The sequence below is a fragment of the Thamnophis elegans genome, chromosome 6 (genome assembly GCF_009769535.1).
Source record: "Thamnophis elegans isolate rThaEle1 chromosome 6, rThaEle1.pri, whole genome shotgun sequence".
Lineage (NCBI taxonomy): Eukaryota > Metazoa > Chordata > Lepidosauria > Squamata > Colubridae > Thamnophis > Thamnophis elegans.
The window spans coordinates 67,678,298-67,739,245 of NC_045546.1; the positions used below are offsets into that span (position 1 = coordinate 67,678,298).

At 42.0% G+C, this 60,948-nt stretch overlaps 1 protein-coding gene across 1 annotated transcript; it reads right to left on the reverse strand.

Annotated features, from left to right (window-relative positions):
* Positions 1 to 7,723: 7,723 nt before the first annotated feature.
* POLR3F (RNA polymerase III subunit F) lies at positions 7,724 to 60,180 on the reverse strand. The gene is made up of 9 exons (XM_032220076.1): positions 60,038 to 60,180; positions 59,398 to 59,515; positions 58,509 to 58,576; positions 45,074 to 45,141; positions 38,887 to 38,999; positions 20,101 to 20,244; positions 18,610 to 18,717; positions 17,310 to 17,501; positions 7,724 to 8,319 (listed from the first exon to the last, which is right to left on the reverse strand). The coding sequence occupies exons 1-9, from the start codon at positions 60,139 to 60,141 to the stop codon at positions 8,242 to 8,244; spliced, it is 993 nt and encodes a 330-aa protein (XP_032075967.1). The 5' UTR covers positions 60,142 to 60,180; the 3' UTR covers positions 7,724 to 8,241.
* Positions 60,181 to 60,948: the final 768 nt, after the last annotated feature.

Here is a 60,948-nt window from a genome sequence, read left to right on the forward strand (position 1 = left end):
CTATTCTCCAAGGAGGTTCCCCTTGTCCCAAGCCCCCCCCCCCCCCCACTTCCATCTGCACAAACTCTGGCAAGACTACAACATGTGTCTAGGCTCTGTGGAGCCCCAGAGAGGATACTTTCAGATTGGGGAGTACAATTTAGATCATAAATTCTGGCAGAATTCCTGAAACTGTTGGGGACCTCCCAGGAACTCAGTTTCTTGCACAATCCCCAAACTAACAGAGCTTGTGAACATGCAACTGGTGTTTGGAGCACTACCTCTGTTGCTACTTAAATTATCAACAAGATGACTGGGTGCACCTACCATTTCCAGAAGTCACATATAACACTGTCCACAGCAGCACAGGGTTTATACCTTTCTGGACTTTACTCCTACACCAGAACTGGCCTTTGCTCTTATGCCAGAAGTTCCCCAGGAAACCGCACCCCCAGCATGTCTCATTGGCTGACTGAGTGAAAACTTTGCAAAACACTGTGCAATTCTCCAAAAAGCGCTAGAGAAGGTGTGGGAGGCTTACAAGAAATACTCATATAAAAAGCCCCTCATAAGGCATTCAAAGAGAGGGATAAAATAGTATTTTGTACTAAATTTTTGAAATCCAGGCAGCCTTGCAAAAAACTGGAACCAAAATACACTTTCTCCACCATCAAATTTATAAGCCTGATGACTGTGGAATTAAAATGGTCAAAAACCCAGTTTTCTACTGTCAGGCCTGCAGTCATATTCATATTAGGATCTTTGGCCTACCACACACACTCTCATTTTACTATGCTGTTTCATTAGTGGGGTAATTGGGAGGGGGAATAGTAAAGAGTAGAATTATAGAATGTGTTGTTGTCAAAATAAAACATTCCTTTCTAGAAGCCCAAGGTCATCTTTTGTCTTCACACCTCTGCATCTGACTGGAACTAGATGGGGAGAAATGCCATTGTGGCAGTAGAAGATTAGACCATGTGATGGACTTGTGGGTGTGGGGGCAAGGTTTTGAACTTTCAACTGGGTGGAAACCCAGGAAGCTTTCAGATTTGGGTTTCCACAGATGTGCCAACATGTCTCTCTTATTAAATTGGAACTTTGATGAAAGCTATGCCTTAAACTCTGATTTAATTCTGGATGATATTTGTAACGCTGACTTCTGAAGGCTACAATGGGAGTCTAGGACTGTTCACCTAGTACCCTTCGCCACCCCAGGGGTTCCCCCCCCCGTCTACCATTTCTCCTCTGCTGAAATGATCCTAGCTGTTCACCCTGGTCAATAGGGCTTGGGCCTCTTCAGTTCCAGATCCTTTGTCATGGCCCATTAGCCAAAATACTGCTCACCCCAGGCTTTTGGGCTTAGGAGACATTCGATGCCAGTCAATCGGAGGAAGGGAAGGGAGAAAGAGAGAGGGGGGTGGGAGAAAATGTTCTGTGCCAAGTTTCTTCTTGGGGGTTTGTTTCTCTGCCCAGTCGCCTCAGTCTGAGCTAGAAAAACCTTTGCATTTCTCTCCCCCCCCCCAATAGGACAGGACAACAGCCACAGGAAGGTTAAACACAACTGTGTTGGGGTGTAGAAGTTGCATTCCCCCCCCCCGGAAAACCCTTTGGATTCCCCCTCCCTTGCTGGAAAACTTTGGATCCTCCCCAATGTTAATGATAATTAATGATAATTGAATCAAAGTAACGGAGCCAACAAGCCTTCTGTCTTTTCTCCCATCTGCTCTTCCCTCTTCCCTCCCTTCCCCTTTCCCTTCCGTGGAAGAAACCCCAGTGCTACAGTAACTATTCCTCAAATCTTTGGGAATATGTTATCATCTACATAACATGTAGCTCACATTGTGGTTGGAAGAAAGTTCTTCTGAGTAGTTAATTTGCAACAGTAGATTCCTACTTCTCATTCAGTTTTTTGGGCTGCTCAGCAACCCACCTATGCATCAACTTGAAAGTGAACAAGCCAGAGGCTTAAATGTGTATTATTAAGAGTTCACCATGGTTCTGTGGCAAGGTTCAGGTGAATTTGCCAGTTGTATGTGGAAAGGGGACCACCAAGTCTCCTTTCCGCATACCAACAGCATCCTGCTTCGCTTCCAAATTAACCTGTTTTGCTATCTGTGAGATGTCCTGGTGGTCCCCTTTCCACATACAAACTGGCAAATTCACCTGCTCCCCAAAGATGGAAATGGTACATAGAACTAATATAAGAAACATTCCGTCAATTCTATGAGGACATAACCAGGATACTAATATTTAAATTTGATACTTCAATACAATCACTCTCTCAAAGTAGTAGAATACCAATTTGAGGGAGCCTGAATGTGTTTTCAAAATGTGAAGTATGCCTATGGTTGAAACATTTTGGCTCCATTACTTTGATTCAATCTATTATCATTATCTTCCCCAACAGCTCTGCACCTCCACACCCCAACCAAGTTGTTTTAACTTTTCTATGGCCCCTGTGTTGTCCTCTCACATTGCGGGGGGAATCAAAAGGATTTTCTAGCAAGGGGGGAAATCCAAAGGGTTTTTCCAGCAGGAGGGGGAATCCAAAGGGTTTTTCCAGCAGCACTCCATTCCGTTCCTCCCTCCTTCCCCCTCTCCCTATGTGTGCTAGAAGAGCAAATGGGGGGGGGGGGACTTGCTGAATTCCACTTCATTCCATTCTCTCTCTGTGTGTCTCATATCTCTGTCAGGAAAGAAAAGTTTTCAAGAAGAGCAAATTGAGGGGGGGGGGGAGAGAAACCTTGCTGAATTCCATTCCATTCCACTCCATTTCATTCTCTCTCTCCCTCTCTCATCTCTCTGTCAGGAAATAAAAGTTTTCAAGAGGAGCAAATGGGGGAGGGGAGAGGGACCTTGCTGAATTCCATGGGCAGAGGCAGGATTGATTGAATTTGGCAAAATGTTTAATCATGACATTGATTTGAACGACTACAGAGATTTTTTTGGAAAATGTGATCAAAGATCCAGACCTAAAAAATTCCTGACAGTATCAAAAAAGTTAGAGATATTGTCAGGACAGTTGCTGTTAGTTCAGCAGAGGTGGAAAGGGGATTCTCAAAAATGAACCTCATATGTTCAGAGCAAAGAACCAGCCTAACTGTTCCAAACATTAGTAATCTGATGACAATAAGCATTTTTGGCATGCCTGTTAAGAGATGGGACCCAATTCTTACAGTCAAAAAGTGGCTCAGAGTATACCATCCCACGGCTGATGATCCACAAGTGAAGACCAAGAAAAGTGCAACTGAGGAGTCTGGAAGCCTAAGAACAATCTGGAAACTTCAACCACAAAACCAATAACACAAGTAAGTACTTGAGCGTATCTCTTTCATTGTGTTATTCTTATGTAAGGTGTAAGTGCATGCACTTAAAGTCTTCCTTTCTGTGTTTCTTCTTTGTGCAGGTCATTGGAGCAAAGTGGTGAGGTGGTGGTGTTCAAGATTGGCAAGGACAGTCATCTCTCCTCTGTAAGTAGCTGTTTTATTGTTTTATGTGCTTGTTTCATCCTAATGCAGTGCATGCAATTGAAATGAAAGCAAGCCTTCCACTGTCCTGTGAGAAACATTGGCTGCTTCAAGATCAAGAAAGGAATGCCAGTTGCAAGACAGGGACTGTTTCCAAAACAATTTGTTAGCACCCATATTTTTTGGTGTATAAGACCCCCTCCCCCTCCCCAAAAGTGGGTGGAAATGTCTGTGTGTCTTATACAGCAAATGTTTCCACAGCCCTGCCCACCCACCGGCCCTCACCCTTCGACCTCTGCCTCCCAGCAATTTGCAGCAAACAGCCTGATCAGCTTCAGCACAGCCTAATTTAGCATGAACAGCTGATCAGCAGTTGGATCTACCTCCTGTAATACCACCTATCAGCTGTTCCAGGCTACAGGGATTGTCACCTCCCATCACCGTCACCATCCTATCGCCACCTCTGCATGCCCGGTTTCCAGCCTCCATGTGCCCTGTTTTTGGCCTGAGTGTGCATCATTTTTGGGCTCCATGTGCCCCATTTTTTGTCTCTGTGCGCTGTTTTCAGCCCGTTTCTGGCCACCACCTATGCCTGCCATCTGGGACAGATCAAAAATGGGACATGCAAAAGACAAAAATGTGATATGTGGTGGTAGCGATGGGCAGCGGCAGCGATCCCTGCAGCCTGAAACAGCTGATAGGAAGGCAGATCCAACTGTCAACCAGCTGCTCATGCTAAATCAGGCTGGGCTGAAGCTGACCAGGCTGTTTGCTGCAAGGAGGCAAATTGCTGGGAGGCAGAGACACTTTTTTTTTCTTGTTTTCCACTCCAAAGGCTAGGTGTGTCATATAGTCCAGAGCATCGTATAGTTCAAAAAATATGGTAATAGGACACTTGATAACCATGGGGTGGAAGGGGACATGGAAAAGTTAAGTATATACCTCAGATCCATCTTTGCTTCTTCTGGCTTTAATAAAGTATATTTTTGGTTAACCATGGGCCTAAGAGTTTTTTTTTTCCTAACTGACCAAGTTGGCACAGCTGACAAATTGCTTTGGTCCCTGCAAAGGTGGGTTAGATATTGATAGTTACATTCCATTTCCCAAGCCTGTGACCTTGGGAGGATGAGACAATGACTCAGGATGGCACTAAGCTTAGTTTTTGTTTCCCCATTCCCCAGTTCCTTCCCCCCATTGTTTGTGGCAGGTTGGCATCTAATGAAGCAGGACTGGCAATTCTAACATTCACCCACCCCTCCCTGAAAAAGGGTTAGTCATAAGGGGAAAAAAGAGAAATTAGTATTAGGGATTTAATGAAATTTATCAGGGTATTGGTTGTGGAATTTGCAAAGCAAGCATAGGGATTGCACATGTTGGGCATTGACACACTCAAACTCAGAAAGCAGAACTTTTTTTCAAAGGATCAAGTACTGGAGTTAGCTTCAGTGAATTTGCGAGTCAAGGATGTCTGATCTCAAAATATTGTTCCCCTTCAATCAGGATTGAGGCAGATGGTGGCTTTGTGGTGGGGTGCAAGGGTAACACAACTGTGAGGGTGATTCAGCTTTAAAAGGCTGAATATGCCTGAGGTTTTTGGGTAACTAATTCAACTGTCACTGGATGGGGGAACCCTGATGATGGGGAAAGGGCCAACATATTTTGGTCCCAATTTTATGCATGTTTTGCATCTGTTCCTTCATATCATTTTTCATATCATTATGTTTTTTGCCATGGTATCCTGGATAGACTGAAACATCATTAGTATCTTTTTTGAAATATATTAATCTTTTCTTGTTGCAACATATTGTTTAATGATCTAATGATTAATGATATAGAAGCACAAAATGATATAGCTATCTTGAGTAAGGTGGGTAACTTTAAATAGCTGAGCAAATACAAACATACTTTTCAAATAAACAGCTATTTAAAGTTACAACTGCCAAAACATCTTAGGGAGATATTTACGTGAGTGAGGTTCAAACAGCTTGACACAATGGTCAATTTCCATATGGGAGATTCCATTCTATACCCTACAATGGATGTCTCTCCATTTGCGGAGCAGCAGTGGTAGAAAATCTGGCTCACTTGGTCTATATACCAAACAAATGACCCATTGGGATCCCCATATCAAAACAACTTATGTGCGGCCAGAATCTGAAAATAACATTTAACACAGCAGAGTACTTAAGCAAAATGGTTCGGTTGAGATCAGCATATGTGGGACTGATTGGGATAGATTGTAGGGGTGATACCAAAATATACTTTTATCATATTTTATTTATCTATATATTAAATTATTGTATTTTATCTCAATTTCATTTTGAACTATATTTATTCCAATTTCATTTTAAATCTTATTTTATTCCAATTTCATTTTAAATTGTATTTTATCCAATTCCATTTTAAATAGTTTTTATCAGATTTTAGTAATAATTTGTGTCTGGAACTCTGCACTTTGATATGGCCCAAGGGCTAATCAATAAAGTAAACTCTCAAAATGAAACTCGCATTTGGACAGCTTAGCGCAGTGATGGCAAACCTTTTTTGGCTCGCGTGCCAAAAGTGGGGGGAGTGAAGGGGGGTCATGCATGGGTGTGCCACACTCATAATGCTTTGCGCATGACCCCAGTGTGCATGCGTGCACAACCGGTGCTCCCATTTTTGGAATCTCTTTTTCCACCCTCCCCAGGCTCCAGAAGCTTTATAGGAGCCTGGGGAGGGCCAAAACAGCTTTCCCCACCCTCCCGGAGGCCATCAGAAGCTTCTGGAGTGCGAAAAACCGGCCCTATGGGCAAACCGGAAGTTCACAAATTGACTTCCGGGTTGCTCATAGGGCTGGTTTTAGCCCTCTCAAGCCTTCAGGGAAGCCTCCTGAGGGCTCCTGAATGCTCTGGAGGGCTAAAATCGGCCCTACAAACAACCCAGAAGTAACTTCCGGTTTGCTCATACTGTCATTTTTTGCCCTCCGGAGCCTTCAGGAAAGCCTCCTGAGGGCTCCTGAACGTTCCAGAGAGCTAAAACTGACCCTACGAGCAACCTGGAAGTCCGTTCCCAAACTCCTGGTTTGCCTGTAGGGCTGGTTTTTCACACTCCGGAGGCTTCAAGGAAGCTTCCTTGAAACCTCTAGAGGGCGAAAAATGGCCTCAAAAGGAGGCCGAAGTCAGCTGGCCAGCGTGCCGTGACAAATGGTTCCACATGCCACATAGGTTTGCCATTACAGCTTTAGCATTTACGTTCTCTGCCAGAAGCTTATTAAGGACTTGGCAGACTAGCTTGACATGCTCCTCCATCGTCTCAGTGCAAATGAGAATGTCATTCAGGTAAACTAGGACCCTCTTATACAAGTGCTCGTGCAGCACCTCGTCATTCATGAGGGGACATGGGTACATATTCTTCATGCACACCCCATTGATTCCCCTAAACTCTACACATAATCTCGTTTCCTTGAACAGGACTGGGGCCACTACTCGGGATTTAGCTGGCTGGATAAAGCCCCTGGCTAGGTTCTTGCAATGTACTTCCTCAGATTCTTCATCTCCTTGGGGTCATGAAGTACATCTTGGGCTTGGATAGTTTTGCCCCTGGCAGGATCTCAATCACTCAGTCTATGGACCTGTGAGGAGGCAGCATGTCATACTCCTCCTACCCAAACCCCTCTGCCAGGTCCTGGTATTCTCTGGGGATGGTCTGGGTCCCCTGACCCTGCCCTTGGATGTTCTGGGCCCTCAACTCCTGTCCTCTGTAGAGAGGCAACCAGCAGGTGATGAACTTCTCAGCACTCCCTTCAGGAGTCTTATTGTTATGTCTGGCACATTGGATGAAAACATTTTACATTCCATAAGACCCTCTCTCCCCCCATAAGTATGGCAACTAAGAAATGAAGCAAGAAAAATATGGCTTCAGCTAGAGTCGTTTTGAGAGTTGACATACATACTATACAATTGAATCCAATTATTTTCCATTCTCCTACACTCTATTTGACTTAAAAAATTATGGGAAGGATTTTTTCATGAGCTACACTTAATTATAGACATAGAGGATATCCATTTGTAAAGCATTGTTTGTTAGTGCACAACCTTTCTAGGTCCAGTTGCAGCTACTCTATACTTTGCATGCAGAAATATCAAGATTTATTGTTTTTAAAACTGCTTCAAATCAGTTTCTGACTGATTTTGGCAGCAGCATATAATCAGTTTGATTCTGAGAGAAGTATGATAGGTTCTAATATTTCCAGATTCTACATTTTTGGTCAAACACACACAGCAACTTACACAGGATTGATTTTGCATTTTAATAAATTTTCAAGAAATCTGTTTTTCAATATTAAAGTAAAAACATTTATATTACTGAATATAGCACCAACTATACAAAGCATTGCCACTTTTGGAAATTCTCTTATTTTAATTTTTTTTTCACATCTGGGTGGACTGAAACCCTGATTTCCAGTTCCATTAAATAGTGAACTAAAGATTCCTCTAATAAGATAATCTTAACGCATACTGCAGGATTCAGTTGCAACTCACAGGTTCATTTTATTCAGCACAGCAAACTAATACTCTTGGCCAAAATTTAATTTGTCTCTTAAAGCTTTGTTTCATTGTATCCCGATGTATCTTTCTATGTATCTTACTATGTATATGTAGGAATATAGATTTAATCCTACAGCAGCTCGTTTAGCATATGACAGGGCAGTCAATTTTTTCAAAAGTATCAACCCAATGCCCAAGCAGTTTTACTCATAAAAAGTTTGATTTATCAGGTTTAAAGTTTCAGAGCCAATTTCTTCATTTGATTCCTAAAACTCTAGCCATTCCATCATGTAAATACAGTTTGCAGGAGATACTTCTCCACCTTCATGGCAATCATCAAAAACCTAGGAAGGGAATAAGATACAAATATGATATATTATTTGATCAATCAAACTGTATCAACCAATATTCACAAACAATTATGTGAACAATTTATATACAAGTAACCTTACTTCTAAACTCTGTAAGTGTAGAGTGGTGCTAGCTGCTGCTCAGAGAGAATCTATGAATCCATGAAAAGACACAAATTATATAGAATAACAGAATTGGAAAGGATTTGGAAGTCTTCGAGTCAAACTGTCTGCTCAAGCAGGAAATTCTATATCATGGTTTCTTAAAAACTTCAGTGATCAAGCACCCACAACTTCTGAAGGCAAGTCACTCAACTGTCAGGAAATTTCTTATATTTAGGATGGTGTTCTGACTCAGCCTTAGCAGAACCAATAAACAGACTCCTGGCCCCCCAAAAAATTCTCTTCGTGTAACTACTGTGAATTACTGTCATTCACACACCAAAAAGTCCAGGCAATAATCCTTCCAAGGGTTAACTGAAGTACAGACCTTATCAATTCCTTGGGATAAATGCCAGGCCGGAAGCTTCCAGCCGCAAAGCTGTAAATTAAATTCTGGCAAACAATCTCTGAGGCATGAACCACAATGAGCAAATCTTCTGACTGAATGGTTGTCTCCCACAATCATCACTCCCCTTTTTTTTTCTATTTATTCCCCAGCCAGGGAGGGTCCATGTGTGCCTTGCTTCCCGAGTTGAGCCCTGGTCCTCAGTTGTTCTCCTCTCCGCAAAGCTCTGCGCATTCATGCATCTGGAACAGGCTCCAGCTGTTCTTCCTCCCCACTTATCTCAGCCTCCAAAGGCAGCTGCCTCTCTGGTGGCTGGGAAATGTTGGATAGCCCTGACTCTTAACTCTGCTTCCAACGCACAGCATCCATCAGAGCTTTCTCCAGACTCCAGTACTGGCCCAAGTTCCTTCCCAACCTTCTCATCATCTGAGTCTGCGGCCAACTCCATTGGCAGATGGCGGGCCATAACAGATGGATCTCTCTTTGATTCATTTCCACCCATTGTTTCTTCTCCTGTGTTCAGGTGCTTTGGAGAATAAATTGACCCTGTCTTCTTTATGGCGATTCCTTAGATATTGGAAGATTGCTATCAAGTCACCCCAGTCCTTCTTTTCATTAGACTAGACTCAATTCCTTCGACTGTTCTTCATATCTTTTAGCCTCCAGTCTTCTAATTGCATTACGCTCATGTTGGAAGCACCAAGGCACATCCAGGTTGAAAGGATTAATTGGTGACATCACTGTTACCCAGGAGACACCCAGTTGGCGGCTCCTTTCATGTCCTAAGCAGGAGCTTGGGATGGGAGGTCACTCCATCCCACAGCAGCACTCAGGTCTTGAATGCAGGCTTGCTACTTGTCAAGCCAGCATCCAAACCATGTGAGCCACCATGCGCTTAGTCCCTAATCATAGGTTGGTTACTTATGGTCTACTTTATCAAATGCCTTACTGAAGTCCAAGAAAATTATGGCTATGGTCCCTTAATTTTGTCACTTTGTCAAAGAATGCAATAAGGTTTGCTTGGAATGCCAGGGTTTTGACAAACCCACGTTGACTTCTGGTTACAAGTGCTTGCTTCGAGGTGTTCATAGATATGTTACTTGATTTGGTTGATTTGTTTTTTCCAGGATCTTTCCAGGTGTTATGAAGCACAAGAAAGTACAACTTCATTCAGAACCCCTTCCCTCAACATTAGTTGACAGAATCCTAGAATAATCTGATTAATTTTACTAATCAAGTACTAATCAAGTACTAATTATAGTAATAGCTGTTGGAGACCAACTGCTATTACTATATTCCTAAACTACAATATTTAAATGTCATATTTTAAAATGAGATTTGAAAGAGAAGTTAGTGCAATAGAATAATACATCAATATAGTATAATCACAGACTTAAGTGGCAATCTAAAAGTTTTTTTTCTGGAAGTAACTGCAGTGCATCAATAATACACTAATCTGGAGGCTAGGATTGAATATAGCAATAGCAGTAGACTTATATACCGCTTCATAGGCCTTTCAGGCCTCTCTAAGCGGTTTACAGAGAGTCAGCATATTGCCCCCAACAATCTGGGTCCTCATTTTACCCACCTCGGAAGGATGGAAGGCTGAGTCAACCCTGAGCCGGTGAGATTTGAACCGCTGACCTGCTGATCTAGCAGTAGCCTGCAGTGCTGCATTTAACCACTGCGCCACCTTGGCTCTTAGCTGCCTAATGAAATAAGGGGTGCCCCAAGCCTAGGACATCCTGTACCTTGAATGGCAAAGTGAAAGCAGAAACCTTGGGATCTTTGCGACTACACAGCTTTTCTTTCAGGAAAAGGGAAGCCCCACAGAGAAGCATACACAGTATACATTTTTGCTCAACTCAAATTTCCAAGTGCTGAGAGCCAGTTTGATCTACTGGTTAAGGTATCAAGCTTGAAACAGGACATTTTAAGTTTAAGTCCTGCGTTAGCCTTGAAAGTCAACTAGGCTATTCACTTTCTATCAGCCCAACCCACTCCACAGGATTATTGTGGGGAGGAAAGTGTGTTGTATACATTCACCATCTTGAGTTATTTGTAAAAATAATAAAGGTGGGATATAAATAATTAACAAATAGATTGTCATGTTTCAGACCATTTTAATTAACAGAAATTCAATTATTTTTGTTGTACTGATGACCTTTTATGAACAGTAATTGATGGGCCAAAGAATACTATGTATAATAGATGCATTTCATATTCTGATTGTTAGGAAGAAGCTTCAAGGATAAATATCAATGGTAGCTGAGCAATACACAATGCATATTGATAAATCTGGTTTTTGCCTATTATTTCTTGGAGGATTATCTTAAATTTACAATAATCTTTGACAATTAATTAAATTACTTTCTGAATTAGATACTAGAAATATATTTTGAATATAACATTTACAAGTTTTAACAGTTTTGTTTCTGAATATAATTTAAAATGCTAATGTTTAATGTACCATATTTTTGGAGTATAAGACGCTCCGAAATATAAGATGCACCTAGCTTTTGGTGAAGAAAACCGAGGGGGGGGGGGAATCTGCCTCTGCCTCTGCCTCCCAGCAATTTGCCCCCTTGCAGCCAACAGCAAACAGTACAGACGATATACACTGTAGTGTATTTCTGTGCATGTGTGCCTGACCCATAGAAATAGCAAAGAATTGGAGAAATGTACATTATGGCACTATATTAATGCCAAAAAGTTTTCTTAAATATAGTCATTCTAACTACTCCCAATTATTTAATTAAATCTACTCCAAACATGACTAAGCCAGGGTCTAACTCAGCTGCCTTATCTTAATACTACAACAGAACACTGTTACATTTCAGACTATACTTGTACAGATGCTGTTAAAATTGATACGGCTTTCTGGAAATATATGTTATTCTCTGCTATTTAAAAGAAAATACAATAGCACTGGCCCTCTTCAAATCAAGCATTTATTTTAAAAAGCTTCTTCATTTTGTTAAGTTGTCTAGAACAATAATAAAGCAGTCTTTAAAAAATAAGTCTAATAATTTGAAAAACCTATAGGCATTTATAGTTATTGAATTACCTCCTTGCAGCGAACAGCCTGTTTCAGTTTAACCTGATTAGCACAAGAAAAAAAATCTGCCTCCTAGCAATTTGCCTCCTTGCAGCAAACAGGAAGTTTCAGTTTTATCACTACCTCCACCATCAAAATTCTTCCTTCTTGATCTGTATAAATTTGTTTAGGATTGTTTCCTTAATGTATAAAACTACCCCTCTTTTCTTTTGTTGTGCTAAGGAAAAATAAACCCAGGACACATTCTATTCAAACATGCACAAATCATGTTTAGAATAGACATGATATGGATGTCGCCAGAATTAAGAACAAATGTGAAAAGGGTAGAGATAGAAACAAATATATGGGCTGACCATAACCCAATAAAAATTAGTTGGAAGGGGCAAAAGAAAAAGTGGAGAGGGACATTGAACCAATCTATAGTAAAAGAAAAAGAATTTATACAAACAATAGCAAAAGAAATGGAATTCTTTAAGGAGAATAAAAAAGAAGAGAATTCACTGCAAAATGTATGGGATACAGCTAAAGCATATATTATGAGGCCAGCGATAACTTACATAGGGATAAAAATCAAGGAAAAAACAACAACACCAAAGAAAAGACATTAGAAGACTTCCGGTGATGTTGCTGCAAGGTCAACGTAGGGGAACAGGGGGCCGCACCCCTGCAATCTTCATTGGAGGCCCCGCCCCAACAAGGGGCTAAAGTCACCCTGTAGGGGTGACTAATAAAGAGGGGCCCCTGCAGGTCCTGGAGAGCAGCGGCTCTCCAGCTGAACCCAGAGTTTCTTCCCTCTGTACTGAAGATGAGGCAGCCATCATGGCCGCAGTGAAGCAGAGGCTGCCAAAGAAACTAAGACTGTGCTGCAGCAGTGAGAGAGGACAATGATTAGAGCTGGGTAAGGTGAATCTTAACTTCTGCTTAGGAATAGACCCCAAAAGAAAATCAATCCAGGAAAAGAGGCTCTCTGGAATATTTTTAAGCGACGATTAAGAAGAGACACAGAAAAGTTGCACCCTAACAGGAAATAAGTAAAAGATATAAAATATGAAAATACTTTAATTTTATTGGCATGGCTCTGATTAGATCCCTGAAAATGCTGAACAGCTGTCTATTGGATATTTTGTTTGAATTAACTTGAAATATATAATTGGCAGAATAGCTTTAAAGTGGCTTTTTGACGTTGATCTTTAAGGTGAGACGTCACTTACTGGCAAATAAATATATACTATGTCAGAGGTCCCCAAACCTTTTGAATAGAGGGCCGATTCATGGTCCCTCACACTGTTGGGGGGCCGGACTGACAGAGTGGGTGTGGCCAATTTAGCAGTCCATTTTGCCTCTGTCCTTGCTGTACTTGCTCAACCCAAGGATAAAAGACCATGATATAACTGGAAAGTCTGAAAATGTGCAACAAGGAATGATGAATCAAGATAATAAAATCAGGAAACAGGGGAGATAACTAGAATCTTAGAGGATGAGATAGTACAACAAATAGAACAAGGAGATAAGAAAGAGGAGACAATAAACTGGGGTGAAATAAGATTGGGAAAATATATATTAGGTGGTAGAAAAATGGAAGTCAATAAATTGAAAGATATTTCTGGAAAAAAGACAGAGGATTTGGCAAATCTGTGTGGGTGGACTGGCAGCAAAAAATAGCGGAGATGGAAATAATGGTTGGGTTGAAAATGAAAGATGTAGATGAGGACCCAAAGTGGGAATATGGGAGGCAAGTTAAAAAGACAAGAAGGGAAATTTCCAAAAGAGTGAGAGATGATGGAGAAAAAGGATCTTTTTTCTTTAAAACGAGGAGGAGGAGGAGGAGGAGGAGGAGGAGGAGGAGGAGGAGGAGGAGGAGAAGGAAGATTGGCTGCACTGAGAATTAGAATAGATTAAATAGATTTAAAAAATAGAATTAAGGGGAATATTGTTATACATACTTTTCTATAACATAATTAAAGTGAATGCTGGAGGTTAAGATTAGATTTTGAAAAAGGATATTAGATATGCCCAAGAACAGTGTTATGACTATTAGAAGGATGTAATATTGATTAATTGAAAAATGAAGGAATACGTACTGATATCAATATATATAATAACACTAGACGATGTTCATTTGATTAATGTAGTAATTTTTATTTGTATTAGTATTGGTTTTGTATCAAAATGAACGATACTCAGACGCCACACTGTCCATGCAATGCTTTGAGCAATACTTTGCCTTGGACTCTGTTTTAATTTTGGATGTTATTTGGAACCCTGACACAAGCTATGCTAAATGAAAGAATAAAGATGATGGAACTAATAGAGGAATAACAGACAAAAGAATAACAAATCACCAGGACCAGACAGACTACCTGCAGAAGTTTATAAACATTTACAGGATGCATTAAGTTTATCAATGCTAGAGGTGAAGTATTGCTAGAAGCTAAGATCCCAAATACTTGGATAGAAGCAGATATTACATTAATCCTGAAAGAAGATTCAGATGTAACACAATAAAGAACTAGTAACTGCGTTACTAAATGCAGACTACAAAATATTTGTATCAATAATAGCAGAAAGATTTAAAATATTTTTGAATGAATTTATACATCCAGACCAAAATGGATTTCTACCAAAAAGACAAATTAAAAATAATGTAAGATTTATCTTAGATATGTTGGAGTGCAATCAGAAAAATAAATGGCATTGATCTTTTTAGATGCACAAAAAGCATTTGACAATGTAAATTGGCAATTTATATTACACCAATTAGAGTGTATGGACTTCGGTGAGAGGTTTATAAAAATGATTAAGACAATATATTCCAAACAAATGCCAAAAGTGATTGTGAACAGGGAATCGACTGAAATTTTTGATATTAAAAAGGCACAAGACAAGGATGCCCCTCTGTCCCCATTGTTATTCATATTAACATTGGAAGTGATAAACAGAAGTATTAGACATGACCCAGAAATAAAAGGTATGGAAATAAAAAGAGAAAAGTACAAATTGCAAGCATTTGCGGATGACCTAGTATTTATTCTAGAAGAGCCATTGGAAACCGTCTCCAAGCTAATGGTAAAATAGAAGAATTTGGAGAAGTTGCAGGATTGAAAATAGATAAAGAAAAAATCAAAATATTAGTTAAAAACCTCACAGATAAAAAGAAAAATGAATTGACAAAGAAGACAGACCTCCAGGTAATTAAGAAAGTAAAATATTTGGAAATCTATTTAACGGCAAGATGTGCAACAATTAAAGAAGATAACTATACTAGGTTAACATAACAAATCAAACGGGATCTGGAAAATTGGAAAAACCTGAAACTGTCAGTGGTAGGAAGAATAGCAGCCATAAAAATTTCAGTTGGCCTCCCAATTATCAGCTGTTTCAGACATGTGGAGGCAGCAATAGACAATGGCAATCACTGCAGCCTGAAACAGCTGATGGTTGGGAGGCCTGCTTGTGCTAATCAGGCTATGCTGAAGCTGAAACTGGCTGTTTGCTGCAAGGAGGCAAATTGCTGGGAGGCAGAGGCCAAAGGATCGGGGCCGGTGGGTGGGCGGGGCTACATTTGGTGTATAAGATGCACCCAAATTTTCATCCTCGTTTAGGGGAGGGAAATGCATCTTATACGCCAAAAAAAATTTTTTCTTCCCATACCCATCCACATGAAAACAGGAACAGAAGGCTCTATCAACAGTCAGCTTATGCCTTTGTCATCTCTCAGTTGTGCTACTATAACTTGCTCTATAGGGGATTGTTCTTGAAGATGACCAAGAAACTTCAGCTAAATATAAGATACAATTATTCATATACAGAGGAAATGCCCAAAGATAAACTGATTACCAAAATACTTCTACATGGCGTTCAAGTTGACTGTAATAACGATTCAATTCTCCCTCCATCTTTATTTTGGTCATATCAACTTGGCATATTAAATATTTCTGCCTGCTATTTTCCCCAAAACATAGAGAGGTGGATTGGACTCTGAACTTGGGAGTTTGTGAGAATGATTGCTCTTGAAATAATATTGAGAAAACCTGTTAAAACTTGTGCCTTTACGTGGGCATGGGGGATTTAGAAGTTGATAAAACCTGTACCTGGGATGTCTATGAGCATTGCTTTCTTATTGCTATTATTGCTAAGAATTTTGTTTCTATGGGCTTCTATAAATTTATTGCAATAAAGATTATAAGCCGACCAGAATTGGTGATTATGACAATGAGAGGGACATCTGTTATGGAATCCACAACTGGTTAGCCAACTGCAAAAGTTGCTGTGTGAACACAGCAAGTATATTCTGGAACTTAAGGCTGCTGTTGATTCTGTTCCTAAGAGGCACAAAGACTTCCAAGTGGTGATTAACACCGATAAGAAGCCTTGTGGAAAGCACTGAAGTCATTTCAATGCCCCCAGAAGTGGCTGTTCTCATTGTCGGCCAAGATTTTGAGAAGAGAGATATCGTTCTCCACATCAGAGACAACAGCTTGTTACGAATCAGTGAGGTTTAGTCTCCAGTACCCTCTGATGTTCTGCTGTGGAGAAGATGGCTATTATATCAATATACCTCAGTGTGAACCAAACACCAAAGTTCCTCTCAAGAAGACCGTGTCTGCTGCTGCCTTTTACATTTACAGGATAATGGAGCGTGATGGCGAAGAATATTATCTACTGCTGTTCCAGTTCTGTAGTGAAGCATGGGTATCCAACCAACTAGTGACTGATATTTTTAACTTTTCCTTGATATTTCAACACAGAATAAAAGGGATTTTTTTAAAAATTAAACCTGGAATGAGCAAATAAACTACTAGTAATATAAGCCAAATAATAAATTTGCTGAAAAATATCAATCCAGTAGTTTCTACAATGTATTCACCAATAGAACCTTACTTGAATGATTTCCCATTCCTGCTTAATTATTTTACCAGATATAAAACAATACCCTGTACAGGTAGTCCTCAACTTACAACCACAATTGAGTCCAAAATTCCTGTTGCTAAGTGAGGTATTTGTTAAGTGAGTTTTGCTCCATTTTACAATCTTTCTTGCCACAGTTGTTAAGTGAATCACTGTAGTTAAGTGAATCTGGCTTCCCGTTGATTTTGCTTGTCAGAAGGGTAAAAAAGCTAACCACGGGACACTGCAACTATCACAAAATGAGTCAGTTGCCAAGTCAGTTGAATTATGATCACATGACCATGAAGATGCTGCTCATATAAGCAGGGGGACGCTGCAACAGTCGTGAGAAAACTTAATATAATAATAAGTCATTTTTTCCAGTACTGCTATAATTTTGAACAGACACTAAATGAAGTAAGATGAGGACTACCTGTATTCTGAAGTCTAATTTGAATGACTGATATGCAGATAAATTTTAACGAGTCACATTAATAAAACATCTGATCTCAATACCTGAGGAATACTTACTGGACAAAGTCCGCAAGGTATCCGTATCAACCCAGTGGGTTGTATAACTGGATTGATAGCTCTGTAGAGTTTCATGTGCCCATCTACACTCCCTGCTGATGCTTCCTTTGCAGCAATAATGGTCATTTCTACTTTTCCATCATATATTAAGGTATTTAAAATGGTTTCTATATCTTCCATTGACAATTCCACCTAAATAATTTAAAAAGCTCAAGTAAGAATTATTTAAGAAAAGGAGTATACTGATGCTTGAAAAGCAGGCTATTGTAAATGCTTCTATTACACAACTTATGCTTAATTGAACAGGACTGTTTTTTAAAAATCCAATTGGAACTTCAGCATGATTTCAGCATGAAAGGATTAACATTAGTTTAGTTATCAAGAAATGTGGTAAAGGCAATTACTTTCAAATTACATAGACTATGCAGGCTCCCTCTGAGGGAGATGGGCAGTCTAGAAATACAAATTATAAATAAATAAAAATAATAAAGAGGAGTAAAATTGTCAGAGGTAGGCTGAATATCCATTTTAAAAAGGAAACATAGTTCACCCAAAAGCAGACTTTATGTCTATGCCAGCCAAAAAAAAAAAAGAATAAAAAGTGCTTTAAATCAAGGGGATCATAAAGCTCATCTACTGTATTTGAGCTCTCACTAATTCAGAATTAGTTTTGCATGATATGATGCAAGAAGGCCATCCAATACTATTAAAAATATGCCCATGAAAAAATATATCCATTTTTTTTTCTATCAGGTATAATCTTAATTTTCTTCAAAACTGAAATCTGTTTTATATTCAATTAATATTAAAAGTAATTGCTAAACCCAATAATCCAACATTTCTTCAAGGTACATTCTGAAGCTATACATTTTAATTTAAAAGTCTCGATTGAACCCAGACTACTATTGCTTACAGGAAAAAATACTTCCTTTTCTTTTTCATTCTCTCTTTCTTTCTTTTCCTATTTCTGTGGATAAAAACTAAAAAATAGGATCTAATTTTTAATAAATAATATTCAAATTGATTTATAATCCAATTGATTACTTTTTTAAAATGGATCCTGAAAGCCACTGGCAAAAATTAACAATTATTCAGATACCCTTTAGAACCATGAATGAGTTACAACGAATAGGAGCAGCTTAAGTCCCCATAAAGTGACCACTGCATTAATGCAACTCAACTAAAGGTGGACATTCACATGATCTACAAAAACAACAAAAAAGAAAATGCCTATTATTTTGCAAGACACAATGTTGTTCTTTAAGTACAAAATGAAAAACTAATACACCACTGGTCTTACCTTACTAATACCTAGCTCACTGATATATTTCCACACCTCATGAGAAGAAGCGAATGAGCTGTTTCTTTGTATCATAGGATTCTGCTTGGTTTCTCGAGCTGCTTCAGCCTACAAGATAATACCAACGGAAAAAAGATATAGTAGAGAAGCAACCTATATCAGTGGATAAGGGCATTTTAGCTGGTATTCATTCAAAGATGTTTGCAAGTAAGCTATTCATACAGTGTTTTAAATAAGCATTTCTTGGCATCAAAATAATTAACCTTTAACAAACGCCTCTATGGCTTCCCTTTGCTGCACTTCATTAACTTCTTCAACATTAATGTTTTTTTTTAAAACAAATGCTGTAAACTTTAATAAATGATTTTTTAAAAATTATTTTTTATTCATAGACTGGAGTCATAAACAGTAACAATTACCACAGTATCTAGCAGGAAATAAAACTGGCCTATTTTTTCTTCAGAAAAGTGTTTGCAACTTTCTTCAGAGAATAGAAGAAAACACAAAGGGATTTGTTATCTCATGATTTAATTTTACTCAATAATGAGTTGGCTAAAGAGTTAGCTAATAAAGTTGAAATGACACAAATATTGGAATAAAACTACACGAAATGCTGACATTCTCAGTGCTATTAAAAGTTAAAGATAGGCAGTATTCTGGAAAGCAGAATGTTAGAAATTTAAACATGTAAATTAGAATTATCTGTAATATACTAGGACTCTGGACTTTTTTTTTATGCCACATAAAGTGCCACATCTGCCATATTAAATGTAGGTGCCTAACCAGCTTGTGGGATCATTACATGAAACATCTGCTTTTTTAGTTATATCCCAGAGATCCTTTCCTTAGGAATAGTTTTAATGTACTCAAACTGTTTGGGGAAAAAAACCATTATAGGAGTCACAGGCTTCATAGCATCCACTATAAGAGGCAAGATCCAATTTGAATACTCTGAAGTATCACAAAATTATAGTTAGAAAGCATCATTAATACTATCCAACTCCTTGCTCTATAAAATTTATATACAGTCTGAGTTTTTAAAAATCCAGCTAAAGAGAATCTACAAATTTGATAAAAGTAGGGACTGGAAATCTTAAGAGACTTGTTGCAATGATCTGCAGTAAAAGTTGGACAGATTTAGAGAAACCTTATCAAGTCCAGAATGATAACTATCACCATTATAATTAGTTAGGATACATTGTCGTGTTGTAACTGATCTATTTTTTTCTTATTTTCCCCCTTTGCACAGCAGGGAGATTGAAGAGGAATGAATTACAAGAGAATGTGTACGCACACAATTGGGAACAAATTGGGATTTTTGTGTAACATGCCTGCAGCTCCCAGTGTTGCCAGTACTATCACAAAGCTTCCGTGGGTATTTCCCATTGAGTAACTACTTGCTCCCTCGTAATTCCCTCTTGTAAGCGGGGAAAGAAGAAAGGGGAAAGAATGTTTGCAAATTACATATATACCTTAGCAAATTACATTTACCTTAGTCTGAAGAAATTTAAAACACTGTTGATTTAGCACCTCTACAAATTCAGATTCGAAGTCTTGGTCACTATACCAAGCTCCTCCTGTCACAGAACGATCCGGCTGGAGATTGTACAACATGTACACTTTCTTCTTGGATGCCTATTGAGTTAATGACATGTTTTATTCAACTCCTCTGCAATATGAAAAACCTTCTAATATTTATCTTTAAGAAAATTTATCCTGTATGAGACAGGTATGCCTCAACTTACAATGATTAGTTTAGTAATTATTTGAAATTACAATGGCACTGAAAAAAGTGACTTATGACCATTTTTCAAATTTATGACTGTTGCAGCATCCCTGTGGTCACATGATCAAAATTTGGAAATTGGCAATTAGCATGTATTTATGTTTGCCGTGTCCTGGGGTCATGTGATCACCTTTTGTAACCTCTTGACAATCAAAGTCAATGAAGAAACCAGTTTCACTTAATGTCCATGTTACTAACAACTGCAGTGATTCACGTAACAACTCTGGCAAGAAAGATTGTAAAATGGGGCAAAACACACTTAATAATGGACTTGCTAACAACAGACATTTTTTATTTAATTGTACTTATAAGTCAAGAACTACCTGTAGTGCTCCAGGGTCTTTGAAAGATATGGTTAAATGCTTCCAAGTTCATGTCTGCCAGCTCCTTCAGAACTCTGGGATGTAAAACATCAAGTCCCGGTGATTTGAACTTGTCTAGAACAGACAGGCGTTCTTTTATCATTTTCTTTCTTAATTTAATTTAATCCCTAGTCTGTCTTTTACAGTTGTTTTGGGTAGGTTGGGCTGTATTATCTTTTTGTGTAAAGATAGATGCAAAGAATGAATTAAGTAGCTCTGCTTTCTCTCTATTGCCTGTTACTTCCTTGCCATCTTCTCTCATTAGTGGACTGATGGTTTCCTTGACTTTTTTCTTGTTTTTCATATGTTGAAAGAAACTTTTACTATGGTATTTTTGACATTTGTTGCAAGTCTTATTTCACTCTGAGTCTTAGCTTTCCTAACTTCATCTTTGCAAGTTTGGGCTATTTGTTGGTATTCTGCCTTAATTATATGTCGCTCTTTCCATTTTTTGTACTTATCTTTTTTGACTTTCAGTTTATCAGATAGTTTGTGTAATCATGCGTGTTACTTCTTGGATTTCTTGTTTTTCTTTTTCAGCAGAATTGAGCTGGACTGGACATTTATAATCATACTTTATAGTTTCCCAAACTTCTTGAATTGTTTTCCCCTTTATGATTTTCATCCATCCCAAGCTATTTCTAAGTTCGTTAAAATGAGCTTTTTTAAAGTCTAAGGCACTGGTTAGATTATTATTCTATTGTTTGTGTTTCGATTATATTGAATTCCAATGATATGGTCACTCTCTCCCAAAATTCTGGCTACTTCAATCCTCTATTATCATTTCTTCTCTATTAGTAAGAATTAGGTCCAGTATAGCTATCCTAATTCCCACTTCTATCTTTTGACAAAATTGTCAGTCAGGTTGGTCAGGAATCTGTTTGATATCTCACTTGATGCAGAATTTGTCTCCCAATTGATGTCAAGATAAAGTCCCCCATTACTATTGTGATGTGTTTCTTACAGATATGTTAACTGGTTAACAAAAAGTTCATCTATTTCTTCTGCTTGATTGGGTAGCCTGCAGTATACATTTATGGAAATCTCATTCTTTTTTTTTCTTTTATATTGACCTATATGCATTCCTGGAGACTTTCATTCTTGGTTTTATGCATTTTTGTAGAGATGTAATGAACGCTTACGTATAATGCAACTCTACCTCCTCTTTTATTTCTTTTGAAATTTGTATCTCTCCATCTGTACATTTGGGTCATGAGTTTATTCCCCCCCCCTTTTTTTTTGATTGCTCAAAGTTCCAATTTATTAAGAGAACCATATTAGCACATTTGGGAAGACCCAAATCTGAAAGCTTCCTGGTTTTCCCCATACAGTTGAAAGTTCAAGATCTTGCCCCCACACCCGTAAGTCCATCACATGGTCCAATCTCCCACTGCCACGCTGGCAGCTCCACCCATCCAGTTCCGGTCAGGTACAGAGGTGCAAAGACAAAGGATGACATTGACTTTCTAGAAAGAATTTTGTTATGGCTACATTGCGTTCTAACTCCGTACAATCCCCCCTCTCATTTTCTCACAATAGAAAATGCATAGTAGAATAATAGAAAGTGTGGCGGGCCAAAGATCCAAAAGAAAATATGGCTGCAGGCTTGACAACTGAGGGACTTCAACAGCTGGCTGGGGAATTTGGGGAGTTGAAGTCCTTTTATAAAAAACTTTATTTTCTTTAGGCAAAAATCACATCTTTGCAACACATTACACTTCTTTTACATATCTGTTGTGATTCTTTTATCTGTACATATAAGTCTTATATAACTATAAATAAATATGCATTTATATTATCATACCTTTTTTCTTCATTCTATATATAAGATTCTATGTATTCTATGTATAATCTTTACTACATTTGACTCATTTTGTATCCATTTCCTATTATTTATTTGCTACAGTCTATTTCGTATTTCTATCTTTTAAACATTTTCCGATTTTATAGTTGTTTTTTAATTTATCGATCTTTCTTCTTTTCTTTTTTGCTTTCATACTTCCCCCCCTTTCCTTTAGCCAATTATACCATAAATCCCATACAAAGTAAATTCAGATTCTTCTTTCTCTTTTAATTCTTTCGTGAGCCTATCCATCTCTGCACATTCCAATATTGTTTATTACATTTTCTTCTGTTGGTGTGTAATTATTTTTCCAGTTTTGTGTGAATGTAATTCTCGCTGCCGTGATTATGTGTAAAATTAAGTATCAATATTTTTTTATAATTCCAAACGAATATAATTCCAGTTTTAGTGCAATTTGGTGTGTGGTGATTTCCTCCAGCCAATATTTTATTTTTTTCCCCAATATTTTTTCACAGATGAGCACGTCCATCACATATGGTAGTATGTTCTGTGTTGTTGGTTGCATTTCCAACAGATAGGTGAGCATTCCGGGAACATTTTCACAATTCTCGCTGGTGGAAGATGCCATCTGTAGAATATCTTGTACATGTTCTCTCTAGATGCCATTGCCATCATTAATTTATATTTTTTCCCCATTCTGCTAATTCTATAGTATACCAAAAATTTGTTATCATGTTATCATTGTTTCTTTCACCATTTCTTCTTCCATTTTAAATTCTAATAAATAATGATATATTTTTTAATCAATTTTTCTTCGGTTCCATGTAGAATTTTATCCAGTTCTTGTGGCTCTTATAAAATCCACCCCTTTCTGTTTTTTTTTATACCTTGCCTGTATTTGTAAATAAGGCCATCAGCCTATGTCTATTCCCTCGTCTTTCAATTCTTGCCTTGTATTTAGTCTTTATTGGTTATCTAATATATGTTTATATCTTATTATCTTGTTTATGTGCTACCACTAAATGCAGGCAGGGGAAAAACACCGGTGGCTGATGCTTCAGCACCATGGAGAGAGATCTCCATGGATTTCATTGTTGAATTGGCCAAGAGTTCTGGAAACACAGTGATCTGGGTTGTCACAGATTTTTCTCAAAATAGGTTAATTTCATCCCATGCTAAAAGTTCCCTATGGCTAAAGCCTTGGTTAATTTCATCCCATGCTAAAAGTTCCCTATGGCTAAAGCCTTGGTCCACAGTTTTTGGTCCATATGGTCCACATGGCAATAATGCATGGGGCCCCATGACATATTATTTTGGATAGGAGGGGCCAATTCATGTCCAAGCTTTTTTTAAACTACTTGAGACTGAGCAGGGAGTTAGTTCTAGTCATCATCCACAAACGGGGCCACAGAACAAATGAACTCAGGTCTGTAACAGTACCTGTGCTGTTGTATTAATTACCAGCAGGACAACTGGACTGAACTACTGCCTTTTGCAGAAGTATACTATAATAATACAGTTCACACTACCATAGGTTTTACTCCTTTCAGAGTAGCCACAGAGCAAGAATTTAATGCTATGCCTGAGTTACCCTCACATGAACCAGATATAACTTCCTTGAAACAGTGGATCAGTCATTTGGCCAGCGGTTCGCAAAGCTTTGAATGAAGGCAAGGCTGCCTATAAAGCACAAGCCGACAAGAAACTAACTGAACCTAAACCTTATAAAGTGGGGGACAAAGTTTACCTTTCCAAGTTTCTAAAAATTTTTGCACTAGCCTAAAAAGTTGGATACTAAATATATTGGGCCTTTCCCCATAGTTCACATCATTAACTCTGTCACAGTGGAATTATAACTCCGTAAGTCATTACAGTAAGTCCACCCCATTTTCCATTGTAGCTTATTGAAGGCTGAAGTCACCTCTGATCTTTGTCTGGCTACTACCCCTGTTCCAGCCCCGATTATGGTAGAGGGTGAACAACATTTTGAGGTTCAGGGAATACTTGACTCTAGGAAATTTCACGGGACCATGCAATACCTGGTGGCTTGGAAACACCTCCCCTTCTCACACACAATGAATGGGTTCACAAAAAACATGTGCATGCCCCTAAATTAGTATGTATATTTCATCAATTGTACCCTGACATTTGATTTTACATTTCCTTTGTCTCCCCTTCCCTCTTTTGCTTTCTTTCAGGTGGACTTCCCATTTTTCTAGAGGGGTCGGCATGTCAGGTCCCAGATATTTCTTCAGGAATGCTGGCATTTTGGTGGGAAAAAGGGGGGGGAGGAATGGAGTGGTCTGTATATGAAGTTTCCAGTTTCTGTTTCCTGCATTACTGTGTTAATCTCTGTATGAAGTCTCTGTTTCTGTTTTCCTGCAATGATGTAGCGTGGGAGGGGTTTGGTTATCATTGCTTTAAAGAGCTGGTTTTAAGTGAGAAACTTCAGTTCTTGCCTAGATCTCTTGTTATCACAAACCTTCCAATAAAAGCTCCTTTTGGAACAACTGCAGTTTCAAGAGTCCTGTTTTCTTGAGAAGATTGGAGAGGCAAGACCTTAACATTGACATGGAGAGATGGTGGGCAATATGGGAAAAGGAAGCCTATGCAGTCCACAGGGCTCTCCTTTCCTGGTTGCACTTCTTAGAAGGGAGTAAAGTGCCTTTTGAGGTCTTTTGATTACAACAACCTCAAAGCCCTAAAGACCCCCCATCCCGGAAGCGTTCCCCCAAGCAGGTCTGCTGGGCGCAATACTTCAAATGGTTCGATTTTGAGCTAAAATCCGGGGCGGGGTGACTTGCTAGCAGTTTCCTTGTCAAGAAAGCCACAATTTAACAGTCAAAGGGAGGTCATCCACACGATCATTTCCGCCTCCCAACAGGTGACTGAAATCACCACAAGAGGTCAATCCAGACGTCAGAGAGACCCTAAGGGGGATCAAATGACAGCGGTACTGAAGACTGCACTACCAGCCAACTGGGAGTTCAAAGAAAATCAAGAAAGCCTGACCCTACGAGAGGGGTTAGCTTGGAAAGGATCCCTGCCAGTTTGAGGCTTCAGATCCTAAAACGCAGCCATAACTCCAAATTAGCCAGCCATTTTGGATTCCTAAAAACCCTCCACTAGCCAGGAGGCAATTCTGGTGGCCCAAGTTGAAAGCAGATGTGGAGGATTACGTTAAGAGCTGCTGTACATGTGCAACTATGAAAATGAGACCAGGGAAACCCCTTGGACTTCTCCAGCAAGTGGCCAACCCCTGCCGGTCCTGGAGGAAATTGCTATGGACATCACCTGTTCAGGATTTCCCTCAGTTAGTAAGCTGGCCAAGATGTTTATTAAGCAGATCTACCGATTACATGGAATGCCCCGCAGGTTCATCTCTGACAGGGGGGTCCAGTTAAGTGCTAAATTCTGAAGGGAGTTTTTAAAGTCCATTGAATCGACCCAGGAACTTAGCTCAGCTTTTCCAAGTACTAACGGGGCCTTAGAATATACGAATGCATGGTGGAGAAGCTATGTGGACTATCAACAAGAAAACTGGGCAATTTGCTGCCTTTCGTGGAGGTGGCTTACAACAACGCAGTGCACAGTAGCACCGGGCTAACCCACTTTCAAATCACTAGCAGCATGGAATTTGTTCCCATGCTCGAGTTGCCACAAGAACTGCCATCATCTATGACCCTGGCCAAATGGTTGGAATTGCTGAGAACACAAATTGGGAGACCACGAAGAAATCACCAGCGGAGACAGCAGAGGCTTACAAGAAACAGGTGGATGAATTATGATCTCTCCAACCTCTCCCCTCTTTCTGGGTGGGAGATCATGTATATTTGTTAACCATATGTCAACTCTCTGTATTGACATTTCATGCAGAGCTTCGGCAGAGCCCGATCTCAGATTACAGTAGCTGGGTTGAGATGAATGAAGCTATTGGATAATGTGAATTATTGACAAGACTGAAGGGAGGGAAGAAACACAAAGTTCAAAAGCAGATAAAGCAAAAAAGATGGCTGCGAATAAGAAATGCCTAATGAAGAATGCCTAATGAAGCTGTTAATAAATCACTGCTTTTTGTATTACAATATCGGGTCGCTTATTATGAAGCAGACATCGTTAGGGTACTTTACACCATATACCTTAAGCTCAAATTGCCTAGCAAGAAACTAGGACCTAAGTTCCTAGGGCGATTTCCAATAGTGAAAGTAATCAATCCAATAACAGGACAGCTTAGCCTCCCACTCCTATTAGGGAATGTGCATCCAGTTTTCCATAGCAACTTGCTGAAACCTGCAGTCAGATCACAATTCAGACGCAGGACTGTCCAGCGCCTAAGCCAATGATTGTGTAGAGAGAGACTCATTATGAAGTTAAGAAAATATTGGACTCCAGAGTGCATAGGGGTCACTTGTAATATTTAGATAATTGGAAGGGGTACCCTTTGTCTGAGGCTACCTGGGTTAAGAGCTGGGATGTGAAGGCAGATAGATTAGTGAAACAGTTCCATGATAAATTCCCTAGCAAGCCAAAAGGTCCGGGGGGGGGGGGGAGAAGGATTAGGAACAGCTGTACTAAACCCCCTCCCTAATATCATTTCAGGAACTACTCATCATCTGAGGAGGGAAGCCTACCAGCCCTAGAGCCATCTTTAACTTGTAATCTTCAGGACTGCAACAACAGTGGATGGGCAAGCTGTGAGAACGAGGGCAATGGAGACAGTGTGGGGAGTATAGCCATAACAACATTTTCCCCTTAGGAGTCAAGGATGTTCAGCCTGCACCTGGGCAGGCATGAATGGGAGTCAACTACAGTTGGGACAGCAACCTGATTGGACCATGTTATGCCCATGTGGATGCAGGGGAAGGAACATTGGCTTTACTTTGGATGGCAAGTATCTGGGGGCTTCAGATTTGGGTTTTCCCAGATGTGCCAATATGACATCTCTAATAAATTCAAGCTTTGAAGAAAATGCCTGCCTTCGGGTTTTTATTTTGTGGGAACCCTGATATTATACCTGTCCTTGTGTACTAGTAGTGCAAGTTCACCTTATTGCTTCTCCACATTTTTAGCATTTGTATAGTATTTCAGTCATGTGTGGCTGAACCTGGGTATGCTTCCTATATCTTCTACTTTATTCCCGAGTTTTCCTTCGTTCCCATCACTCCCCACCTAATTGTTTGATTGTGTGTCTTGGGGTTAATGCTTGGGATTAGGACCTAAAGATCCTAAGATATGGTCACCCTCCCCGCTCAATTTTTGTTTAAAGCCCTTCTGATAAGTTGAGCCAGTCATTTTCTGAATACATTCTTCATGGTTCATGTAAAGTGCAGCACATCCCTTGCCAGAAGCTCTTCATATGGGTAATGCATATGAATCCAAAGTTCTAGGAATCCAAAGTTTTCTTGGTGGCACCAATTCTTAAGATTTCTAAAAAAAAATGTTTCCTCATTGGATGTTGGCCTATCATTGGAAGTATAGATGAAAACATCACTTGTGCTCATAACTCCTTAACTTTCTTGCCTAGTTGCTTGTAATTTCTCGATATTGTTTTCAGATGCGTTGTCGTGTTGTTTATCCCTATGTGAAGGAGGTAATCTGTGGCCTTGATTAATTTAGGAAGGTTCTGAGTCACATCTTTACTCCAAGGAGACAACATACCTCCCTAGGTTCAATGTCTGGTCTAGTGATAGCTGGTTCTCTTCCCCTGAGAATTTTCTATCATCAACACTCACCTTGCTGCCCAAGAAAAGTGAGCTACTTTTCTTCCTTTCACAGGAGCACTTGATGATGCCTCTTTTCTAGGAACGCTTGATACCTCTTTTCTAGGTAGCTGCATGTTTTCTTCCAGGGGAGGCAATAATATCGATTACTTAGCTCCAAAAGAGTTAGACTAGACAGAAGGGGCAGAAGAGAGCTGTGGTTAGAATGCAGTACTGCAGACTACTTCTGCCGACTGCCAGCTGCCAGAGTTCAGCAGTTCGATTCTTACCGGCTCAAGGTTGACTCAAACTTTCATCTTTCTGAGGTCGGTAAAATGAGGACCCCATATTACAGAATATGCTGATTCTGTAAACCATTTAGAGAGGGCTGTAAAGCACTGAAGCGGTATATATGCCTAAATGCTATTGTTATTGTATTCTTCTGGGTGACATGTTTCCATCAGTTTTCCTCTAAAGGTTCATATACAGGGTCATTTTTTTCAGACACTGTTTATTCCTTATTATGTTCAATTTGGATATAGCCTTCTTGCTTAAGTTGGAGTTCTGTAAGTTGAATTCCAGAGTGGCTAGATTTGCCTCTAGACCAGGGGTGTCAAACTCAAGGCCAGAGGGCCGGATGAGACTGGATCCAGTCCACGTGGCCATCCTGGAAAATGTAAGGGTCTAGCCCATATCACTTCAACCCAGCCCATGCCATCCTGGTTTGGGCACACAGGGCCAGTTCTCCGTCGCTGCATGCAGGACAACTAAAGTAGTCTGTGGGACTATGGTAAAAAACATTGTTCAGAGATCTTTTTTTTGGGGGGGGGGGGGGGTGAGAAGTTGGAAAGTCTGAACAATTTCTTCACCGTAGTCCTACAGACTACTTTAGTTGCCCTGCATGCAGCGACGCCAAACAGAGCTGGGAAGCAGATTAGTGAAGGGATGTGGCTGCCCTGGAGGGGTGGGGTGTGTGTGTGTGAGGGTTTGGCATGGATGGCCTGGCTGAAGGGCCCTAAGGTAAGCTGGGATGGAGCAGGGTGGGAAAGGCAGCTCCGCACCCCCTGCTTTGCTTCATCCTCCGCCACCACCACTGCCTTTCTTCTTTCTTTGCCACTTCTTCTTCTTGCTCGCCACCATAACAAAGCTGGAATGCACTGGTGCTGTGGCCACAAAGCGAGATGGAGGATGAAACAAAGCAGGGGGGGGGGGCGGACCTGCCCACCCCACCCCACCCTGACTTACCTGAGTGCCTTGCCAGCCAAGCACTGAAACACCGCAACTACCACAAGGGAGCTCTCCAGTCTGTGTGTGTGAGAGGGGGGGAGGGGGAGAGGAGAGAGGGAGGGAGGGACAGAGTGAACACAATCCATGCTTCAGCTGGGGACCAGAGCAGCTGGCAGTGGCAGGGTGGCAGGAGCCATCTGAATAGCCATGATTACCCCCTCTCCAACCAGCCAGTCCCACCTGACTTACTCTCTGGGTCTCACCATTCTTCTCATCTTCCCCACTCAAGCTGTGGCGGGCTCTGCGGGAGAACAGGGCCTTTCACGGCATGGTGAGCACCAGCTTCAGTTGGGGCATTCAAACTGCTGGTGCAGCAACCACCTGAGCAGCCACGATGCCCCTCCCCAGCCAGCCAGCACTGCCTGACCTGCTCCCTGCTTGGCCAGCTGGCTGGCGCAAAGCCTTGCTGTTCGTCTCCTCTTCTACACTGAAGTGGTGGCAGGCTCCGCAGAACAGGGAGTGAGAAGCATGAGGCATCTTAGTGGTTTCTTATCTTATTCTTGAATTGTGAGCTCTTAGGAAAGTATTCCCTCCTTGTGTGTGGCAAACAGCGATTTCCAGTGAGAAAAAATATTTTCTTTTGCTATATTTCCAGTCTGAATTAGACCATGGCAGGGTCCCTATAGGAGAGCCCTTTTAAGGATTATGTATATAAAAAAGCAACTAACTTACCTGTGTTCTTAAACACAAAAGCTGTTGCAGATAAAAACAGAGGCAGTCTGATCAACTATCAGAGCCATATTATGACAGTTTTGCTGTACTGTTGTCTGTGGACACCCCCACAAAATGTAAACATGGGATAAACTGAGCCTGGTTTGTTCTCTGTCTTTTAAATGGCCACAAACTACTAGCAAAAGTAGCATTTGATCACAAGACGAGGAGACATCGAGGAATTTCTCCTTTTGCATTGAGCATCAAAAAAAGGACAGGAAAGACAAAGAAAAAGAAGAAAAGAGGGGAAGGAAGAAGAAAGAAAGGAGAATGAAAAGGAAAGGAAAGGAAAGGGAAGGGAAGGGAAGGGAAGGGAAGGGAGGAAGGAAGGAAGGAAGGAAGGAAGGAAGGAAGGAAGGAAGGAAGGAAGGAAGGAAGGAAGGAAGGAAGGAAGGGAGATTATAATGGGAGAGAGTGAGGGTCTGAGGTAAATCCTGCCTTAGCACTTGGCCACCAGCAGCCCTGCCTCCTTTTGCCATCCACCTGTCCCCACTTCTTGACCTCTCCTAGTGATCTCCCTTTCTATCACTGAGGATGCTTTGGTCGCAAGGAGAGGGAGTGACCCACACACTTTGCCCTCCTGCACACACCATAAGCAACCTGGCCAAGGAGAACAAGCACAGCAGCAATGGGAACTGGCCATGCCCCGGCCAAGTCCGTCCCCCCCCAAAGTCAACCATAATCCTGATGTGATCCTCAACGTAATTGAATTTGACACCCCTGCTCTAGACCCTTTATTTTTTCTTCCAGTAATTTATTTCGTTTACATTTACTCAGTGGTGGGTTCCGGCAGCTGCTACTGCTGGTTCACTCAGAAATGCGCCACGCACGCATGTGCAGTACAGGGGAAATTGATCTGTGCATATGCAGAAACCAAAAACAAGATGGTGGCACCTATGGTGCCACTAGGAGAACCAGTTTGGGGGTGTGGCAGGCCTGGGTTGCTGCTGGTTCCAGCAACCCAGGCTGCCAAGCTACTACTGGTTCGGATGAACCAGTCTGAACCCACCACTGCATTTACTACATATGTAATTTGGGTCTTCTATGGGCATAAGCACATAGATGGAACATATTTTACAAGTCACAACAGTGTCAGTCTCTTTTTTCATGACTACGTTTCTTTTTGCTAGTTTAAAGATTAAAATTTAACCACAAATAAAAATTCTAATTTAAAATTTTAAAATTCTAAAAGTTCACTTAAACATATAAAAAATATATAAAAGTATGTCCTTTGATATGCACGTCTTTTTGCAGGAAAATCTGGCTCCCCCTCCCCCCCTCCAAGCACTAGGATATGATATGGTGATTCCATGTCGGAAGCTTGACTTGGCATCAGGTTTTTGTTTTTAATTTGATTTGATTTGATTGATTTTATTAATATTTGTAGGCCGCCCTTTTCCCTGAGGGGACTCAGGGCGGCTCACATAAAATCGGGAAGGGGAATACAGACATTAAGATAAGACATATAATAAAATAGTAGACAACATACATTCATCATTCGGGAGGGGAACTATCCTTGTCCCCAGGCCTGACGGGCGAGCCAGTTCTTCAAGGCTGTGCGGAAGGCCTGGACGGTGGCGAGGGTGCGAATCTCTACGGGGAGCTCGTTCCAAAGGGTCGGGGCTACTACTGAGAAGGCCCTAATGCGTTAGGTTTTTGAAGTTGTAATATGGGTTTTATGTTGTTTTAATTTTGAATAAATAAACCAAGCAACAAATAAATAAATCCATAATGTAAAGGGACTAGTGGGACAAATTAATGGAGAAGAGGTGAGATATCAGCCAGAACTATGATTATGATTTGGCAGTATTCATATTGCTAACAATAGGAGATGGGACAGGACAGGATAGGACACCTTCAAATCTTCAATTTGCCAACAGTGAATCATAGAGGAAATATCAAGATATCTCAAACCCACTAACTTAAAGAATATATACAAAATCCTGGACCCATTATTCTCATGTAATTAAAATGTCAAAGACTATCACAGTAGTTGTATTCACAAACTTGTGGCTCAGGGCAGTGTCACTGCGGAAAGCATGGTCACATGATTCTGATTTCCAATTATTTTCCAATTATATTTTCCAAAAACACATGGGTTGTGGGATGCAAGAGAAGACGGTAAATATTTCCATCCTGTTTCCCACCTCACTCTGGTCCCTGTGCCCAATTGGCTGGTGATGAAGCCTGACAGGCAAACAGTGGCTGTTTTGGATCACTTATCCTATCTGATCTTGACAAATATAAATCATTGGGCCCTGATTAGTTCCATCCCAGAGTTCTGAAGCAGCTGGCAGATGTTATCTCAGAACCATTGTATCATATCTTTCAAAAATTCTGGAGCACTGGGGAACTACCTAAGGATTGAAAAAGATCTGGTGTGGTTCGATCTTCAAAGAAAGGTGGGGAAACAGACCGAGGAAATGACAGACCAATCAGCCTAACATCAATATCTGGGAAAATATTGGCAAAGATAATAAAAAAAACAGATCTGTGAACATCTAGAAATAAAGTTATAACTAAAAGACAGCATGGCTTTGTTAAAAACAGATCATGTCAAACCAATCTTATTTCATTCTTTAACAAAGTGACTAAATTAGTAGACCAGCAAAATGCTGTGGACATAGTATACTTAGACTTCAGCAAGACATTCAACAAAGTAGACCACAATCAACTTCTTGGTAAGCTAGAAAAATATGGGATAGACAGCATCACCATCAGATGGATTTGTAACTGGCTGACAAACTATACTCAAAGCGTTGTCCTTAATGATACATCATCTAGATGGAAAAAATTAAGCAGTGGGGTGCCACAGGGTTCCGTCTTAGGCCCAGTACTCTTCAATATCTTCATAAATGACTTAGAAGAGGGAATAGAAGGGAAACTCATCAAATTTTCAGATGATACTAAACTGGCAGGAATAGACAGACCCCAGAAGACAAGCTCAGGATCCAAAATGATCTTGACAGATTTGAACAATGGGCCCTATCCGACAATATGAAATTTAATGTGGAGAAAAGCAAGGTTTTATATTTAGGCAGGAAAAACCAAATGTACAGATTAAGTGAAACCTAGCTAAAAAACAGTAACTGTGAGAGGGACGTTGGGAGTCCTAGCGGACAATGACTTTAATATGAGCCAGCAGAGACAGCAGCCAAAAAAGGTAATATAATCCTTGGTTGTATAAACAGAGGCATAGAATCAAGATCACATGAAGTACTAGTACTGCTTTATAAAGTCTTAGGAAGACTACACTTGGAATACTGCATCCAGTTTTGCTCACCACATTACAAAAATGATAGCCTGGAGACTAAAACATATGAAGAACTGTTGCAGGATTAGGGTTTGGCTAGTTCAGATCAAAGGAGGACTAGGAGTGACATGATAGCAGTATTCCAGTATTTGACAGGTTGCCACAAAGAGGAGGGGGTCAACTTATTTACCAAAGCACCTGTAGGCAGGACAAGAAATAATGGGTGTAAACTAATCAAAGAGGGAAGCAATATGGAACTAAGGATAAACTTCCTGAGGACAATTAACCTGTGGAATCGTGGCACAACAAAACCGCGCTCGTCAAAATAGCGGTGATAAAACCGTGTCGCTAAAGCCGCGATGTCATCACCGCGCGTCATCACCGCCGCGACAACAGCGCGGCGACAGAATGGCGCTTTAAAACAGCACGGCGGCAGAAAGCTGATTTAAATTAAGGTAAGGGTTAGGATTAGGTTTAGGGGTTTGCTTTAGGGTTAGGTTTAGGGTTAGGTTTAGGGCGCTGAGTGCTTCGGAAGGCGCGGATTTGCCCTCCGCCCTTATGTCAGTGTGGTAAGGTCGCATTTGCTTTAGCGATTCGGATGGCGCGGATTAGCACTTGCGCTTATGTCTCCGCGGATAAGGGCTTCGCAGTATTGTGGTGGAACCCTGTGAAATAGCTTGCCATCAGAAGTTGTAGGTACTTCATCACTGGAGGTTTTTAAGAAGAGACTGACCATTGTCTTACCTGAAGGGTCGTTTTCAAGGTGATGCGAAGGAGAGTCCAAGCAAGGGTTAAATACAGCCAATCTGCCCAGAACTGAATTGAAACTTTAAGCCACGCCTCTGGTGCTGACTATCTTCAGATTTTTTCAATGAAGGCGTGGAACTGTTGCATGCCGAGAAGTTCCACAATAAGTCCAAAAACCATATCCAAAATAAGCACAAATCTAACTGGAACTGCAGAAGTCTGCACTGAAAACAGCGGAACCAGACCCCAGGGTGGGGTTGGACTATCCTTTGCAGTGCCCTGAAAACACCCCTTCAGGTAAGACAATGGTCATTTTCCAGGGCGCTGCTCTGGAGAGTCCAAGCAAGGGACATACCCAAGCTAAATGCCACTAGGGCGGGAAGCAGTCGCATTTAGGGCTCTCTGCTGGTATGAATGCCCTGAAGAACTTGTCTCCCAAAAGTCCCTTCCACCGAGGCAAACTTGTCCAACTTATAATTCTGAACAAACGAAGATAATGAAGTCCAAGTGGCCGCCCTGCAACTCTCCTCGATCGGCACCCAGGCTGCTGTGGTGGCGGCACTCCTAGTAGAATGTGCCGTGATGTGGCTAGGCACAGGTTTGAACTGCAGAACGTGAGTGAGGGTAATGCAGGCCCTCAACCACCATCCGATAGTAGAGAAGGAAATCTTCCGGCTTGGGAGGCCGGTTGGAAAAAAACGAAGAGCGATTCAGAATGACAAAACACATCTGTGCGCTTGACATATCTGCGGAGCGTCCTGCGGACATCAAGCATGTGCCAACGCTTCTCCCTCGGGTGCCTGAGATACGGGCAAAAATCCAGGAGAATGACCTCCTGGGTCCAGTGAAACCAGGAATTGATCTTGGGGATGAACGTTGGGTCCAGCTGAACGTTCGAACACAAGTCCTCCCAAACCTAAAGGGCTGCTAGCTCCGAGATATGCCACGCAGAAATGATGGCGATCAAAAAGGCGGTCTTATAGGTCAAATGCTTAAAGCTGGCTGACCAAAGTGGTTCAAATGGAGGACCAATCAGGGCACGGACAACAACATTGAGGTCCCATATGGGATATCTGTGCACCACTGGGGGCCTCAGATTGGTTGCACCCCTCAGAAAGCTATGGATAGTAGAATGATGCACAAGAGAAGAGTGTTCGTCAGGCACAAGTATTGTGGAAATTGCGGCCACCTGACGTCGTAGAGTGTTGGGCGCTAGTCCCTTGTCCATCTTGCAAGAAGTCCAGGATGACGGGAATCATGGCCGAAGTCGCAGATACCTCGTGAGAGGTGCATCAGGCGGCGAATGACCTCCAGGTGGCGTCGTAGATCTGGGTCATGGAGGGCACCTGGATGCCTGGATGGTGTAGATGACCTTGGTCGAGAGGCTACCCCTGCTCAGGAAATCCCTCTCAAGTGTCAGACGGCCAGAGAAGGGTGGCCCTTGAAAGGAAGGATGCAGAGGCGGACATTTTGATTGCCCAAGCCGCTGCCTGGTGCGTTTTATGGCAGGCGTCCTCTGTTTTCTTGTCCTCTACCTTGAGTCCCTCCAGTAAATCGGTGGGGGAGTACAGAGGATGAGGTAAGGGCTGCCACAGGAGGATCAATGGGAGGTAATTTAAGCAAGTCCTCCAGACTGGCATCTACTGTGTACAACCTCTTATCATTGCTACTGGGAGTAGCAAGGGGGGCTGGTTGTGCCCATTGCTTTTGAATCACATTCAGAAAGAGCTTGGGGACTGGCACTATCTCTTGGGCCGACACAGCCTCTTCAAAAAGGTCCCCAGATAGGTCATCTGGATCGTTAGTCGCCTGATCTGGGGGAGTAGACCCCAAGCGGGTCGAAACCTTTGTCTTATTCAAGATAGTTTTGAAGTTGGCTAGCTTAAATAAACCCGAAAAGACAGGCTTTTCGGATGCAACCCCCTCGTCCCCAGAAAACTCAGGTTCCTGCCTAGATAGGATGTCCTCTTCCTCCCAGTCAGAATCCTCGCTGGCCAGAGAAGAATGTGGTGACTGAGAAGGCTGGGTGAAGGATGCTTCTCTAGGAGCATCTTGGGGCTGGAGATGTTAGGTCTTGTGCGGGTGCTTGCCCCGCTGCAGCATGCCCACCTCTATGCCCTGGGATATAGCCCTGTTAATGACCTCCGGCATCTCTGCTGAAAGGTTCGGGCCTTGGTCCTCAATGGGTCGAACCCCTGGAATGTGTTGGGGGGGGTGGCTGCTGGGGCGCCAAGGGGCCCATGGGAACAGGCCCTTCCTCCAGGTCTGAAGGACAGGTGAAGAGATCGGCCTGGTCAACCATTGATGGACCTGGAGAAGCTGCCATGGCAAGGGAAGCAGTGGGAGAAAACTCCTGACTCTCCTCATCACTATCGGAGATGGGCTGTCTCTGATCTGGTTGAACCCCCATGGAGGGCTCCACTGGAAACGATTGGGAGGTTTGGACCTGCTGCTGAGCTTTGGAAAAGTGCTTCACTAAGGCCTTCTGGTGACGGATGGCATCTTATCCGGGCCTGATCCATGTTTGGGTCCAGGCCTAGAATAGGGTTTGCTGCCCGATGGCTTCCCAGGCAGCCCTGCGAGCTTGCCTGGAGAAAGCTCTGGAAGAGGGCCCAAGCTGCTCTGAATTCTCAGGGATCTGATCTGCCATGGCTGAAAGGTTGGGGTCTAACTGAAACAGGCAGGGACTACCTCCACTCACCACCTTCACCATTGCAGACCTCGGACCAAAGCACTCAGAAGAAAGACACAGAAGGTCATTGAGATCAGATCCAGCCGAACAGGAATGCGGTGTGAGCATTAGCAGCTCCCAGCACCTTGCAGGTCAGGTAAGGGGCGACCTAAGCAAGCCACGATCCTTTGCCGCACCAATCTGATGGTTTTACTAGTTTAGGAGCCAAATCGCCAGTCAAACCGGACAAAGAGCCTCCATGCAGCTAACTGCAACGAGTCAGGTGACCAGGCAGCTGCGGCAATGTGCTCAGAATCGAAACTGGCAAAAAGAAAATGGCAGACGGAACTTCCTTTTTCCAAAAATGGCCACCGTGCCAGTCATGCAATCCAAAATGGCTGCCGGAATTAGATAGGAGCCCTGAAGAACTGCACCAAATGCCGGCTTCTGCAAAGCGCGGACAGCAGCAATGGAATCTTCAGTGGGGGTCCCCACCGCAGCAGGGGTGCTGCAACAGCGCTGGCATCAGCACTCTGACCCACGCGCCTCCCACGACAGCTGCCTGTAACCCTATGGGGCCCTAGCGAACCCTGGACACCAGGAGGACCAAAAGGTGAGCAAATAGCCAAATTGAAAAGAAAGGAATTTTCCCTCACCAAGCCTGCTCGTAATGAACACAATTAACTCTAGAAGAGTCCAAGCAATCTATAGAATTGGAGAGAAACTCGAAAGCGCATCCACTGGTCTAGCTGAATTGAAAAAAAACTGAAGCTAGTCAGCACCAGAGGCTTAAAGTTTCAATTCAGTTCTGGGCAGATTGGCTGTATTTAACCTTTGCTTGGACTCTCCAGAGTAGAGCCCTAGAAAATGGACAGTCTCTTGTCTGAAATGGTATAGGGCTGTGATGGTGAACCTATGGCACGCGGAACCCTCTCTGGTGGGACGTGTGCCGTCGCCCCAGGTCAGATTTCCGTGGCATTTCTTTCATGATCTTCTGTTCCCCTGCAAATGACGAAACAGAAGCTCACGAAAGAAAAAGATCTTACCTTTTGTGCGCTGCTGGTGTTGGGATGCCCCACCTCCTTCCAGCCAACTGATCTTCAGATCTCTGCTGTGCATGCATAAATGTCCGCACATGTTCATGCACATCAATGCATGCATATGTTCACGCATGTCAGCAATGCGTATGTTTATGCATGTCAGTGCATGCGTACTCAAGTGTCTAAAAGGTTCGCCACCACTGGTATAGGGTCTCCTGCTTGAGCAGGGGGTTGAACGAGAAGATGCCCAAAGGCCCTTCCAGCTCTATTCTGATTCTGATTGAATGAGGCCAAAACTTGAAATCTTTTAATTGGCAGTGGGCAGAGAGGGAAGAACAAGGGAATGATTTGGATATCTGATGGCAAGGCATAGCGAACTGGAGAATACCAGTAGCCAATAGGTGAGTCCTCTTCCTCCCTGGGACACGGTGGGATGGAAAGCGAGATTGCAGTTCCCCTCCTGATCTTCATATTTTGCCCACTCTCCACAGCAAAGTGGCAAACAATTTCATTGGTCAATCAAAGAGGAAGAAATGACTTTATGAGGGCCCTGATGTGGGTTGCAAGGGGAGTTAAAAGAATGCCAAGCTATATTATATGTGAAAACAAATGTGACCCAACAGAGTTGCCTAGTGCATCTTAAATGGCTTTCTAAAACAGTTGTAATACATTTTATGAAATTATCAAAAAGCATGTCCCAAATTACCCCAAATCATAAGAAAAGCCAATAATTTCATGAGAGATACAATTTATAAAAAGTGTGTAATGTTTATAAAAAGTTTATAAAAAGAACAATTTGTGTTGGAAGGTTATTGCAAATGTAAAAATACTGCAAATATTACAATATTGAAAAATAAGTGCTGTTCAAAAGAAACGTGAAGATCACTGAGATAGTTGAAAATTATAGATGTACTCACTGCTACAGACTTTACAGCTTTAATGAGTTTCTTGCTTTCCAAATTCTTCAGGATCTTGTTGATCTCTGTTAATGGAAGATTGCTTTTATATCTGATGTCTCTGCTCCAAATACCTGATTTTTAAAAAAGAAAGATGAAAATGATCTGAGTAACATATCATATATTTGCTTACATTGTAGATGGTGGCTATTCCTTCCCAAACCTTTTATTTTCCTCTACTGAATAATTAAATGTTACATGCATGCATGCATGCATGCATTCCTCAAGTTAAGGCAGGTCTTACAACCCAGTCCCAAAATTATGACTGTTGCAGCACTCTTACGGCCATTTGTTCTTATGACCAACTGCCGATATTCTGCAGCAGCGCCCACCCACCCCCACCTATTCCTACTCCATCGAGTCCTCACAGTTTCCCACTCCTCACCACCAATCATTCACTTTTCCAAGATCTTCACAGCTCAAGTATTTGGGGTACAGGAGGAGGACAGAATGTTTCATTGCTGGGCCATATGGTAAAGTTCCAGAAGTGGCCATTGTTTTCTGAGATGCTGGCTAAGCCCTAGCCTTCCTTCCAAGGCCTCAAGGAAGGAAGGCACTTGCAGCAGTTGAGGAAGAGAGAAACATACATCCCTTTAAGTTCTCAAAAGCCAACCTAGAAGGAAGGGACATGCTCATGCTCTCAAGAGTTCAACTTGCTCAGATCATAAACTTCTCCAACCCAGTGCATCTTACTCCCAGGGAAACCTGCTTATGAAGCTAGCCCAGCTCCTGTTGCTAGATAATGGTGGCAATTTTTCACTACAACTGAGCTACAGAGAACAACATATGAAACCCTCAGTTGGGAATTTCTGAAATACTACAAGGGGAATACCAGCAGCAACTCATTATGTTTAGCTCATGTAGGAGTCCCTCTCCCTGCAGAATCTGGTCTCTGCTTTAGAAAAGCTACTCATCCAAAAGAAGTCCTTTAAATCTGGATTCTTCATCAAGTGAAGAGAAGCAACTTGGCAACTCACAAAAGCGAAGGCACTGCTTGCACTGAGAGCAGAAAGAAACACTGCTGTCTTTCATTTTGCCCAACGGAGTTTTGGAAAGATGCAACAAGACAAACTGCTAAAACATGAGATGTATCTTTCCCCACCCCTTCATCCTGACAATCAAGGATGCAGACATCTGCAAGAAAGAAAGAAAGCTCAGAGAACACCAAGGAGTCTTCATTTTAACCCTGAACGACAAATATTCTCCTCTATCAGTACATTCATTTATGCATAGGGGAGACCAAAGATGGGAAGTCTTTCATTTAATGTGATTCACTTAACATTCTCTCGACTTTCAAATGTAATTGGCTCAATTAGAAAATATAGCTATATTCAAAAGGAGCAAAGAAAACTAGTGGGAGACGGGAATGGAAAAGGAAACAACACTGGTAGAAATAAAAATATAGAAAAGATTAGCTAAGCATCACAAAATGATTAAATCTGTAAAGCCAACAATCCTATCCAAGCTGCAACTAATCTTTTTCTAGCATTTTTCCGGTAACATTGTATTGCTAACTAGGGCATACCAAACCTTTGCCAGACCAATTCAACTCAAATACACCTCATCTGCCTGGAATCCACACTATATATCGGACATTAATACGATTGAGTGAATCCAGAGGTACTTCATGAAACGAGTACTCCACTCCTCTACTCACAATAGTATTCCCTATGCAACAAGGCTTGAAATTTTGAGCTTGGACAATCTGGAACTGTGCCACCTGTGGTATGATCTGAGCACAATATACAAAATTGTCTGCTACAACGTCTTGTCAATGACCTCTTCAGCTTCAAGATCAATGTTATATAGGCAAACAATCGATACAAATTCAGTGTCAGGCCTGCAATTATATTCCTTTTAGGATCTTTGGCCTGCCACACTCTCTATTATTTTGCTATGCTGTTTCATTTGTGTAGTAATTGGGAGAGGGAATAATAAGGAGTAGAATTGTAGAATGTGTTGTTGTCATAATAGAACATTCCCTTTTAAAAGCCCAAGGTCATTCTTTGTCTCCGCACCTCTGCACCTGACCAGAACTAGATGGGTGAAAATGCCAGCGTGGCAGAGGAAGATTGGACCATGTGATGGACTTGTGGGTGTGGGGACAGGATCATGAACTTTAAACTGCGTGGGAACTCAGGAAGTTTCAGATTCGGGACTGCCACAGATGTACCAACATGTCTCTCTTATTAAATTGGAAGTTTAAGGAGAGTTCTGCATTGGACTATGATTTATTTCTGGATGATATTTAGAATGCTGACATTATCCCGCATCTATCTAAAAAATAAATCATCAGCTCCATAAACCTCAGAAACGTTTCCTACGATAAAGGAGCCGGATTCTCCCTTCCTGCCGTTTGTTCTTTGCCAGGGAATTCAACGCTTTGCCTGCAAGGATCGTGGGAGAAAAGGGGGATTTTACGGGGAGAAGGGCTCTGGTTCATCTCAATGGGCGGAAAGTAAGAGGGAGGGACCCTTCCTCCCTCCCTTCCATCTACTTTATTGAACTCCGTGGGAGGAAAAGCTCTCCTAGCCCCGCTCTGAAGTGAAGGAGTATATTCTTCCACGCTACGGCAGCCCTGAAGGGCCGGGAGATATTTGGGCAGCTCTCGTTTCAGTTCTACGGGCGAGGAGATGGGGGAATCGGGAAGATATTCCCCTTCCTCCAACCCTTCCCCAGCTTGCGCAGGCTTCCTCCTCCGTTTCTTCCCCCGATCTCAGCAGTTTCCTTCTCCTCCGTTCCTTCCCCCTTCCCCAGCTTGCGCAGGCTTCCTCCTCCGTTTCTTCCCCCGATCTCAGCAGTTTCCTTCTCCTCCGTTCCTTCCCCCTTCCCCAGCTTGCGCAGGCTTCCTCCTCCGTTTCTTCCCCCGATCTCAGCAGTTTCCTTCTCCTCCGTTCCTTCCCCCTTCCCCAGCTTGCGCAGGCTTCCTCCTCCGTTTCTTCCCCCGATCTCAGCAGTTTCCTTCTCCTCCCTTCCTCCTTCCCCAGCTTGCGCAGGCTTCCTCCTCCGTTTCTTCCCCCGATCTCAGCAGTTTCCTTCTCCTCCGTTCCTCCAACCCTTCCCCAGCCCGACCCGCCGAGCCAAGTCTCCCCAGCCCTTTCCAGTCTGGTTGCACGTGCCCCCGATGGAGAACGGGGAGCCGAGGTAAAGCTGCCTCCCAATTCCTCGAACTCCCAAGCTCTCCCTTTACCGTAGTTAATCTGTGTAAAATATTTTCCGTATACCCCGCCCACTTTTATACCCCGCGGGGGTGCTGTGCGTGTAACAACGCATATAACCCGCGGGTTATATGGGTGAAAATACGGTAATTGTTCTGACAGGTAATTTCTCCTTAGTTCTGCATTGATTGTCTCCTGGATTAGGTTCTCTCCTTGATAACACTGCTATCATGTCACCCCCAGTCCTTCTGTCAGGTCCCAAATAAATCCCTATCAGGATGCTGCCATTCTGGCAGAAGGAGGGAGCCAATAACTTGTCACCTGCTTTGGTTTTTCTTTACTTTAAGGGCTAGGGAGGAGAGAGGGATGGGCTTGGGACCACCTGTTTTGTCTCAGCTCTGAAGAAGACAAGAGTGCGGCACCTGATAACAACTTATCACTTTCCCAGCCTAAAGTTCTTAGAGCAACTCAATATCTGGTAATTGGCTCATGTCGGACTGAGCAGGGAGGGGTGGTGGTGTTTGACTGAGTAACTTTTAACCTAACATTTTAGTGTGGGAATATCAGATGCTGCCTACTCTCTTTGCTATCCCTGTCTCCCAATAAAAGTTCTATTTGAAATGCTGCCAGGTTCAAGAGTTCTGCTTTCTTGAGGGTACTGCTGAGGCAAGACCTTACTCATTCTTTTCATTAAACTAGACATACTCAAATCCTACAACCATTCTTCTTATGTTTTAAGCCTCCTAATAATCTTTGTTGCTCTTCTCTGTACTCTTTCTAGAGCAGCAGTGTCAAACTCAAGGCCTGCAGGTCGCATCCAGCCCATAAGGTGGTTAGATCTGGCCTGTGAGGTTTTTTTGGAAACAGTGAAGGACTGGCCTATGGAACCTTGATGCTGATCTGCAATCTGATGGTGGCCATCAAGGCTGGACAATGGCCAGACTGATATCCACAGTGCTGCCTCAGCCCCTGGGTGTGCTCACAGGAGGCAGCAAGCACGCAGAGCCTGGCAACCCTGAGAACTACATTCTGAGCACTTTCCTTTCACCCAGGATGCCAAACCTTGTACGCTTGACGCTTCCTATGCACACATCCAGGGGGTGGGACCAAAGCAGCACCACAGATCTAAGGCTGGCCAGTCTGATGGCAGCCATCAGGTTGCAGATCAGTGTCCTCTCCCCACGTGAGAAAGCCACGCTGCCGATCTCTCCCCTCCCCTCATCCTTTCTTAAGTGCAGAGGAAGGAAGATGGCAAGAAGAGGGAATGAGACCTTTAGGACCATGAGACTTCTACCTGCCAGCCACGACAAGCGATCGCAGAGGCTGGGGGGGGGGGGACATGGCAGGCGAGTGGTGATGGCATGCGGGTTCTGGCATTAGGGGGAGGAGGAAAAGCAGAACTGGCTTCTCAGCATTAGGCATGGAGGCAACAGAGGAGTGGGTGGACAAAAAGGAAAGCTGCTGCGCCACAGGTTTTTTTTTAACCCGCTAAAGGCTTTGGACAGAGGCTTCACATTTTGATCCCTCTCCCATCACTGCCTCTATGTGGGTCTCCACTCACTTCTTCCAGACCCGTGCATGTGTTTGTGTGCGCGCGCATGGGGGAGGGTCTCCAGCTGTGACCACTGGGCTGGCCCGCCAAGAAGCAGGAGCAACAGCAACATGGCAAAAGGGAGAGTGGGAGGAGGCACATAATGTAGATCACTATATGTGGCTGCTCCATCACATATGGCTGGAATGGGCAGGCGGCTGCCCAGCGCATCCAGCAGGCCGGATCATGTACCTCCCCCCTTCGCCTCTGCTTCTGGCTATTGTTGCCACCACAGGTCCAGACAAGGTGAGGCAGGTAGTGGGTGGATGTTGCCAGACACCATCAGCCCACCTACTTTTTTCCCCGTCTATTTTTGCTTGCATTTGGAGAGTAGGTAGCCACTGGTCCTCTCAGCTCCCTTGCCTTAGGGGAACATACTCCACATGCAAGTCAAGGGCAAGATCTGCGAGGGGGCCAAGATGACCAGCAGCAACCTGCTCTCCAGCTGCGAGGAAAAACAGACAGACACACAAAGGATGGTGAGCATACAATGGCCAACAGTTTATAGCAACAGCCGCCCCACCCCATGTTGCCTCGGGAAAGCAGCACCCCCCAGCCCCTTTCATTACCTTACCTCATCCTGTGGGATGATCAAAGTTTTGTGTATTTTACTCCAAATGCATGGATGATAATATCACATAATAATGATATTAACAATAAAACCTTCTTTGTGCTGATGGGCACAATTATGAAGTTGTTTTTTGTTCTTTTTAATGAGCCAATAAACCAACCAAAGACAATCTGGGAACTAAGAGAGGGAACTATCACAAGCATCTCAATCACTTTTTATCTAGACTCCACCCAGTTTTATTCAACAACAACTCTGTAATTGTTCCAAAGAACAAATGCAGGCCTTGCCCACCAAAGTTGATGTTGCAGGAGGACTGGCAAAATCAGGAAGAGAAGTAAAGCAGGGAATTAGTTTGGTATCTCTACACAGGCACAAGAGGACAAAGTTCAATGCCCTTTCCCAAATGCCAATGAACCTTATTTAGTGTGGCTTGGGTGCAAACAACCAGTCTGAGAAATTTCTTATGAGCAACAAAATAGCTAATTGAACTCTTCACGTGGAGATCTAATTGTTTGCACTAGACAGGTTCCCTGCTCTGGAATAGAATAATACCAAATAAACAGCTGCCAAGGCAACTACATAGTCAATACATTTTCTACAAATTAAGAAATGATAGAAATGTTAATTTCTGATATTACTTTTTTTCCTCCTAGTCCTTGATCACATATGTAGGAAAATGAATTTGTCCAGATTTCTTTTTATATCTATTCAGCAATCAATCAATAATTTTCTCATACTTTTGGAATTCCACCATATTCAAGAACAGAATAGCTATTGCACTTCACAAAGAAACAGTAAAGCAAGAGACCCAATAAACCAAACACAGACCTTTATCTCCTGCATCCTCTATAATCTGATATACCAGTTTTTCCTGATTGTCAGATCCCTTCATTTTTCTGCAAGAAAACAGAATTTAAAGTGAACATCTTTTCATTTTTCAAAGATCAAAAAGATTTGATAAATATGGAGAATAGCAGAAGAAAAAACTATAAGTAAAACTATATTAAAAAAGAAAGAAAACTGACTGCCTATCTCAGACCTGAACATTCCAATAAAAATCCTAAGGACTCTACAGAAGTGAAATTGGTGTCTCTTTTCTGGATGAAGGGCAGAATGATCTGACGAAATGAACTCACTTTATGGCTAAAGTTTGGATTCAAAATACCAATGTATAATGGAAAAATGCAAAGGTTTTATATCTGGAAGAAACTGGATTTTATTTTTCAGTCTTGAAAAGATCCTGGCTAAAGATAAAATAAAAATAAAACAATCTACAAACTGATTTTGATCATTGGATAGATGGAGTCTGACACTTAATTAATTTTAAATCAGAATATCAGCTTTTAGCTGGTTCTGAAGAAAGAAATATTGAACAGAGAGAGATCAGTTACCAGCAGTAGCTATGTTAGCAAGGAAGAAACTGAATTGGAAAGTTTTGGTGGAAAGAGATGTCAGAGTGAAGTTCTTCTGAGTCTTTATCCAAGGATATCTTGCAGCACTAATTTCAGTTAAAGGCTGAGTATTTAAAAAATAAAAACCTGTATTAAGTTACAAAATTTTAGCAACAGCAAGCTTATTTTGGTTCCATTGAGTATTTGAGGTAAGAGAAATATAATTAAGTTTAATATAATTTGACTGATATTATTTTGAAAGATATTTCTGTATTAATTCCATTACCCCTCTTCTCCCACTCTCTTTTTATTTTTTAGTACAGCCTAAAGTGTCAATATTCCAAGTAAATGCAATTTTTTACAAGAATTTTTGCACAGAAGCAAACATTAAGGGGATGTGGAAATAGAAATGGCTTCTGTGAAGATCTCCTCTAGGAATGTGTGCTTGATGATTTTAACCCACAAAAATCAAGCCAATAACTATGAGCTTATGAGGCAAAACAGCCTGGCCCTTTGTAAAGAAAAAAAATATACTAAAGGGCAGCCAAAACATTTGCTTTTGGAACTGAGGCACAGCCTTGGGAGATCTGTATTCTCGTCACTAAATTTTGGGAAAGTGAGGGCAACTTTTTTTTCTCACATGAAGCCAGCTCCAGGGTTCCAGCCCCACCTCAGAGCATGGAAAAAGTGACGTTTTAAACGTACTAAAGTTAAGTTGCTACCTTTACTGTTTTTTTCCTCCTTCTTTGTAAAAGGCCAAACTGGAGAGCCTCATGAGGAAGAAGACAATGAAGGTCAGCGATGCAGAGCAGGTAGAGGGTAGCTGGTGTACAAAAGGCTTTGTGGGGAAGGAATTCTGCTTTGTGCCCTTGGAGTCTCCTGGATATTTGGAGTTTCCCTCAGAGTATCTGCTTTTTTTTTTTTTTGAATTTTTTTTATTGTTTTAATTAAACAAAAACACACCAAAAAAAGAATCATCTTTCGTTACATCTTGTAGAAAGCGTATGATTGGTTAGAAATACGTGCGTATCTTCCCTAATCCTTACATATACTTCATTCAGATTGAATTATACATTTTAAATCAAAAAAGAAAATTTATGTATGTACTTTATGTATGTACTATTACTGTACCACAATTCTCATTTAGTTACAATTATTTAAACATGTTTTTATCTAAAATCATTTGTATTTAAAGACACAACCACCTGGCATTCATTTGCAGTTTCAATAAATCTCCAATAACATTACACCTTTATGACATATTCTGAAACAAGTTCAGTTAAGTAAGATATCTAAGCACCACCCCCCCCCATAACACACCTGTATGTATCATTAAATATTATCCATCAACATTTCTTTGTTATTATTGTAGTTAACTAAAGATTATTTACTATTTATCTCACCTCTCCTCTCCACAGGCCCACATGAGATTATACCTTTATAAACAAAAGTTTATTAATAAGATTTATAGGTCTTTTCCCTTAGTCCCAAATTAGTTAATTACATTAACAAAATAAACATTAAAAATCTAAAACAATCTAAGAGATATTAACATTTCTACTTAATAATCACCAAAAGTACACATTAGCATTTCCTTATTTATATCACATCTCCTCTCTTCTGACTCAAATTCTTTATATCTTCATAACAAGATCTAAACAAAAAATTGTAAGATTTGTACATCTTTTCGCCAGATCCCAAATTACAATTTATGGCCCGGTTGTTTATCCTAATTAAGGTTATCATTTCACTATTAGTATCATAGTAAATTATATGTTAATGAATAAACATTCAATGATAATCTAGAGCAGTCTACAAAGTACTAAGATCTCTACTTATTAATCATCAATAATTAGCTAACTTTTTTTTTTCATCAACTAGCATTATTAACCAGTGTCTTTCCAGTAACAAAATGGTCTTTTCTCTCTCGCCAGCTGTTGTGTCAATTCGCTTTTCAGGACCTTTCCAGAGTTTAAGGCTTCTCTCCGCACTTTGTAGCTTAAAAGATCTCTCATGTAGTTTCGTTGCCCTTGAATTGTTATTAACGTAAGCTTAACTTTGGTTGTCAAACTTATTTCTGGATAGATTTGTCTTATTAACTCCATCTTTTTCGCTCTTTTTCTCCTGTATCTTGGAATTTGGAATAAAGCACCAAATTATCAAAATCACTTTTCCAGCTTCCCTTCTTTCCGCCTTCACTCACATTTACTCCATTAATAAGTTCATCTAACGTCTTATCTTTATTTTCTGTATTTTCATTCTCTTCTTTAATTTCTGGGGCTCCAACCCCATCATCTTTTTCTGTGATACCCCACAGTCTGTCCATTTTCTTATCAAATCTCTCAAGTCCTTCTGAGATGTTTGAAGTCCAGCCAAAATATTTTGGATTATCAAGCTTTCTTCATCTGAGTATTGATCCATTTTTCAACATAAAAAGAAATATAAAGAAAAAGAAAAAGAGGAATTTGATAATTGCTGCCACTCTAGCCTGTCAAAATTTTTTGAAGAATATATCTATTTTTATTTTAAATCTTATGCACAAGTTCTTTTGTGGTTTTCAAAGTAGAAGGGTTCTTATCTTTTTCTTTCCTTTTCCTACTCTTGCCAAAATATTTTCCACAAGCACCAGCAGTACACTGTTCGTGTCCTTGAGTCTTTATCAGGTTTTAAAAACAAATTCCAAACCCTTCTATTGCAATGTCAGTGTAGTCAAATAGGAATGAACAAAGGATACATTGTTTTAACAAAAAAAAAACCTTCAGACTTAAGCTTCCAAGTGGCAGATTCAACTATTTTTAATACTTTTTCCTTACGTATCTTTAATATAATTTTATAACAAGTGGAAGTTGTTTATTAAAATAATTTTTTTTTAGTTTAAGGCAAAAAAAATTAAAGTAGTAAAAAGAAATAGAGGAAAAAAGATCAGTCCATTCACTTCAAGTGGAGAAACAGGAAACGATGCAATCACTTCAATCCACCAAACATCGTTACAAGCAAGAGCAAAAAACTTTCTAAGGCAGTCCAATAGGGACTAAATCTGCCGCTTTGTTCTTACTTAAAGGACTAATTTAGCTTTAAAAAGTTTCTCAGGGCAATCTTCTAAAAGTAAAACAAAGAACCTCACCAGATGGAACACTTTCACTTCTTTCTATCCGGAGCCGATTCCGACTATGTCAGCCTGGGGGCTGCCTGTTTGCCGCTGGTTAGAAGTGCTTCCCTTGGGTCAATCAGGGACTTTGCAGTGTCCCTGCGACTAGCAAGGTGTTGTCTTTCCAGTCACCGTCTCTTTGGGATGGTTTAGGTCCTGCCGGACCATCCAGGAACAAAAGCGTCATCGGCGGACTCAGACTGTCGAGTCCGCACGATGTAACATCGCGACGTTGGCTCCTCCTCTCCCAGAGTATCTGCTTTGTGCCTGCTGTGGAAGCTTTTGAGGCATTTTGTTTTCTGGACATGCCATCTTTTTTGCTGTGCTGCTGGCCAGACTGGGGCACCTACAGCTTCTTTCTCTAGCTTCCCTGTGCTCACACCATGTTGCAGCACCCCCAAAACTGGCATGTTGGGATAACCGCCAAATTGCATACTCTCTCTTCCGCACAAAATTGTTCCGTTTAGATTGACCTACACTAGGGTGGAGCTGGCTACTGTCTCTATGTCACAGAGAATGAGTATCAGGTAAGGACCAACACCCATTCTCCTATGATTGTGGAGACAGTAGCCAGACTGAGACATACCAAACGAACGGCTGTCCACTAGGGTGGGGATAATTGATTAAAGGTAATTAAGGCACATGTATTTGTTGTAGCACTCTGCGGCCAAAAGCTGCATCAGCCGACGCATACTTGTCTAATTTGTACCTTGTTTCCCCGAAAATACAACCTGTCCCAAAACTAATGCCTTGCCTAACCCTAACCCTAACCCTTAACCCTAACTTATTTAGTGACATAATAAACTGAAAAATAAATAATAATAAATAAATAAATAATAAAACAAGTCAACAAAACTGATTGATTTGATGAAACAAAATAAACTTTTAGTACTACATTTTACTGTCTGTAATCAATATCTTTATTCCATTTGATGCCACAAATTAAACTTTTACTAGCATTCAAAAGCTTCAATACAAAATAATAGTACATTTTACATTTCACTGTTTCAAAACATTCAAAAACTGCATTTTACATTTTACTGCGGTTAAAATAAACTTTTAACTTTTACTAGCATTCAAAAGCTTCAAAATACCAAAAGCTTCATTTTACATTTTACTGTTTGCGGTTAAAATAATTCAAAAGCTTCACTGTTTCTTCCTTCACGCTTTCGTCATCGTGCTGATATCGACGCGGTAATGTGCGCGTGCTAATGACGATGCATTCTTGTCGGCGCTTATTTGTTGCCGCTATTTTGATGAGTGCAGTTTTGTCGGGCCACGGAGAACCGGAGATATCTTCGGTGGTCTGCGAAGATGGGAATGTGAAGATAAGCTTCGGTTAAGTCTACCGAGGTGAGGAAATTGCCCCTCCTGACTCCCCTCCAGGATGGTGTGGAGGGAGTGCATTTTGAACCTCCGATAAACAATGTGGTGGTTCAATGACTTTAGGTCTAGGATTGCTCTCCAATCCCTGCGGGGGATTGGATAAGAAGCCTTTGGTACCACAAAGAGGCGGGAATAAAACCACTGACCCCTCTAAGACGAAGGAACCGATTGGATGGCCCAAATCTCTAGTAAGTGTTGTGTTGTGACTCAGCAATTCTGCCGAGAATCTTTTCGGGATACAAGATTCAGTATGCAGCTGGGGCTTGTGGGAGGAAGTTTGGAGATAAAAGGACGGATGCTGTCACGCCCCAGTCGCTGGAGGCAACATCGTTCCTTCGTGCGTGCCTTGGTTTGTACAACATTGTTTGATCATCAGTTGTGGTTTATGTAAGATTCACTTGGATAAGTGCTCTGTCTGTTTGTAACCCTGATTCATAGAGACTTTGGAAGAAGTGTTTTGCTTTTGTTTTCTTCAAATTGAGTTGCCGTAAGAAAGATTTGTTTTCATTACGTTATCTGGTCAAAGATTTGTATTTATGTTATTTTTTGGGCTCGAAGCCAGTTTGAATTGTGAACTGATAAAGAAAAAGTCCTTTTAAGTTTGCCTGTCTTGCCGTGTATTAAGAGCCGTGAAGGGGGGACAGAACAGATTGACTCCAGTCTGACAAGCCTTAATCTCAGTAATTATGGAGCAGCTCATGGCGGACAGTAGATTAATGGCGCAACAGATAGCAATGTTGTCGGACCAAATTCAGCAGTTGCAGAGAGCTGCAAAAAAAAAACCAGCCAAGGAGGAGGAAGTGCCCAGTAGCCATGCCAGATAAATATGATCTGGAGTTTGGCTATGTTTACCGCGTTTATGGGACAATGTCAGCTGTTCCTGAGCCTGAGACTTTCCCACTGACCGGACGAAGGTGGGATTCATTATCAGCTTGCTCTCAGGCACAGCTGCCCGTTGGGCCACGCCCTTGTTAGTGCAGCAGAGCCCTCTGTTGGATGACTTTCAGGGCTTCTGCCAGCACTTCAAACGGATGTTTGAAGATCCGATCAAAGGGGAAACAGCTGCCAGAAGTTTGAAATCACTGCAGCAGGGGACTGCGTCATTGCAAGAATATGTTTCTGAATTCGGGCTACGTAGCCAGGATTCCACATGAAATGAACCAGCTCTAATGGACACGTTCCAAGATGGATTGTCTGAGGCCTTGCAGGATGAACTGGCGAGGGTGGACAGGCCACCGACGTTGGACGCGTTGGTCCACAGGTGGTCCACCTGTGCCTCCGGATAGACGCCCAGCTGCAGAGGCGAAGGCCTCACCGGGTATTCCAAGAAACCACCAGCATGCCAGCTCAGCAAGAGACTGCAGTGGATTGGGAGGAGCCCATGGAGTTGGGTGCTGTCCGACCTTGGGTGTCACAGACAGAGATGGACAGAAGATGTGCGGAGGGATTGTGTTTTTACTGCGGGGATCTTGGACATTTGGCAGGGAGCTGCCCCAAGAAGAACAGAAGGGTTGTGCGGAGTGCAGCCGTCCCTCAGCAACGCACAATCAAGTCGGACAACCAGCATGTTGGTGCGGCCATGTTACCCCGTTCGCACAAGATAGCTTGCGTTCGGGGGGGGGGATGGAGTCCCAGGGCGGATGCCCTGCCGAGTAAAGAACAGAACTCTGACCCTGCGAACTCGCTTCCACCTTGGACTGTTCTACCCGTTGCAACCTGCGCTGCCGTTTGTCATCCCGGGAGCATGCAGGCTCTGGTACGGGATGCGGAGCGGGATGACGACTGGGTGGGGCGACAAAAGGCGGAAGTGAGGCCGGCGTCCCCATGGACTTTGGAAGGGGATCTTTTGAAGTGTCAGGGCCGGTTCTATGTTCCCGCAGGGCACATCCATCAACGGGTGCTTGCGCAGATTCATTGCGCGTCTGTAGCAAGACATTGGGGGTTTGTACGGACATTGCGCTTGGCCTCCCGTCAATTTTGGTGGCCCCATCTGAAAAATGACGTACGGAGGTGTGTGAAGTCATGTGCCCAGTATCATTGGGCCAGGTCTACAAGAACTCCGCTGAGATTCCAGACTTTGTCGACTCCGGTCCCCGCAACACTGGACTTTGTCTCTAGGTTCCCAGTGGGGTGCCAGGGTCTTCGACTGTGTTCCGGGGAGGCCGTCACCAACCCTTCTGGGCCGCACCCTGATCATCGAAACCGGGGGAAGGGCTCTGCGAGAGGGGATTGTGTAGTAGCTGGTGGATTGGCCTTGCAGAAGGTGGAGGACCCTGGACAGGGTGTTAAGGCTCGGCCGAAGTCAGTAGAGCTGCCGTCAACCTCCGACGGAAAGGGGGTTGGTGGGTCGGCCTTGCAGAGGGTGGAGGACTCTAAAAAGGGAGTTAAGGCTCGGCCAAAGTCGGTGGAGCTGCCGTCAACCTCAGATGGAAAGGGGGTTGGTGGGTCGGCCTTGCAGAGGGTGGATGACCCTAGACAGGGAGTGAAGGCTCGGCCACAGTCGGTAGAGCTGCCATCAACCTCCGACGGTAGGGGGGTTGGTGCGTTAGCCTTGTGGAGGGTGGATGACCCTGGACGGGGTGTCGACGCGGGGAAGGGCGGAAGGAAACATGGTGGCCACCGGATACCTAAAGAGTTCTGATTCAAGGGGGCTATGCCTCCAGAGGTTTGGGATTCATGAAAAAGGCACCAAGGGAAATGAGTGCGGGTCATCTTGGGGACATGTCATCCCGACCATCGGAACCCAGGGAAAGGGCCCTGCAGTGGGGGATAGTGTTGTGACTCAGCAGTTCTGCCGAGAGTCTTTTCGGGATACAAGATTCAGTATGCAGCTGGGGCTTGTGGGAGGAAGTTTGGAGATAAAAGGACGGATGCTGCCACACCCCAGTCGCTGGAGTCAACGTCATTCCTTCGTGCGTGCCTTGGTTTGTACAACATTGTTTGATCATCAGTCGTGGTTTATGTAAGATTCACTTGGATAAGTGCTCTGTCTGTTTGTAACCCTGATTCATAGAGACTTTGGAAGAAGTGTTTTGCTTTCATTTTCTTCAAATTGAGTTGCCGTAAGAAAGATTTGTTTTCATTACGTTATCTGGTCAAAGACTTGTATTTATGTTATTTTTTGGGCTCGAAGCCAGTTTGAACTGTGAACTGATAAAGAAAAGTCCTTTTAAGTTTGCCTGTCTTGCCGTGTGTTAAGAGCTGTGAAGGGGGGACAGAACAGTGTTGTATGGCTTGTTCCATCAGCACCCTCTTGTGAGGGAACTGGGAGATCGGGCATGGTACAAAGTGCTCCTGAGGAGTGGAGAAGAACTCTAGAAGTAGGCTGAATTTGAATTTGTTTTGATGACCCAAATGTCCGTTGTGGTTTCTTCCCAGCGGTGGGTGAAAAATGCTAGATGGCCCCCGATTGGTAGAGAGACCAGATAGTCACTTTCGCTTTTGGAATTGGCGATTGCCTCCCCCCGGTAAGACTTCTTGGGGGGGGGGGGAGCGCTGGCCATTTCCCTTAGCCCTTTCTTGAGCCGAGGTGGCGCAGTGGTTAAATGCAGCACTGCAGGCTACTGCTAGATCAGCAGTTCAGCGGTTCAAATCTCACCGGCTCAGGGTTGACTCAGCCTTCCATCCTTCCGAGGTGGGTAAAATGAGGACCCGGATTGTTGGGGGCAATATGCTGACTCTCTGTAAACCGCTTAGAGAGGGCTGAAAGCCCTATGAAGCGGTATATAAGTCTACTGCTATATTGATGGGATCCTTGTCTGGTTGGAAAGGACTGACACTGCGGACAGGGGAAGGAGGATTCCCCCGTCCGCTGTCCGAAAGGGCGACTTCCTATAGAATGGGGAGGGACGGTTGTCCTGTTTCTTGTATATAGAGGAAAGGACCTTGCTTTTATCCTTAGATTCATTGAGGTAAGGATCCAAGGGAGCTCTGAAGAGCTGAGTGCCACTAAATGGGGAAGCTGCAAGGAGCCACTTGGTTCAGACATCTGCCTGCCACGGCTTAAGCCATAGCAGGCATCTGACCGTGACTGAAGAGGCCATGGCTTTTGATGCAAAACGGGCGGCGTTTAAGGAAGCATCTGCTGAATATTCGATAGCCGCCCTAATTTTATTCAAATGTGACCTAGTATCAGTGGTTGCAATGCATTCCTGGAGCTGCTGGATCCAGACTAGTGCCGCCCTAGAGAATAACGAAGTGGCTGTGGAAGCTCGCACTGCCCAGGCACCTGCCTGATAACTCCTTACCTATGTTTGATCTGACTTTTTCTCTTCAGGCTTGAGGACTTCCTCAGGTACTCCAGAGACCACTGTGGGCGAAGACAGGGCTGCAACAGGCGCGTCCACTGGAGGTGTCTCTAGGAACTTGGTAAGTTCTGGAGCGACGTTGTAAAGGCGTTTGTGTAAGTTGGTTTGTAAGAGACCTGTGCCAGGGGAGGCCCACTGTCGTTGAACCACATTCATAAAGATCTTCGGAGATGGGATAATCTCCTTTTCCACTGTAGGTTCAGAGAAAAGAGCATTAGGACGTTCAGTCGAGGTTGAATCAACAGCCTGAGTCTGTGTAGAAGAAGAAGGTAAGTAAACTACTTTTATTGCTTTGAACAGGAGAGATTTAAAGCAATCAGTTTTGAACAATCCGGCAAAGGCGGGGGCATCTGGGGTGATACCCTCATCATCTGATAGGCCCAAGTCCCTGAGGGTATCTTGGTCCCTAAAAATAGAGGCCTGATTGACTGATGCAGAAGGAGGGGTTTTCTGGGGTTTGCTTGATGACCTCTGCCTGTGCGAGGACCTGGACGGTGATTGCTGCTGAAGTTCTGCTGCAATGCCTTGCTTTATAGCTTCCGAAATTATGGCTGCCATCTCTGTAGAAAAGATCGAGGCCTGAGGCACCCCTGTACTCTGATCTGGTAGGCATCCAGCCTGTTCAAATGAACGGTCCCTGTTAAGAGGGACATCAAAAAAATTACCCCTGGTAGCAGGTTCTATGGAAGATGTCAGCCTCTGTTTCACTATTCGCTTTTGGCTGCCATTGAAACGGGGAGGGGGACTGGTATTTGGGAGGGGAAGGTTTGGTACAGAGAGATTGGTAAGAGGGAGTTTTGTTCTCACCATCTACTGCGCATGCTGATGGCTGGTGTTTAGAGTTGGTCAAGGCCAACCATCCTGTATACGAACCTGATGATGCCTGGATGTTCTGTTTCTGGGCCAGTTGAAACGCCTTCTCAGGGGCCTTCTGTCTTCTTTCATCTGCCCTAATGGAGGTCTTAGAAGCTTTGGCAGCTTTTCCTGCATCAGGAGCCTCCTTAGCCGTCCTTTTATCTGGAATAGACCACATGACTGCTCAGCCATGCCTGCCAGTACGCTAACCCCTGAAGCTGGGAGAAGATTGGCAATGATCTCACTGTTCCACAGGCAGCTGTGACAAGAAGCACTTCTTAGCTCCGCGATCACTTCAGCATCGCTGGGTACTCAAAATGGCAACTGTGCTTTTTCTTGTTATTCGAGCCGCAAGATGGTGGCAGCTAGTCTTCGCGTGCTTTTCCTGGCCGGCAGATTCGCAAAATGGCGGACGCTTCTGCCCGATGTCAGCCGAAGCGTGAAATGGCTGGTCGTGAGGCTCCTTCCGATGTGCAGGGGTGCAGAGTGCTTCTTTAAACAGCCCCAGAGCCGCAGCTTGTGAGCTGAGGAATCAGCACCACACTGACTATAAATAGTTTGCATCCCAGAGCATGCTCGTGGTCGCAAGGCTGTCAGTCAGTCAGAGATGAAGCCCCAAGGCAAATTTGAGCAGGAGAAACCAGAGCAGGAGAAAAAAAAATTCCAATGAAGAAAATAATTTTGAAAAATGCCAATTAAGTAAAATTGAACAATTTAGACTAATATCCAGGAGGAGAGACCAATTCTCACTGGTAGTCCAGGTTGGACTGAGTCTAAACTGGGAGGAGTCACCAGAGTATGATGACATCACAAGCGTAGACTCAGTCCAATTGGTTACTAGACAGAACAACCCAGTCTGGCTGCTGTCTCCACAATCATAGGAGAAGAAAGTTATTTAACAACTCTCCAAAATACCTGGGGATAACATTGGACAGATCAGTAATGTTCTGACAAAACCTAGAAAAAACAGCTGCAAAGTTGAAAAATCTACTGAACAGACTGGCTGCAACATCCTGGGGTGTTGATGCTAACACTCTACAAACAACAGTCTTGGCTTAGCTTTATTCCACAGCTAAATATTATGCCAGTGTGTGACTTAACAGTGCCCAAACCCAAATGGTCAATGTCCCACTCTGCAAGACAATGTGTCTCTGGCACATTGTATCCCACTCCTATGCAATGATTACCATTTCTTAGCAAATCATACCCGCCACATTAGAAGACAACTAGCTCTCATTTGACTATGGACAAGGATGCTAAATAACAAGGCCAGGACAATGCACAATCCATCACAAGACTGAAATCCCTTAGCCATGGAAAACAGTTATTCACCTAACATCTACCCAGTTTTAACTCCAAGAATGCCTGGAGAGAGTAATGGTCCAAGGTACCTTCTTGTGGCCTGACCATTAGTGATCCCTTTAACAAACCATCTGTTTTTTAACCTGTCTCGCTTTGTCTGCATGAAATTGAACAGGTGTGATAGTGGAAGAACTATATCTGCCTTGTATCAAATAGAGATTAACAGAGTTGGAAGGAACCTTGGAGGTCTGTTAGTCCAATCCTCTGCCCAAGCAGGAGACCATACACCATTTCTGATAAATGGCAGACCAGTCTCTTCTTGAAAGCTTCCAATAATGAAGCTCCCACAACTTCTGATGGCAAGCTGGTCTCATTGTCAGAACATTTCTCTTTATTTCCAGGTTGAATCTCTCCTTGATCAGTTTCCATCCATTATTCCTTGTCTGGCCTTCAAGTCCCGTAGAAAATAGTTTGATCCCTTCCTCTCTGTGGCAGCTCTTCAAATATTTGAACACTGCTATCATGTCTCCCCTGGACCTTCACTAGACTAGGCATGCCCAGTTCTTGCAAACGTTCATCATATATTTTAACCTCCGGTCTCCTAATCATCTTGGTTGTTCTTTTATGTACTCTTTCTAGAGTCTCAAGTTCTTTTTTATAGTGTGATAACCAAAACTGGATGCAGTATTCTAGATGTGGTCTCATTAAGGCTTTAGAGAGTGGTATTAGTATCTCACCTGATCTTGATTGATTCCCTCTGTTAATGCAATTTAGGATTGCATTGGCTTTTTTGGCTGCTACCACACTGTTGGCTCATATTTAATTGGTTGTCCACTAACACTCCAAGATCCCTTTCCCAGTTACTTCTATTAAGCCTGTTTCACCTAGTCTATATGTGTACTTTTGCTTTTTCTCACCTAAATGTTAGACTTTACTTTTCTCTACATTGAATTTCATTTTGTTAGATAGGGCCCAGTGTTCAAGTCTGTCAAGATCCATCTGGATCTTGAGCCTGTCATCTAGGGCCATGATGGTGAACCTATGGCACATGTGCCACAGGTGGCACGCAGAGCCCTCTCTATGGGCACGTAAGCCACTGCCAGCTGCTCTTCCGGGTTCCATCGCACGCATGCGTGATGGATAGCTGTCCGACGCACATACAGGCGATGGAACCCAGAAGTGCAGCTGTCCGCCTTGCACATGCGCACCAGCCAGCTGCTCTCTTCCAGATTCCAGGATGCCAGCGCTCCAGCGTGCATTCCAGTTTCGGCACTGAGTGCCGAAAAGGTTAACCATCACTGATCTAGAGTATTGGCTATTCCTGCTAGTTTAGCATCATATGCAAATTTGCTAAGTTCCCGTTCTATTTCTTCATCTAAGTTATTTATGAAGATGTTGAAGAGTACTGGATTAACCTCTAACCCTAACTCTAACCCTAAGACAGAACCTTGTGGTACTCCATTTACTTCCCTCTATGTAGACATAGTAACTTTAAGGACTACTCATTGAGTATTACTTGTTGAATACTGTTTGTCAGCCAGTTACAAATCCATCTGATACTGATATCCACTTTTTTCTAGCTTACCAAGAAGTAGGTTGTGGTCAACTTTGTTGAATGCCTTTCTGAAGTTTAAGTATATTATGTCCACAGTATTTCCCTAGTCTACTAATTTAGTCACTATGTATCAGTGGGGATGGAAAGATTCTTTGGTTCCCTGCAGTACCCCTGTAGAAATTTTATATATAATTGCATAAATTTACTTCTCTTCTATCATGTTATCTTATGATAAATAAATAAATAACCTCTACTACTTTTTCATACTAAAAAATTGATAAAACAATTTTAACAAAAGAGTAAAAAAAATAATCCATACGTAGCATTCTGAGATTCCTTGATTCTGTAGAGAAGTCCACCACTGCTTCTCAAAAGATCCAGTTGACCCTAAGAGAATACACACAAATTTAAAGCATTTCAATAGATTTCTAATAATTATTGCATAGCAGGAAGTAATATATTTCTTAACCACCCAACTGTGAGGGAGATGGAAGATTAAGAAATATGAAAAATAATAAATAAATAAATATAAATTCTCAGTCACAAAATTAGTCAAATTCAGTAACCCTGACTCTTATTAGAATAATTACTTTATCCTTCTTCTGAAAACCAATGGATGGATGGGTTACATTTTTAAGAGAGGTGGACATACTGCCTAGAGCTCCTGATTAAAAAGCAGAATATGAAGAAATAAACTCCAAGCTATAATTATTTGCAGAATTATTAACAACAGAGATACATATGTCAAAAAGCATATACTGTCTACAGTTTTCTGTGAACTTCTATTCATTGACAAGCCCAGATTCCTATTTTTTCATCTATTGTTTAATTTTTATTTTTGCTGTTCCATTAGAAACTATCTCTGCGTAATAAATATGTAAGCAGCAATTAAACAGTTAACAGATTATAAATACTGTAAACAGAAATTATAATAAAATTAATATGTGAAATTATTTTTAAAAAACCCAAAGGGTTTTTTCCCCAACAAGAAAAGGACACTAAGTTCACAAGGGACATGTCAAGAATCCTAGTATGACAAAGATGCATCAATCTAAATATGGGTTTATAGGGTGATGAAAACTGTAAAATATATTCTTACTTTAATATAGTACTCTTACCACAGACATAGAACATATTTTTTTATTTCAGACTGCAACCAGATAACTTTTTTAACAACAACAATCACATACCATTCAGGAAGCTCTTACCATAGAAAGCAGTCGGTTAATGGCCATGGCCCGTTGCTGAGCTTCCATGTGAGGCATGTCATTCTGAATTACTTGGTCTGTAATACCGTGGGGAAACTGATGGCACAGCTCAATTATCCTGGGCAAAATAGAAGTAGTAAGATAAATACAGTTAACTCTAAATTTGTGTATTTTTTTCTTCTTATAAATTAAGACTAATGGGGCGATAAAATAAATAAAAACATGTTCCACCTATAAAGAGGCAAATAAAAATAAATATAAATATAAAAACATAAAACAATTAAGTCAGAATTCATGGAAATGAATTATATAAACAATTTGTTCTTTGCAGTTTACATTAAAACTAAATTGGCTAAAGTCTATATCTAGTATCAATTATTTTGCGAATAAAAAGACATTGGCTTCCCAACAATTAGCATTAAAGAAATAGATGGGGTGGGTTTGGACTAAATGACCTACAAGGTCCCTTCCAAGTTGTTAATTTGTAATATGTAAACCTACACTCATTAATCCACCCAGGTTTTCTCTTGTTACATTCCTACCCCACTACTCAACCCCCTCCCTGCCCTACTCAAAAAAACCTTCATGTTTAGGCCTACCAATCAGTAATGTTCGTTCTCCGTTCTCACTCATATCCTACCTGTTTTCGATTTCCAGAGGTTCTGGAGCTTTCAAGTCCGCCATTACAAAACTATTTTTCTTCTCTTTCTTCATATACGCTTCCCCACTTTCTCCCCTGAACATTCAAATTACGCTGTATACGAACCATCCAAACGCCTCCGCTAAAAGAAGCATTGTGATAACGTCATTTCAAAGCGCCTGGCAGAACAGACGTAACGGAGATCACCATGGACACGGATCCCAACAACGCCTTTTTGAATTTTCGCCTGTATAGATGCGTTCGACATTGAAGAGATCGTAGTCTACTGAGTAAAGGAAAGGAAGAAAAAAGATTAATAAAAATATCTTTAAAGGGAAAATCAGTTTGTCGGCTTTTTATTCTGCAAATCTCCCTCCAAGTAAGACGTTATTTTCTCAAAGCCTTTGTTTGTTCTCAGTGACTGTGTTGGTTGTCCATTTGAAATAAAATGATTTTGTGAGAAAATCCTTTTAATATAGATCACTTTTAGCAAGTAAATAATTCTGATTCCGAGGATTTCTCAGTAAATTCCCATAATTAGTTGAAATTGCAAGGAATTGCATTTGTATCATTTTCAAAATGCCATGCTAATGTAAATGAGAAGAATAAGATGTTTCCACTTATTCTTCTGTGTTTTCTGACCAAAATGTAGAATTCTAGATTTCTCCCAGGCTACATTCATCCTGCTGATTTTTTGTTTATTTTTCCAGCATTTCAGTTCTTCCTGAATGCTATGCCTCCATTTTTTATTTCCAAATTTCATAATAGTATTTACTCATCTCTCGCCAGAATATTTGTACAAAATTTTAATAATAATATGTTGTTGTTAGTTGCAAAGTTGTGTCCGACCCATTGCAACCCCATGGACAACATTCCTCCAAACCTTCCCATCCTCTACCATCCTCTGGAGT

Bases quoted from the DNA above. Each gene is read 5' to 3' on its own strand.
- POLR3F (XM_032220076.1), bottom strand. From the start codon at position 60,141: ATGTTCAGGGGAGAAAGTGGGGAAGCGTATATGAAGAAAGAGAAGAAA. The intron at 59,516-60,037 runs GTAGGATATGAG...TATTTTGCCCAG, and splicing joins CCTCTGGAAATCGAAAACAG to GATAATTGAGCTGTGCCATC. The intron at 39,000-45,073 runs GTCTGTGTTTGG...TTTAAAAATCAG, and splicing joins AGAGGATGCAGGAGATAAAG to GTATTTGGAGCAGAGACATC.